This window comes from Humulus lupulus, chromosome 7, assembly GCF_963169125.1.
Source record: "Humulus lupulus chromosome 7, drHumLupu1.1, whole genome shotgun sequence".
In the NCBI taxonomy this organism is placed as follows: Eukaryota; Viridiplantae; Streptophyta; class Magnoliopsida; order Rosales; family Cannabaceae; genus Humulus; species Humulus lupulus.
In genome coordinates, this window is record NC_084799.1 from 46470778 (window position 1) to 46542866 (window position 72089).

Sequence of the window (72089 nt, forward strand, 5' to 3'; positions counted from 1 at the left end):
AGTTCAAGTTCTAACGAGGAAAAATAAAGAAAAAAATAAGAGTACTATTTAAAAATAATAAAGGGAAATTTTTTATATACTAGCTAGCCTATAAACATAACACCATATTAAATTATACAATAGTATTTATTTTATAAGTAATTGGAGCACTAGTGAAAAGTTACTTTAGTTGTCTAAGATTAATATGAGTGAACAAAACAATTCTATTGAAGAATTGCATCATTTTCACACAGTGGTCATAGCCTGGATCATATTTGGCAGCGACCTCACAGTCAGAGAGTAGCGGCTACTGCCAGGAATGTTAGTGTCCACGGCTTGAGCCCATGTCTTAACATGCAGTTTTGGATGTCTCAACATATCTGAGTTTTATATTAGAAAATCAATTTTGATGGGATTTGTTAATATGGCAGGTTCTTTTATTAGAACTATATTTACCCATTTTGTTTAGAACGTTCTAGGTCAAATCAGTGTGCATTTTGTAAGAGATAGAGATTAGTTTTTGGGGAACTAATCTCTAGGGTTTGTAACTTTCTTCTAATTGTTCCTGATACACAATTGGGGTTTGAGAATGGCTCTTTAGATCTCTATAATTACATTGGTGGTTGTAATCTAAACTATTTCTCATAGTGAATTTCGTCTAGGGATTTGCCCTACGTTGGATGTAGGTAGCAAAAGCATCTTGCTTTTGTCTACTGAACAAAGTAACCGTGGTGTTGTGTGTTTATGCTTTTATTCTAGTTTATTATGTTCATATTTCATCTATTGTATTTAGGTTTAATCCTAACATACTGGTATCAGAGTCAAGTTCGGGTAATCAGCTAGAAGAATGAAGTTATTAGTTCAAAGAAGACAAGTTCTTGGTGTCAAAAGATGGGTTCTACTAGAAGAAATCTTTGTTCAAGACTTCCTGGCCAGAATCTCCTTCAATCATGTCAACCTCTAAATTTGAAGAAGAAATATTTGATGGCAAGAATGATTTCAATCTGTGGCGACAAAAGGTGATGGCACATTTGGGAATTTTTCGGGTTTGATGATGCTCTTAAAGGTGAAACCAAGATGGGGAATTCAATTAAGAACAAGGCTGAGATTCTCTAGAAGGCAAGGAACACAATCATTGAGAGTTTAGCGATTCAGATCTAAGAAAGGTAATCAAAGAAACCTCAGCTTGTGATATGTGAGATAAGTTGTAGTGTCCCAGAATATTTACTTAGCTACATAGATAGTAGTAGTAGTTAGTATTAGTTAGTAGTATGTTAGTTTCCGTGGATTTTGGTTCAAGTCGGGAATTAGTGGGACACTCATAGCAATAGTTATGGATTTTATAAGTTTAACCTATAGTTTGAGAATATTAATTATAACATGAGGTTTGATTAATATTGTTGGTCATAGATGTATTGTTATTATAACCTAAGGTTTAAATAGAACCATTAAGAGCATGACACTTGTCATAATCATGATTATTAAGGCATTAAGTATTTTTTATGGATAATTTTAACAAAAGAAAGATCTAGAAGCTTTAGAACCTTCCAGAAACTGTTAGGATCGTATTATGACTCAGTCAAAGTTGTTTATCCAATTCAAATTATTCTGAAAAAGTGCAAATACATGTTTGATATATTAACGTATGCCGATATATCGCAGCATAGGGGCCAATATATCGCCTACGGAACATACGGAAAAAACGTTGACTTTGCACAAACGATCGAATGAGGCTCGGGAATATAGGGGAGGTGATATATCGCCTATGGGGGGCGATATAACGGCTCCAAGTTTTTTTTTTTTTTTTTTAAAGTTTGGTTTCTAATTTTGAAAATTACCCTTAACCACTTAGACCTGCCTTTGAACGATTTTGACCGAGTTCTGGGCGTCAGTTGAACAAAAATTCAAATCTTTTTCATTTTATAATCATTTATTTATTCAAATTAAAATGGGTTAGTTTCACTCCTTGAACTCTGTAGAGTCCCAAAATGTTTACTTAGCTAGCTAGATAGTTTGTAGTATTTTTTATTTTGTGGATTTTGGTTCAAACCGGGACTTAGTAGGACACTCGTAGCAATAGTTATGGATTTTATAAGTTTAACCTATAGTTTAGAAATATTAATTATAACATAAGGTTTGATTAATATTTTTGGTCATAGAAATATTTTAATTATAACCTAAGGTTTAGATGGAACCATTAAGAGCATGACACTTGTCATAATCATGTTTATTTAAGGATTTAAGCATTTTAAATGGATAATGCAAAAATAGAAGTTTCTAGAAGCTCTAGACCCTTCCAAACCCTGCTGGAATCATGTATTACTCAGTCAAAACTGATTAATCAACTCTAATTATCCTAAATTTGTGCAGAAATGCATTTAAATTATCTACGTATGTCGACATATCGCAGCCTTAGAGGCGATATTTCGCAGCACGGGAGATACGGAAAACATGTTGACTTTACACGAATGTAATCACGAGCACTCGGGATATAGGGTCAGGTGATATATCGCCTAGGGTGGGCGTTATATCAACCCTAGGAGTGGTTTTTCGAACTCTGAGAAATCCGAGCTTGATTCATCCCTTAACCCCTTGACTTGCCTCTGAACGTTTTTGACCGAGTCTTAAACATCTGTTGACCGAATATTCAAGTATTTGTCATAAAATATTCATGATTTTATTCAAGCCAAAAAGGAGATATTTTCATTCCTTGAACTCTATAAATAGGACCTAGTACCTAGCCATTTCTCTCATTCTTCAAGCTGTGTTCAGAGCCTTCAAGCTACTAGGATTTCTATAGAGTGATACACTTGGGTTTTGGGGATAAAAGCTTTATCATCTTAAGCTTTATAAACACTTGGGTGGTGAGATAAAGTGTGTTTTCGATATTGAAGTGTAGATCAGTTCTAGTTCATCCAAGGTAATATTATTCATAAGTTCTATTCTTTATGATTCATTAGTTTTCCTTAAGCTTCTTTCAAATCCTAACTTCTGTTTATGGTTTTGTGGTTAGGTGTTTATGTTCTTTAATCTAAGGTTCTTCTCGGTAAGTTTCTTCTTTGATGGTTTAGTTTCATTTTCATCTATTTTCTTTAGAAACTCACCATTCTTACTTTTGGTTTTTAGGAGTGTTCTAATCCCACTCTTGTTCTCAAATATCTCGATTTTTGTAAGGAAAATAGGATAGATTTTACATATTTATATGATATGTTATGCTTATGTTAAGTTATGTTACATATGTTTATAGTCCTTGGGCACATGACTTGTCTAGCTAGCAAGCCCCAATAATTTATGGGCATATGACGTGCTCGACTAGCAAGCCCCACAAATCTATGGGCATATGACTTGCTTAGTTAACAAGCCCCAAGAAGTATGATGGCCATTGTAGTCTTATATGATTTATGTTATATGTTGTTGTAGATTTTCCTTGCTGGGCATTAGGCTCACTCCTTTATTTTTTTAGTGTGATGCAGGAAAATACATATGGAGGCGGAAGGATTCTTGGCAGCTTGGCTTGTGTGTTAAGGATGAAGGGATTCAATGGACTGCGTGTCAATCGAGGATAACGTTTATATATTATTCTTTTATGTTCTTTTGTAATTCTGCATTTAGTTTTTGAACAATTATTTTAAAGTTATGTTTTATGTTTTATAAACAATGGGTACCCTTGCCATGTTACATTTTAAATTTATAATTTTATGTTATTAATACAATATTTATTTTGGAGTTTTCATAAAGTTATGATTATTTCTTATGTACGTCTTCACCAAAAATGGTAGCTATGTCTAGTAGTTTTAATGGTCCAAGTCTTAGAAATAGTTGGTTCATTACAAACTCTATAAATAGAATCTAGTGCTCAGCCATTTTCTTTATTCTTCAAGCATTTGATCAGAGCCTCCAAGGTGCTAGTGTTACTATAGAGAGATAAACTTGGGTTTTGGGTTAAAGCTTTATCATTCTAAGCTTTTATAAACACTTGGGAAGTGAGATTTAGTGTGTTTTCGGTATTGAGGTTTAGACCAATCCATAAGATCATTCAAGGTATTCCTATTCCTAAGTTCAATTCTATATGGTTCTTTATTTTTCTTTTATTCAAAACCTAACTTTTGTTTATGATTCTTGATTAGGTATTTAAGTTCTTGAAACTTAAGGTTATTCTTGGTAAGTTTCTTCTTGGATGGTTTAGTGTTCTTTTCATCTCTTTTTCCTTAGATTCTCACCATTCTACTTTTGGTTTATAGGAGTGTTCTAATCCCATTCTTGTTCCCAACTATCCCGGCTTTTGGTAAGGAAAATAGGATAGATATATGTGTTTATATGTTTATGTTATGATATGATATATGTTATCTTCTATGTTTTATAGTCCTTAGGCATATGACTTGTCTAGCTAGCAAGCCCCAAGAATTTATGGGCATATGACTTGCTTAGCTAGCAAGCCCCACAAATTTATGGGCATATGACTTGCTTAGCTAACAAGCCCCAAGAAGTTATGATGGCCATTGTAGTCTTATATGATATATGTTTTTATAGTCATATGTTTATGATATAGTCTTATGCTTATGATTTATGTTATAATAGATTTTCCTTGCTGGGCATTAGGCTCACTCCTTTATTTTTGTATGATGCAGGAAAATAAATATGGAAGGCAGAAGGATTCTTGGCAGCTTGGCTTGTGTGTTAAGGATGAATGGATTCAATGGACTGCGCGTTGATTGAGGACGGCGTTATTTATTTTATGTCTTTTAAATTATGTTTTGATGTAATTCCGCAAATAGTAGTTAAACAAATTTGATGTTTATGTTTTATGATTTATAAACAATGGGTACCCATACCATATCACATTTTATTTTATACTTTGATGTTATTGATACAATATTTATTTTGGGGTATTAATAAAGTTATGATTATTTCTTATGTATGTTTTCTCAAAAATAGTAGCTATGTCTAGTAGTTTTAATGGTCCAAGATCTTAGAAATAGTTGGGTCATTACAGTTGGTATCAAAGCAATGATTCATTTGCATGAAGTTCTCCTTGATACACACGCTCAAGCTCCGAATCTAACCCCCAATGTAAGTGTTTATGTTATAGTTATTATGTTTATGTATTTAGCTAACGTTTTAGTCCTTATATTTTTAGTTAAGAATTGATGGAGCCTTGACCTATGAGGATATCCAAGCCATTAAGGCATTAGAAAGGATTAGATAGCCAAGGAATATAGTAGGAGTGCTAAAAAGAATCAATTGAAGATTACTCTTATTCCACAAGGAGATAGTTCACCTCCAAACAACTAAGTAAATAATGATGAGAGCTACGGAGCAATATGTTTTAGTAATTAGGCTTTTTAAAGATTATCCTTTTGTAATTTCAGCTTTAGAAGAAATATGAGAGACTATAGATGATGAAGATGAATTACCAATAGCTATGAGATATTATTTTCTCATACTTAGGTTCACCTCTAAGATGGAATTTCAATTCACTAATGAGCAAAAACATAGAATCTTTACGAATCTTCCTCGAGGAAATTTTGAGGCTCAAGATAATGATGATTATGAGGAGATAGATGATGATATGTTAGATGAAGGGTCAGATGTAGAAGATCCTAATTTTTAGATTAGTTTATTTCTTTATTTTATTTATTATCTTTGAATTTATGATTGTACTTAGTGAAATTATTTTTCCAAATGAATATTATTGTTATTTTGAATGACATGTATGAGTTTGATTTTTTTTACAATCATAATAAATAATAAATTTAATAAATAACGACCAAGTTCGGTGAGGGTGATTACAAATCAATGAACCGAGTTCTATATTGAGAGTTACAGGGCCATAGTAGTGGGAACGATTTTACTGATCCCAGCCCTCCCTCAATATGGTTAACTTTGGAACAACGACGAGTTCGAGCCTGAGAATTAAGTCATATATGATGATTAGAAACAGACTTAGAAAATAATAAAGATGGCTTATTTTTCTATGTATAGAAACATACCCTAATTATAAAGAAGGCTTACATAATTTTTCATAAGAAATCATAATTAATAGGTCAAAGTTATGTTTGCTTAGATTAAGTTTTGTTTAGAGCCTATTAGGGTAAGTTCTAACATGTTTTTCTCGACTTTTAGAACTCCGCTGAAGATATCGCTTAGAAGGTCTGCACGCACCAATGCCAATGCCTCCAACATCGCTCTTGAGAATAATGAAGCCCCTCCAGTTCGCAGAAGAGGAGCGTATGCTGCCATTGCTGCTACTAACCAAAGTGCACCGCCGCCGCCGGTTGACAACACTGCAGAAATTGTCAAGCTACGACAACAGGCCCAGCTGCAGCCACAGACTCAGCCTCAACCGCAACCTCAGTAAATGGCACCCCAACAAGTATGTCCATATGGGGGATGGCCAATGGTGAACTATGCGCCCTACCCAGCTCAGTACATGGAGCCAATCTACGAGCAGTTTCGTAAGCAACACACTCCAAACTTTGAAGGGACAATCGACCCCTTTGAGGCAGAAGAATGGCTCAAAAATGTAGAACCGATCCTAGCACACATGAATCTTGGCAACGCGGACCGCATATACAGCGTTTCGTCTCTACTAAAGAAGGATGTTAGAATATGGTGGGACCTAGTACAACTGACTCACGACATCACCACCATGACATGGAAAAGATTTGTGAAGTTATTCCATAAGTACTACAACTCGGCAGTCATCGCTACAAGGGTCGAGGAGTTCACCAGTCTGAAACAGGGTAACTTGACGGTAGCAGAGTATGCTCGGCAGTTTGACCGACTAGCTAAGTTTGCACCAGAGTTGGTTCCAACTAACTTTCTGAGGGTTACTAAGTTCTTTAGAGGACTTAGACCAATGATTGAGCTAGGGGTTAAGCTAGCAAATCCAAGAACTACTACTTTTTCAGATGTTCTAGAAACGGCTATAGAAGTAGAAAGGCTTCAGGAAAATGTTAGTAAGGATGAGGCCAGTAAGCCTAAGCCTAAGTAGCAGAGTGAACCTCAGAATGGTCAGAACAACCACCACAACATCCATCAGCCTAGCAACAATAACGGTCAGAAGAGAAGGCATCCTAACAATAATCAATCCAATAATGATAAAAGAGGACGGACGAACAATGGAGGAAGTAGGTCAGGTTATGTAGAATACCCGTAGTGCTCTAAGTGCCAAAAGAAACATCCTGGTGAGTGTCGTGCAAACACCAAGGGATGCTACAATTGTGGTTAGGAAGGTCACCGAAAGAGAGAATGTCCCCAGCTCTAGCCAGAAGAAAAAAGGGACAACAAGATGGTTCCTGCTAGAGTCTTTGCCTTGACCCAGGGAGAAGCTGACGCTAGTAATAAAGTGGTCATAGGTCAGATTCTTATCCTCAATAATGTATGTTGAGTATTATTTCATTCGGAAGCCACTCACTCGTATATCTCGTTAAAAATGATAGAGAAATTAGACAAGCCTTGTGAAAGATTTAGAACTAGGTTTGTGATAAAATTGCCTTCGGGTGAAATAGTCCTATCATCAGGGATAGTACGAGGCGTACCGATCAAAATTGAGGATGTAGAATTAGAAGGAGACCTGATAGAATTAGAGATCAAAGACTTCGACGTGATACTGGGAATGGACTGGCTAGCAAGGCATGGCGCAACCATCAACTGCAGACGTAAGCAAGTGATGTTCGAGACTCCTGACGGTCAGAGAGTATGCTTTATGGAAAAAGTTTCAGGATTACGTACGCCACTTATTTCATCTCTCAAAGCTCAGAGGATGATAGAAAAAGGATGTCACACATTCTTAGCCAGCGTCACGAATATGGTAAAGGAAACACCACTAAAGGTTGGAGACGTCCACATCATAAAAGAATTTCCAGAGGTATTTCTAGACGACTTACCAGGGCTGTCGCCGACTCGGGAAATTGACTTCACAATCGAACTAGTATCGGGCACTGAGCTTATCTCCAAGGAACCATACCTGATGGCACCTACCAAACTCAAGGAGTTAAAGATGCAATTGCAAGAAATCTTAGACTTTGGTTTCATTAGACCAAGCCATTCGGCATGGGGGGCACCGGTTCTACTTGTGAAGAATAAGGATGGAAGCATGCAGATGTGTATAGATTACTGCGAGCGGAATAAGGTGACAATTAATAATAAGTACCCGCTACCCCGGATTGACAACTTTTTTTATCAACTCTGAGGCGCGACCGTGTTTTCAAAGATTGATTTGCAGTCCGGGTATCATCAGCTCAAGGTACGGGAAGAGGATATTCCCAAGACATCTTTTAGAATTCGTTATGGACATTACGAGTTTTTAGTTATGTCTTTTGGTCTTACCAATACTCCAGCCGCATTCATGGATTTAATGAATAAATTTTTTGAGGATTACTTGGATAAATTCGTCGTAGTGTTCATCAACGATATTTTGGTGTACTCAAAAGACGAAGTCAAGCACGAGGAACGATTTTACTGATCCCAGCCCTCCCTCAATATGGTTAACTTTGGAACAATGATGAGTTTCGAGCCTGAGAATTTAGTCATATAGGATGATTAGAAACAGACTTAGAAAATAAAGGTGGCTTATTTTTCTAAGTATAGAAACCCACTCTAATAATAAAGAATACTTATATAATTTTCATAAGAAGTCATAATCAATAGTCTGAGTTATGTTTGTTTAGATTAATTTTTTGCCTTAGAGCCTATTAGAGTGAAGTTCTGACATGTTTCTCTCAACTGTTAGAACTCTGCTGCAATGTCGCTCCGAAGATCTACTCGCACCAACGGAAATGCTTCCAACGCGACTCCGGTGAACAATGAAGCCCCTCCAGTTCACAGAAGGGAAGTGCGTGCTACTGCCAACCGTAACGCGCCACCGCTGCTAGCTAACAACACTGCGGAGATTGCCAAACTACAACAGCAAGTCGAAGAACTATTGCAGCAACAACGACAACAGGCTCAGCCCCAGACTCAGCCTCCGCTGCAGCCACAACCACAGCCACAGCAAATGGCCTCAGCACCCCAACAAGTTGGTCCATGTGGGGGATGGCCAGTGGCGAATTATGCGTCGTATCTAGTATAGTACATGGAGCCAGTTTATGAGCAGTTCCGTAAGCAACACGCTCCAAACTTTGAAGGGACTATAGAACCCTTCAAGGCAGAAGAGTGGTTAAGAAACGTGGAGCCAATCCTGACGCACATGAACCTCAGTAGCGCGGACCGCATATCCTATGTTTCGTCCTTGCTCAAGAAAGATGCCAAGATATGGTGGGACTTAGTCCAGTAGACGCATGATGTTGCTACCATGACTTGGACTTGATTTGTGGAGCTGTTCCACAAAAAGTACTATAATTCGGCTGTACTCGCTTCAAGAGTTGAGGAGTTCGCTAGCCTGAAGCAAGGAAGCTTACCAGTGGTAGAATATGCACGGCAGTTCGAGCATTTGGCTAAGTTCACACCGAAAATGGTTCCAACAAACTATTTGAGGGTGTCTAAGTTCCTTAGAGGACTTCGACCGAAGATCGAGCTAGGAGTTAAGCTAGCAAACCCAGGAAACACTACTTATGTCGACGTTCTAGAGACGATAATAGAAGTAGTTAGGTTGCAGGCTAATGTTAGTAAAGAAGAAGCCAGTAAGCCTAAGCCTAGACAACAGAATCAACCTCAGACTAGTCAGAGCAACAACAGCAATCAGTCCAGCAACAACAACAATAACTGTCAGAAAAGAAGGCATCCTGACAATAAGCAGTCCGATAGCGATAAAAGGGCACGGACAAATAATGGAGGTAGTAGGCAGGGTTATGTAGAGTACCCGCCATGTGCTAAGTGCCAAAGGAAATATCCTAGGGAATGCCAGACAAACGCCAAAGGATGTTAAAACTGTGGTCAAGAGGGACACCAAAAGAAAGAATGTCCTCAGCTTAAGACAGAAGGGGAAAAGGAAGATAAGATAGTTCCTGCCAGGGTTTTTGCCTTAACCCAAGGAGAGGTTAATGCTAGCAATAAGGTGGTCACAGGTCAGGTTTCTATCCTCAATAATATATGTTATGTATTATTTGATTTGGGAGCCACTCATTTGTATATCTCGTTAGGAATGATAGAAAAACTAGACAAACCTTGTGAAAGATTTAGAACTAGGTTTGAAACCGAGTTGCCTTCGGGCAAAGTAGTTCTATCATCACGGATAGTACGAGGCATACCAATCAAGATTGAGGACGTAGAGCTAGAAGGAGACCTGATAGAACTAGAGATCAAGGACTTCGACGTGATACTAGGCATGGACTGGCTAGCACGGCATGGCGCAACCATCGACTGCAAACGCAAGAAGGTGATGTTCGAGACTCCTGACGACCAGAGATTATGTTTCATGGGACAAGTTTCAGGACTACGTACACCACTAATATCATCTCTCAAAGCTCAAAGGATGATAGAAAAAGGATGTGAAGCGTTCTTAGCCAACATCACAGACATAGTAAAGGAAACACCGCTTAAGGTTGGAGACATCTGCATTATACAAGAATTCCCAGAAGTATTTCCCGATGACTTACCATGGTTGTCGCCGACTCGGGAAATTGACTTCACAATAGAATTAGTACCGGGCACTGAGCCTATCTCCAAGGCACCATACTGGATGGCACCTACGAAACTCAAGGAGTGAAAGACGTAGCTGCAAGAACTCCTAGATTTGGGCTTCATTAGACCGAGCCATTCGCCATGGGGAGCACCGGTTCTATTTGTGAAAAAGAAGGACGGAAGCATGCGGGTGTGCATAGACTACCGCGAGCTGAATAAGGTAACGATTAAGAATAAGTATCCGCTACCCCGGATTGACGACTTGTTTGATCAACTCCGAGGTGCGACCGTATTTTCAAAGATTGATTTATGATCCGGGTACCATCAGTTCAAGGTACGGGGAGAAGATATTCCTAAGACAGCTTTTAGAACTTGTTATGGGCATTACGAGTTCTTAGTTATGTCTTTTGGTCTTACCAACGCATCAGCCGCGTTTATGGACTTGATGAATAGGGTCTTCAAGGACTACTTAGATAAATTCGTCGTAGTATTCATCAACTACATCTTAGTATACTCCAAGGACGAAGTCAAGCACGAGGAACATTTGAGGTTGATTTTGTCATGACTAAAGGAGCATCAACTCTACGCCAAGTTCAAGAAATGCGAGGTTTGGCTTTCGCAAGTGGCGTTCCCGGGCACATTATATCCAAGGATGGAGTTGCAGTAAACCCATCAAAGGTAGAGGTCGTGAAGGATTGGACAAAGCCAAAGAACGCATTCGAAGTAAGGAGATTTCTGGGATTAGCAGGTTATTATAGGAGGCTCGTAGAAGGCTTTTCTAAGATAGCCACTCCACTCACCAACCTGACCCGAAAACAGTAAAGATTCAACTGGAATGATAGATGTGAAGAAAGCTTCCAGTTGCTTAAGGACAAGTTATGCTCAGCACCATGTACCGACACCCAACGATAAGTTTGTAGTCTAATGCAAGGGTTGGGTTGCGTGCTGATGCAGAATGGCAAGGTGATAGCCTACACCTCACGGCAGCTAAAGGAGTACGAGCAATGCTATCCAACACACAATATGGAGTTGGCAGCAGTGGTCTTTGCGTTAAAAATCTGGCACCATTATCTTTACGGAGAACGGTGCGAGATTTATACGGATCACAAAAGTTTAAAGTACTTCTTCACTCAGAAGGAGCTCAATATGAGGCAGCGCAGGTGGTTAGAGTTAGTAAAAGATTACGACTGCGAAATCCTATACCACCCGGGAAAGGCAAATGTAATTGTCGATGCACTAAGTAAGAAGAGTTATGGAAGTTTAACAGTATTAATAGGAATAGAAAATTCATTGCAGTAGGAGCTAATCAATGCTGGAATAGAAGTAGTTGACGGCAAGATGGCTAACTTGACCATTCAGTCAAATCTTCTAGAAGATATACAGATTGGGCAAGGGCAAGATGACACACTAGTGGCACACATGGATGCAGCCAGAGAAGGTAAGGCCACAGATTTCTCAATATCAAGTCAAGGATTATTGAGATATAAGGATCAAGTATGCTTGCCAGATAATCAAGGGATTAAGATGGCAATTCTAGAAGAAGCGCACAGTACCCCGTACTCAGTTCACCCAGGTTCGACTAAGATGACTCACGACATCAAGGCAATCTATTGGTGGCCATGGATGAAGAAGGACATAGCGGAATTTGTGTCTAAGTGTCTAGTATGCCAACAAGTGAAAGCAGAACATCAGTGGCCTGCAGGCTTATTGCAACCGCTTAGCGTACTAGAATGGAAATGAGACAATATAGCTATGGATTTCGTGACAGGTTTGCCACGAACAAGTAAGCAGCATGATTCAACTTAGGTAGTAATAGATAGACTAACCAAGTCTGCTCATTTCCTGCCTATTAAGACTTCATACACAGCGAACCAATATGTAGACATCTATGTCCAAGAGAAAGTAAGGTTGCATGGAATCCCCAAGACAATAGTGTCAGATAGCAGATTGTTGTTTACATCGAGATTTTGGAGAAGTTTACAGCAAGCCATGGGTACTAAGTTAAATCTTAGTACAACTTTTCATCCTCAGACAGACGGTCAGTCCGAGCGTACGATACATATTTTAAAGGATATGTTGCGCGCTTGTGTACTTGATTTCGAAGGATCATGGAATAAGTACTTGTCGCTGATAGAGTTCTCTTACAACAATAGCTATCAGTCAATGATCGGCATGGCACCTTATGAGTTGCTTTATGGAAGAAGGTGTCGATCACTGTTGCATTGGGACGAAGTAGGAGAAAGGCAGCTTCTCGGTCCCAAAGCTGTTAGAAAAGCTCAAGAAGAAGTAGCGCTAATTAGACAGTGTATGCTTGCTGATCAAAGCCGTCAGAAAAGCTATGCGGATGCCAAGCGACGCGATGTGGAATTCAAAGTTGGAGATCAAGTCTTCCGGAAGATATATCCTATGAAAGGTGTGAAGCAGTTTGGGAAGAAAGGCAAGCTTAGTCCCCGATTTATAGGTCCTTTTGAGATATTGGACAAAGTGGGAGCAGTTGCGTATAGATTAGCCCTACCGCCAGCCCTAGCAGATAGCCACAACATGTTCCACATCTCAATGCTATGCAAGTATGTGTCAGACCTATCTCATGTCCTCAAGTACGATACGATAGCACTCTAGAAAGACTTGAGTTACGAGGAACGACCGATTAGCATCCTAGATAGAGGGATGAAGCAGTTACGGTCCAAGAGCATTCCAATAGTCAAAGTCCTATAGAGTAATAGTTCTGAACATGAGGCAACGTGGGAGTTGGAGGAAGACATGCAAGGTCGGTATCCAGAATTCTTTGGTAAGTAAATTTTGAGGACGAAATTCTTTTTAGTAGGGGAGAATTGTAGAGTCCAAGAACTTTACTTAGCTAGTTAGATAGTAGTAGTAATAGTAATAGCTAGCAGTAGTTGTAGTATGTTTATTACTGTGGATTTTGGTTCAAGCCGGGACTTAGTTGGACACTCGTAGTAACACTTGTAGATTTTATAAGTTTAACCTATAGTTTAAGAATATTAATTATAACCTAAGGTTTGATTAATATGACTGATTAAGAAGATGATATTTATTATACTATAAGGTTTAGATAGACCCAATAAGCCAATAACACTTGTCATAAGTATGTTTAATGAGAAATTAAGTATTTTTTAGGAATAGTTTATTAAGAGTAATATTTGAAAATCCTAGAGTCTACCAGCAGCTTTGAAACCATTAAAGGACTTAGTCAAGGCTATTTACTCAATTCAAATTAGGCTGAAAAAGTGTAATTACGTGTATAATATTTCAACGTATGCCTATATATCGCAGCTCTAGGGGGCGATATATCGCCACACGGGGATACAAAAAACACGTAACTTTGCACGACCACCTCGACGAGCCTCGGGCATATGAGCCCAGGCGATAAATCGCCTATGGTAGGCGATATATCAGCCCTAGGGCATAAATTTTGAATGATTTTGAAACCGAGCTCATTTTAATCCTTAACCTCTTGATAAGTTCATAATCTTTTTGACCGAGTCTTCAGCCTCTGCTGAACGATTATTCAAATGTTTTTCAATTAAAAAGCCATTATTTTATTCAAGCTAAAGGAAGATCTTTTCATTCTTGAACTCTATAAATAGGACCTAGTACCCAGCCATTTCTTCATTCTTCAAGCTGAGTTCAGAGCCTACAAGCTGCTAGGATTACTTTAGAGTGTTAAACACTTGGGTTGGGGTTATAAGCTTTATCATTGTAAGCTTATTAAACACTTTGGAAGTAAGGTTTAGAGTGTATTTCAGTTTCGAGGTGTAGTTCGGTCATAGAAGCATTCAATGTATTCCTAATTCTTGTTCCTTTCTGAATATTTAAGTTCTTATAGCATTTCTCTACTCAATTTCCTAACTCAGTATTCTTTATTATTTGTTAGGCATCTAAGTTCTTTGAACTTGAGGTTCTTGTTGGTAAGTATCTTTTCGATGGTGTAGTTCATTCTTTTCATTCCGTTTCTTTAAAATACTCACCTCTCTATTAACGGTTTTTAGGAGTGTTCTAAATTCCCGATCTTGTTCTCATCATCCCGTTATTTTGGTAAGGAAAATAGGATAGTTTTATGTGATATGTGTTATGTTATGATTATGCTATAGTATGACTTTATGTGTTATGATATATGTAGGTGTGGGGCTTATAGTTGTTATATAGCAAACCCTATCACTTTTATGTTTTGGGGCTTATAGTTGCTATATAGCAAACCCTATCACTTTTATGTTTTTGGGGCTTATAGTTGCTTAACTAGCAAACCTCATTATAGTCTGAGGCTTATAGTTGCTTAGTTAGCAAACCCTGATAGTCACCATGTACATGGGTTAGAATTATGATATGTGTTATAGTATATGATATATGTTCATAGTTTATGTGGATGATTATGTTTCATGCTTGTAGTAGATTTTTCCTTGATGGGCATTAGGCTCATTCCTTTATGTTTTATATGTGCATGAAAATAGTTATGGCGGCGGGAAGGTTCTTGGTAGCTTGGGAATGTGTATTGAGGGAGAATGGATTCGGTGGACTGCGTGAACAATTCGAGGATGAAGTTGTTTCTAGTAATTTAAAATTATGTTTTACATGTATTTTCCGCACTTAATTTTGTAACCAATTTATTTAAGTTATGTTCTATTTTATTTTTAAACAATGGGATCCCATATCCTAACTGAATTTTATGTATTTAACCACTTAGACCTGCCTTTGAATGATTTTGACCGAGTTCTAGGCGTCAGTTGAACGAAAATTCAAATCTTTTTCATTTTATAATCATTTATTTATTCAAATTAAAAGGGGTTAGTTTCACTCCTTGAACTCTATAAATAGGACTCAGTGCTCAGACATTTTCTTCATTCTTCAAGCATTTGATCAGAGCCTCCAAGGTGCTAGTGTTACTATAGAGAGATGCACTTGGGTTTTGGGTTAAATCTTTATCATTCTAAGCTTTTATAAACACTTGGGAAGTGAGATTTAGTGTGTTTTCGGTATTGAGGTTTAGACCAATCCATAAGATCATTCAAGGTATTCCTATTCCTAAGTTTAGTTCTATATAGTTCTTTAGTTTTCTTTAGTTTTCTTTTATTCAAAACTAACTTTTGTTTATGATTCTTGATTAGGTATTTAAGTTCTTGAAACTTAAGGTTCTTCTAGGTAAGTTTCTTCTTGGATGGTTTAGTGTTCTTTTCATCTCTTTTTCCTTAGATTCTCACCATTCTACTTTTGGTTTATAGGAGTGTTCTAATCCCATTCTTGTTCCCAACTATCCCGGCTTTTGGTAAGGAAAATAGGATAGATATATGTGTTTATATGTTTATGTTATGATATGATATATGTTATGTTCTATGTTTTATAGTCCTTGGGCATATGACTTGTCTAGCTAGCAAGCCCCAAGAATTTATGGGCATATGACTTGCTTAGCTAGCAAGCCCCACAAATTTATGGGGATATGACTTGCTTAGCTAACAAGCCCCAAGAAGTTATGATTGCCATTGTAGTCCTATATGATATATGTTTTTATAGTCATATGTTTATGATATAGTCTTATACTTATTATTTATGTTATGATAGATTTTCCTTGCTGGGCATTAGGCTCGCTCCTTTATTTTAGTATGATGCAGGAAAATAAATATGGATGGCGGAAGGATTCTTGGCAGCTTGGCTTGTGTGTTAAAAATGAATGGATTCAATGGACTGCGTGTTGATCGAGCATGACGTTATTTATTTTATGTCTTTTAAATTATGTTTTGATGTAATTCCGCAAATACTAATTAAACAAATTTAAAGTTTATGTTTTATGATTTATAAACAATGGGTACCCATACCATATCATATTTTATTTTATACTTTTATGTTATTGATACAGTGTTTATTTTGGGGTTTAAATAAAGTTATGATTATTTCTTATGTGTGTTTTCTTAAAAATAGTAGCTATGTCTAGTAGTTTTAATGGTCCAAGGTCTTTGAAATAGTTGGGTCATTACATAAGTTAGAACAGTTGTATATGACAAAGGCTTTACCAAATAGGATTTATTTGAAGCAAAAGTTTTACAGCTTCAAGATGGATGAGAATAAATCCATTGATGAAAATATAGATGAATTCACTAAGTTAGTTTCAGATCTAGAGAATATTGAAATTAAAATAGATGAGGAAGACCAAGCTATTTTTCTTTTGAATTCTCTCCCTCGGAAATATGACCAACTTAGGGACAATATCAAGTACAGCAAGGACACTTTGATTCTAGAGGAAGTGACAGTAGCTGCTTACTCCAAAGAACTAGATTTGAATGCTAATGGCAAGCAATCCAAACAGAATGGAGAGGGTTTGAGTGTTAGAGGAAGGTCGGAGAATAGGGGAAATCACAATAAAGGAAAATGAATGTCTAGGTCACAATTAATAAATGGTGCTCGATGATCAAAGGTTTGTTTGATTTGTAATAAGGAGGGTCATTACAAGAAGCAATGTCCTCAGTGGAAGTCTAACAAGGTTCAAAAGTCAGAATTGAGACTTTTGGAATCACAGCAGCTGCCTCAGATGAGTTCGATACAGTCGATGTTTTGACAGTCTTTTCAGATGTTTTAACAGTTAGTAATGTTGATTCAAAGGATGAGTGGATCTTAGATTCTAGGTGTGCTTTCCATATGACACCTAGAAGGGAATTGTTAATTGACTAGAAAACAGTTCAGGGAAACAAGGTACTCATGGGCAACAACCAGGCATGTGATGTTGTTGGTGAATGGAGAATAAAGCTAAAGTTGTGGGATGGTACGATCAGGATTTTGACTGGGGTTAGGCACATACCAGGGTTGAAAAGGAATCTGATTTCTCTAGAGCAGCTGGATAAAGTAGGTTGTTCTTACAAGCTCAAGGTGGAGTTTTGAGAGTAGTAATGGTTTTATGGTGGTGTTGAAAGGAGTTCTTGAACACGGGTTGTGTGTTTTACAAGGTTCGTCCATTTTTAGAGAAATTGGTGTCTCGACTCAAAGGGGTGATCAAACTGAGTTATTGCACAAAAGGCTAGGTTTTGATAGCTATGAAATCAAATCCTATTGATTTGGTTTCTTTATTATTTGGCTTCACGTTATTGTTATGTTTCATATTTTATAGTAATTTCATTTATTGTAACTATTATGTATAAAATGGGATTGATATGTTAAAAAAACCGATAAATACTCATCTCTAGGCTGTAAATTATACACAAAAACAATACAAATCATTTTTTCTCATAGTTTTCACATGGTATCAGAGAGCAGGTTCAATTTTTTTCCTCAACCATTTCTTAAAAATTAGAGTTTAGTACTTCAATCCTAGAAAACCATTTTGGAGTGGTCTTCTGTTCATACTGTCAGTCTAGGAAGGAAGCCTTCCCGCCAATCTGCATTTTACCAGAGTTTGATGCCTAGTAAAGCCGCACGTGAGCCCAACGTGTCGTCATCCGCTGCCAGCTCCGCCACATGCTAGCGTGTGTAGGCGCGTGACAACATCCGATGACTTTCTTTTTCAGACATCTTCTTCCTCAACATTTCCTGCATCATCTGTGGTTCTTTTCATTACCTCAGGTTCTTGTTGTCCTTAGGTTCCACTCGCATCTCACATCTCAGTAGTCCTCAAGTTTTTCTTAGATTATGTCAATCAGCGCGAAAGTCCCTTCTTAGACCATCATGTCAGTTTGGAATTTATACTCCACTCCTTCAATCAAGTCCAGTGACTTTGTTTGTTCTCAACTTGAAGGTAAAAGTTACTCGCAATGGGCACAATCTGGCAATTGAATAAGTAATCAACAAAGTTTATATACTCTCCTGAATCAGTCCTCTTCTTTTGGTTTGAGGTCTCATAGTGCATCTTGCTCTATTGCACATGTTGGTAATTTCTCATCTGTTCTCACTAACTCTCAAACACCATAGATTATTGATTCAGGCTCTTCAGACCACATGACTAGTTTATATTCTTTATTTGAATCTTATACTCCATGTTCTAATCATTCTAGTGTCAGAATAGCAGATGGCACGCTCTTTCCCGTCGCAAGAATTGGTGCCATTAAATTGTCAGCTGATTTTATTCTCAAATCATTCCTTCATGTTCCTTCTATAGCATGCAATTTAATTTATATCAGTCAGTTGCCTACTTATAATCATTGCCTTGCTAAATTTCTTTCTAATTCTTGTCAATTTCAAGAACCATCCTTGGGGAGGACAATTGGCAGTGCTAGGATTCATGGTGGACTTTATTTATTTTAAAATCAACAACCAATAATACGACAATCTGGTTTATCTAATTTTTCTTCTACTTCTGTGTCTACGTTAAACTCTGTTTCTGTTTCAAACTCTAGTAAAATTATGTTATGACATTATCAACTTGCACATCTAAGTTTTTCATATTTAAAATATATGTTTCATCATTATTTTCCAATAATAATTATACATCTCTGCAATGTGATATATGTCAATTGGTTAAGCATACTCAGGTTGCTTTTCCTCAAAAAAATTATACATCAATCAGCCATTTCTCTTTAGTCCACAGTGACCTGTGAGGACCTTCCAACGTCACTACTTCCCACAATCATCGTTTGTTCATCACACTTATTGATGATCACACACTTCTTACTTGGGTATACCTACTAAAACACAAATAATGTTTTTCAAAATTTTCATAATATGATTCAAACATAATTTCAAACATATATTCGTATATTACGAACAGACAATGGCACATAATATTTCAATACTTCCTTGGGATCCTATCTTTTCCAAAAAGGCATTATTCACCAAAGTTCCTGTATTGATACCCTCCAACAAAATGGTATCGCTGGATGAAAGAATCGTCACCTCTTAGAAGTGGCACGTGCCCTAATATTCACTATGCTTGTTCCTAAGTACCTTTGGGGAGATGCCATTCTCACTGTTTCCTATCTCATTAACCGCCTTCCTAGTTGACCACTTCGTTATAGGATACCATATTCTATTCTCCTTACTTCTTATCCTCATCTGTCTTCAAACACTCTTGATGTTAAGACATTTGGTTGTACCGCCTTTGTTCATGTCCATCCTAGGGATCGTACCAAACTCAACCCAAGAGCCATTAAAACTATATTCATTGGCTACTCACCTACTCAGAAAGGATACCGGTGTTATTGTCTTATTACAAAGAGAACTTATGTCTCACGAGATGTCACATTCTTTGAAAACATACCATACTTCTCTCCCACTTTTCTTCAGCGGGAGAACAATCACAACCATGATGTTGAATGGTCATGGGGCTTAGACATCCCTCTTAATTCTTCTATAATGTCTTCATAACTTCTAGATTCAACTCATACTTCAGCAGATCAATCTTTAAAAGATCTTGCTCCATCCTCTGAGTCAAATGAAACAGATACACATCCTTTGAACCAACAACAAGAGTTGTGTGTTTATTCTAGACAACAAAGAAATAAGCAAGTCATAAATCCTCAGCATAGTCAAGAGACCAATGTGATGGTAGATCCTTCTCCCCCAAATGTGTCAAGTAATCTCTGCTCAAACATTGATTCTGATCTAAACATTCCTATAGCATTGAGAAAAGGAACTAGGTCTTGCACTCAATATCCCATCTCCAAGTTTATTTATTATTCAAAATTTTCATCTTATTTTAAATCTTTTTCTACTAGCTTGTCGATGTTGTAGGGATATTTCCCAATAAACTCTTAAGCGTTCGCAGTAGTAATCGGGCTATGTTGTATCCACAGAGAGGCAAACACAACTAAAGATTAGATTAGTAAATAAAAGATAAAAAAAAAAGTATAATTGAAGAGATGGATTTTGTGAAATTAAAATGATAGATTAGAGAAAGCGATTAGATAAAGAGCATGGCAAGGTAGAGATGTTGTGCTATAAAACCTATTCTAATATTGATATTAATTCAAAACACAGTTGCAATTCTACACCATTAATTGCAACTGGAAGATGTATATGTTAAAAACGCAAATTAAATAATCTAGATTAAATTGAATCTAACTCCTAATTTCATAGTATATCATGTTATATATCCAAGAATGACAAAATACCACTGGCAGAATGCAATAAAAGCCATATAATATAACAAATATACTAAAATAAATTAACAATCTAAGTTACATAAGAAAAGCATGACTGAACTTGTGTAAAAGATGCTAAATAATTTTAGAAAAGAAATTAGAAGATGAGAAACATTATAATTAATGAGATATAGAAATGAAGAATAAGAAGAATCAATATCACTATTGAGAATGAGAAGTACAACAACTACACTCTAACCTCACCAATATTTCTAAAATAATTCACTCATTTTTGTCGTTTCATGCCAGTAATAGTCACGCCACAGCTAAACTAGAAATAAGAAAAGAAACAAAATAACAAAGTGTCTTTTTCCCACTCTACAATCTGATGATTTACACTAGTTTTGGTTCTCTATTTATAGAGAAAATTTGCTCCAAAGTTTGTATTTTCGTGCATTAGAAAGTGGAGAAATTGGCTTCAAAATCTGATGCAAAATGGGGCAAGTGGGACACATGGCAGGCTCGGATTGGCTTTGGAAAAGGTGGCAGGCGCTGGTGGGACAACATGGGCACGTGTCGGCATCTGAAGGCTTCGACAGGTAGTGGTTGGGCACGTGGGGAGCAGCTGCAGGTAACTGGGGGACAAAAGGCCACATGGCGCTTTCTGACTGGCTCGGAAGGAGATGTGGCAGGCGACGTGGGACCGTGGCGTCAGGCGGAGTCAGGTGCCGTCAGGTGGCTACAGCTCAGCTTGGCAGGGGGCTCGGCTTTGACTCGCGTGGCTCTGCAGCTGAAGGCTTGGGCCTGTTCTCAGTTTTGTGGGCCTGCTTTTGTCAAAAATGTCATTTTTTCAATCATTCTTCAATTATATATTCTTTTGTTCTTCTTTCTTTTTCTTTGTATCAAAATATATTTTATTTCTTGAAAATCAAACACAAATTAATTTAAAATTAATATTTTCAAATATAAAATATATTACAATAAATCAATGAAAATATTGATTAAAACTTAATTAATTTTGAACTTTAAAACTAATAAAATGATATTTTTGAACACTAATCATGTAGTTCCTGGGAATATTGAAGAAGCACTTGGGATTCCTAAATGGAGAGCAGTTGTTTATGAAGAGATGATAGCTCGAACAAAGAATGAGACTTGGAAAGTAGTGAGATTACCACCTTACAAAAGAACGGTAGGATGCAAATGGGTATTCAATGTCAAGTATAATGCGAATGGATCTATCGAAAGGTACAAAGTATGGTTAGTTGCAAAGGGGTTTACACAGACCTATGGAATTGACTAAACCAAAACCTTAGCTCTAGTTTCCAAACTCAATACTATCAGAGTTCTGCTCTCACTAACAGCCAACGTGGATTGGGAATTGCACTAGTTAGATGTAAAAAAAAAACTTTCTTAAATGGTGATATAGAAGAAGAGGTCAACATGGCTCAACCTCCTGGACTTGAAGAAACTCCAAAGTTTGTCTACAAACTCAACAAATCACTTTATGGCCTTATAAAATCTCTGCGGGCATGGTTCAATCATTTTTCAACAGTGGTAAGGGTCTCAGCTACATACATGGTCAAATAGACCACACTTTGTTCATCAAACACTTAGGAAAAATAGACATGACTATCGTGATTGTATATGTTGATGATATTATAGTCACTGTCAATAATACCAATGAGAAGAATTTGATCAAAGAATTATTGGCAAAAGAGTATGAAGTCAATGATCTTGTAACACTTGATACTTTCTGGGTATGGAAATTGTTAGGAGTAAAAAAGATATTTCTGTTTCACAAAGGAGGTATACTCTTGATCTCCTAAAAGAAACTTGAATGCTAGATAGTAAGGCTAGCAAAACTCCAATAGAACTTGGGAACAAAGACTGAATGCTCAAAGGAGAACCAGTTGACAAAGGAAGATATCAACAGTTAGTTGGAAAGCTCATTTATCTTTCACATACTAGACCAAGCATTGCCTTTGTTGTAAGTCTAGTGATTCAATATATGCATGACCCATGCCAAGGTCATCTCAATGTTGTGTATCAAGTTTTAAGGTATTTAAAGGGAACACCAGGAAAAGGGTTATTTTTAAAGAAAATTCTAGAACGAAAGGTCAAAGCATTCAAAAATGCAGACTATGCTGGATCGATTGATGATAGAAAATCTACATCTAGCTACAGTACTTTAGTATGGGGCAACTTGGTAATATGGCGAAGTAAGAAACAAACTGTTGTTACAAGGAGCAATTCAAAAGTTGAATATAGACCTATGGCCCATGGAGTGTACGAAGCAATATGGATAAAAAGATTACTGAGAGAATTGAAGATTGAGTATGAAGCCCCAATTCAGCTCTGTTGTGACAACCATACTGATATTAGTGTTGCTCACAACCCAGTCCATCATCACAGAACAAAGCACGTGGAGGTGGATCGTCACTTTATTAAGGAGAAAATTAATGGAGGGTTATACAAATTGAGTATGTACACACAAACCAACAACAAGCAGATATTCTTACCAAGCGATTATCTCAAAAAGTATTTGATTTCTAAGTAAACAAGCTTGGACTCATCAATATCTACAGTCCACATTCAGGGAGAGTATTGACATCTATGAAATCAAATCCTATTGATTTGGTTTCTTTATTATTTAGTTTCCCATTGTTGTTCTATTTCCTATTTTATAGTAATTTCATTTATTGTTATTATTTTCTATTAAAGGGGATTGATATGTTAAAAACCTTTTATATACTCAGCTCTAGGCTGTAAATTATACACATAAATAATACAAATAATTTTTTCCTCATAGTTTTCACACTAGGACATATTGATAACTTTATTTTTAGTATTGCTTTAGAATGTGTTTTTGTGGTAATCTTGAGTCTTTATGTGTGTTTTGTGCAAGATTACGCTTTTTTTTGTCTTTGTTGTAGGTTGGTGCAATGAATCATAAGAAAAATGGAAAAAGAAGAGAAAATGGTGGAAAAACGAAGCTCTTGGTGGTTGTTTGACTCAAAATGATGCTAAGGGTGATTAAAAGTCAGTTTGTGATGAAGAGACGAGGTTGAAAGACCTAATTTGAGAAATAATGGAATTAGAGTCGCGACTTGAGTTTATCAGTCACAACTCTAGGCAAGTCAGAAACAAATGGATGTTGGAGGCAATTAGTGTCACAGCTTGACCTTATAAGTCGCGGTGCAAGGCAAAGTCAGAGGCTAAGCAAAGGGGACATTCTAGACATGGGCCGCGACTTGAGATATCTAAGTTGTGGCGCCTGAAGACTTGTACAGATTCGGGAGGCTTCAAAAATTAACACGGGCCACGACCTAGAGAAGGCCAAGTCGCGGCCCGCATATGAAAAACAAAGCTTTGGTAATTTTTTTACTATAAATTCAGAATTAGGGTTTAATTGGGTCATGAGGTCATATTTTAATTGCATTTTTAGAGACTAATTTTAATTCTTAGACTAGTTGTTCTACATTTTTATTTTTCTTTCTTCTTTAAGTTTTTAAATCTTATGTTTCTTAATAATTATTTTGTTGATTTAGTCATGTCTGATACGAACTGAACAATTTTTATCTAGGGTTTAATGTAGTCACTGGGATTTCTATCTAATTTAATTATGATGTTCTATTGATTTTTCTTCTCTATTCTAATCTATATAATGTGTGCCTAATGCTAGTAAATACCTGATCAATATTTGCTTGATTTATGATTTTGTTCAAAATTAGAAAGACGAGAATTGAATACGCTATCATTATATAGACATAGGTTGCATATTGGATGAAAGTACATGTATAGCTTGTGTAGTAATTAGGTTTCCATGCTTAATTCATGCTATATGTCTATGTTTATCACAGAGATGTAGAAAACCTGAATATAGGATGAGATCTTATATCTTGAAAAAGAATAGGAATCGATTTATGTTAACCTGCTATTAGAATAAGAAGAAAGAAGCTTAGAACTGATTAATGAAATTAGTAGAATGAAAAGTTGATGAAATCAACACCCTAGGTCTTTTTAATATTGATTTTTATCTTTTAATTAGTTATTTTTTCATAGTTAATTAAAATTTTAAAATTAAATTCATTCATCTAAACTTTGTTTGCCAAATAGAAATTTAAGAACAATTATTGGTACTTGGGAAATAGTCTTTGTGGGAACGATACTCTATTTATCATCTACATTACTTCAATCGATTGTGTGCACTTGCGTATATATAATTTTTGCAATCAAGTTTTTGGCGCCCTTGCCGATGACTTAATTTCCAATATCAAAGTTAATTGTTGTTTGTTCTAATTTGGTTTTTTTTTCTTTTATTATTGTTTTACACTTATTTGGATCGAGGTTGTTGTTTGTTTCAAAAATTATTGGTATATGCGGGGAAGTAGACAAAAGTCGCTCATACCAATAGATCTTGAAATTGAGAGAACGTACAGATAAAATTGCAAGATAAAGAAAAGGTTGGATTTCACCATGACTGATAACGCAAATAATGCTGTGAACAACAATGCAAATATGGGTAACGCATCTGAAGTCGATCCACCATTGAGAAGCTATGTACTCCCTACTGTTATGGGGATACATTCAAGCATTCGTCCTCCTACTATTGAGGCAAATAAGTTTGAAATAAAACCCTCAATTATTCAAATGGTACAAAATTGTGTACAATTTGGGGGGTTACCAAATGAGGATCCAAATCTCCATATCACAACTGTTTAGAGCTATGTGCGACATTCAAAATGAATGGGGTGAGTAATGATGCTGTAAGATTAAGATTATTCCCATTTTCACTAAGAGACAGAGCTAAGAGTTGGTTGAATTCATTACAAGCCAACTCTATAGTTACTTGGGAAGATTTAGCTCATAAATTCCTTGGTAAATATTTTCCTCCTACCAAGTCAGCCAGAATAAGAGGAGAGATTAACAACTTCCATCAGATGGATGGGGAGTCTTTATATGATGCATGGGAAAAATTTAATGAGTTGCAAAGGAAATTCCCACATCATGGAATAGAAAAGTGGCTGCTAGTTCATACATTTTACATTGGTTTGGGGGGTAATACAAGGACAATTATAGATGCAGCATCAGGAGGAGCATTTATGAGAAAAAGTGCTAATGAAGCATATGAATTATTGGAAGAGATGGTCGTGAATAACTATAATTGGCCTACTGAGCATGAGAATAAGAAAGTAGCAGGAGTCTTAGAACTTGATCCAATTGCGCTCAAATGGCATCTCTAACCAAACAATTGCAGCAAAATAATCTCGTCGCACAAGCAATGCAAGTACAGAATGTCATGAGTTGTGAGATTTGTGGGGGACCACATTCTTATGAACAATGCCCGAGCATAGCCAGTTGCTCAACAAATGTGAATAATATGCCTTTGGAACAGGCATAGTTTATTGGTAACTTTTCAAGACCTGCACCCAACACCTACTCCAATTTAGATACTCCTGCGTGGAAAAATCACCCTAGTCTGTCTTGGAACAATAATCAAGGGTTACAACCGCAGTATCAATAGTATCCACCTCAACAACCCCCTCATCAACCGACGTATGGATTACATTCTAGACCATATTATGATCCAAAACCTCGCCCATCTCATCCACCACCACCTCCTCAAATGAAGCCACTAACAATTCAGCCAGACCAATTAAATCAACTCATGACAAAGACAAGGTCTTCAATCATGAGTTTGGAGACACAAATAGATCAATTGGCTAAAATGTTTTCTAGTATACAACAAGGGAATTTTCCTAGTACCACAGAGGTAAATCCTAAATAGCAGTGTAATGCAATATCCTTGAGGAGTGGGACTAAGTATGATGGACCCACAATGGATGACAAGGGGAAGAAGACAGGGGATCAACATGTTCCTATTCCAGCACAAGAGGAGGCTACTGAAGACCTTCTAAAGACAGAGAAGCCAAAATACACCGAGCCTACACCAAGGATTTCATATCCTCAACGGTTTTGAAAGGCCAATCTTGAGAAACAATTCTCTAAATTTTTGGATATCTTTGTAAAACTACACATTAATTTACAGTTTGCTGAGGCACTTGAACAAATGCCAAGTTATGTGAAGTTTATGAAAGAAATTTTGTCGAAGAAAAGGAAGCTGGAGGAATATGAGACAGTGGCACTTACTGAGGAGTGCAGCGCGATACTTCCGAAGAAACTACCCTTAAAGCTTAAAGATCCTGGTAGTTTCAATATACCATGTTCTATTGGGGGTTTGGTAGAAACAAAGGCTTTACGTGATTTAGGGGCCAGTGTAAATCTAATGCCTCTATCAATCTTTCGAAAGTTGAATTTGGGAGAAGCTCGGCCAACTACTGTGTCTTTGCAGATGGCAAATAGATCAGCCAATCAACCTCGTGGAGTGATTGGGGATGTATTAGTAAAGTGGATAAATTAATCTCTCTTGCAGACTTTATTATTCTTGCTATGGAGGAAGATTAAAATATTCCAATAATACTTGGAAGGCCATTCTTGGCTACTGGTAAGGCTTTGATTGATGTACAAAAGGGCAAGGTAAAGTTGTGAGTGCAAAAAGAGGAGGTAATATTTAATGTTTTGCAGCAACAAAAATTCCAACTTGTTGTAAAGTTGAAGTGGTAAAATAAGGAGAGAACAAGTTAGAAGTCTCTAAGAAAAGATCCCTGGTTAAAACTTGAATGAAAAAGGGGCGTCATCGATTAAAAAGGTTCTTCAGTGAAAGGATTCGAATGTTACATGAGCGGGATAAAGTTCCACCAATTTATAATAATAAGAAACGAGGGCCAACTCATGACACTATGGCTCTCAAGGATGTGAAGGGACTTGATCCAAGTTGAATATGAAAGAAAACAAGCGTCCGGCTAAATGACGTTAACGACAGCGCGTTTGGAGGCATTCCAATATTTTATTTACATTTGTTTTTATTAGTTTTATTTAAATTTTTGGATTATGAACACTTTAATTTTAGTATTTTGTTTATTTATTTTTATTTTAATTTAATTTTCATTAAATATGAGACTAATTTGAGTTGCATCGCTACTTTGGGCTCCGACAGAATAACTATGGGATAACCAAAAAATTTCCTTTCCCCATTTTCGATTCACCATCTTGATCTGTATCATATTAAGCAGTCTAAGGCACCACGTAAGTTTTCTTTCTTTACTTATTTTTAAACATTGGAGTCAATGTTTAGTTTAAGTTTGGGGGAGGGCTTATTTTTCTATTTGTTTTGTTTTGTTAGTTTTGATTAGTTTATGTTAGTGTTTGGAGTTTTGTTTTAGTGTGTCTAGTATCAACATGAATGATGATTGACAACAAGTGCTGATGAGAATAAAGTGAATGTTATGAGTATAATTCAAAGAAAATGAAATCTGGAAAAAAAATATATATATGTGTGCTTGATTAACACTTCGTTAGTTCATTTTAGTTTAGATAACATTTGTTGAATATTTTGTCATGATGTTAAATTTATGTTTTTGATATTTATTATGCTTGCTGAAATTGGTTAGTGGAATGATGAATGGAAAGTGGAAAGTATTTTCTACAATTCTAGAACTTGCTTACTTGTTATTTAAGGTGAAATAATATATCATGTATGCTTAGGAATATGATTTAGGCTATCATTTGGACCGTCTGAGCTTTTCTTGCCAACCTTAAATTACTGGATCTTTTGTTTACCCATTTTGAGCCTAATTTTATATATATATATATTTTTTGTTCTAAACCATCATTTAAGCCTAATACTTAAAACTTTGTTATATATCTGTCTCTAATATACTATGAGCATATGATTGAGAAAAAATTATGGGGATTCATGTGTGATGGGATTTAATTGTGACTTTAGTGTGTTTAGAATATGAAAAGTGAAAAAGAAAATAGAGAGTATATATATTGAAAAAAAAAGTTCAATACACTCCCAATATGAATATATAGAAAAATCAAAGTTTGGGGGAGTGTAGTTATTATTGATATATATATATATTACATCTCTCTAAAGAAAAAAGAAAGAAAGGGGATTGTGGGATTGTATTACTAGGGAAGTAAAGTTGGTGAGTTTTGGTCATGTGTTTATATTAAAGTGAGCTTAAAAATTAATTTTTCATCGACCTTTACCTAAGCCATCATTACAAGCCTATATAAGTCCTATTGATTCTTATGCATATCATGATTTATATTAGTGGAGAATAGTAAGTGAGTGAGCTTATGGAATTATTTAGTTTGAATGGTTTGTTTGGAAAGAATTTTGTAAGCATAATTGATTTCAAATACGTTTATTTAATGATCATGATTTGATAATCCAAAATGTTAGTAGACTAAAGTGTGTTGATGGAGTGTTTTGATCAAAATTCTATATTGAATAAACTGTTGAGTAGTTTTTTGAGAATTAAATGATTAACATTCATGATTTTGAGGCATAATTGTTGTTGTTGGTATAATTCATGTTGTTAGAGTCTAGGTTTGATTTGAGTCCTTTGTTCGAGGGCGGACAAAGAGTAAGTTTGGGGGAGTTTGATAACTTCATTTTAGTGTCGTTTTAGAATGTGTTTTGTGGTAATATTGAGTCTTTATGTGTGTTTTGTGCAAGATTATGCTTTTTTTTGTCTTTGTTGTAGGTTGATGTGGTGAATTATGAGAAAATTGGAAAAACGAAGAGAAAATGGTGGAAAAACGAAGCTCTTGGCGGTTGTTTGACTCAAAATGATGCTAAGGATGATTAAAAGTCAGTTTGTGATGAAGAGACGAGGTTGAAAGACCTAATTTGAGAAATAATGGAATTAGAGCCGCGACTTGAGCTTATAAGTCGCGACTCTAGGCAAGTCAGAAACACATGGTTGCTGGAGGCAATTAGTGTCGCGACTTGACCTTATAAGTCGCAGTGCAAGGCAAAGTCAGAGGCTAAGCAAAGTGGGACATTCTGGACACAGGTCGCGACTTAAGATGTCTGAGTCACGGTTCTTGAGGACTTGTGCAAATTCGGGAGGCTTCAAAAACTGACATAGGTCGCGACCTAGAGAAGGCCAAGTCACGGCCCGCACATGAAAAACAAAGCTTTTGTAATTTTTTACTATAAATTCAGATTTAGGGTTTAATTAGGTCATGAGGTCAGATTTTAATTACATTCTTAAAGACTAATTTTGATCCTTAGACTAGCTGTTCTACATTTTTATTTTTCTTTCTTCTTTAAGTTTTTGAATCTTATGTTTCTGAATTATTATTTTGTTAATTTAGTCATGTCTTATATGAACTAAAAAAAATTTATCTAGGGTTTAATGTAGTCACATGGAATCCCATCTAATTTAATTATGATGTTCTATTGATTTTTCTTCTCTATTCTAATCTATATAATGTGTGCCTAATGATAATAAATACCTGATCAATATTTGTTTGATTTATGATTTTGTTCAAAATTAGAAAGACGAGAATTGAATATGCTATCATTATATAGACATAGGTTGCATATTGGATGAAAGTACATGTATGGCTTGTGTAGTAATTAGGTTTCCATGCTTAATTCATGCTATATGTCTATGTTTATCACAGAGATGTAGAAAACCTGAATATAGGATGAGATCATATATCTTGAAAAAGAATAGGAATCGATTTATGTTAACCTGCTATTAGAATAAGAAGAAAGAAACTTATAACTGATTAATGAAATTAGTAGAATGAAAAGTTGATGAAATTAACACCCAGGGCCTTTTTAATATTGATTTTTATCTTTTAATTAGTTATTTTTTCATAGTTAATTACAATTTTAAAATTAAATTCATTCAACTAAACTCTTTTTGCCAAATAGAAATTTAAGAGCAATTATTGGTACTTGGGAAATAGTCTTTGTGGGAACGATACTCTATTTATCATCTATATTACTTGAATCGATTGCGTACACTTGCATATATATAATTTTCACGATCACATATGAGTGTTAAGGGTTTGCTAGAACTCGCAAAACAAGGTCTTTTGGATAAGAAGAAAATTTTAAATTTGGAATTTTGTGAGAGTTGTGTGTTGGGCAAATCACACTAACTCAAGTTTACTACAGCAGTTCACAAAACTAAGGGAACTTTTGTAATGACCCAACTATTCTAGACTCTTGGACCATTAACGAAACTATACATACAAATTCTTACTAAAACTTACATTTGCGAAAATACCATAATTTTATTAGAAAACTTATAGAAATAAGAGTTACTTACATAAATACCAAGAAGGATATGGGATCCCATTGTTTGAAAAACAAAACATAACATGATTTATAAAATAAAGGGATTACATAGTAAGTGCGGAAAATACATATAAAGACCATAAACAAATGACTACATCCTCGAAATCGAACTCTCGACTCCTTGACTCCATTCATCATCGATACACATTCTCTAAGCGTCCACGAATCTTATCGCCTCTAAAGCTATTTTCCTGCACATAAAACAAAAAGGAATGAGCCTAATGCCCAGCAAGGAAAATCTAACACATAGTCATAAACATAAATTTCATAAAAAATGTAAAGACATAACATAACACTTATTACATACACATACTATAATGGCCATTATTACTTGGGGTCCCATAGACTAAACAAGTCATATGCCCATGAGATTAGTGGGGTCCTACTAGCTAAGTAGGTCATATGCCCATAATCTATTTGGGGTCTTGTTAGTCATATGGGTCATATGCCCAAGCCTACAAACATACATATTCATAACATATTTTATAACATATTTCATAACATAAAACATAAGATAACATAAGCATAAAACATATAGATTCTATCCTATTTTCCTTACCAAAGTTACCGGAATATGTGGACAGCGTTGGAACTTTGGAACACTCCTAATAACCATTATGAAAAAGAGTGAGTCTAATGAAGAAAAAGAGATGAAAATGAATGGGAAGACTAAACCATTGAGACACATACTTACCAAAACTTATGTGCTCAAGAACTTAGATTTCCTAACCAAAATAAAGATTAAAGTTAGAGGCTGAGTAGAAGATTATGAGAACTTAAAAGAACAAATACAGAATTGAACTAGAGTTTTGGGTTACCTTGAAGACTTGTAAGACCAATCTACACCTCAAACCGAAATACTCTAAAACCTTACTTCCCAAAGTGTTTGATAAGCTTATGATTCCCAAACCCAGGTGTTTATACTCTCACACTCACTTAACACTTGCAGCCTCTGAACTTAGAGCAAAAGATGAATAATGGCTGGGTACTAGGTCCTATTTATAGAGTTTAGGAATGAAAGGATCTTGATTTTACTTGAATAAAAATAATAGCTTTTTAGGTGAAAATAATTTGAATAATCGTTCAACAGAGGCTGAAGACTCGTTCAAAAAGATGATGGACTTATCAAGAGGTTGAATGGCTGAATGGAAAATGAATTCAAAACATTTCAAAATACACTGAAGGATGCGATATATCATCCCCTGTAGGCGATATATCGCCTGGGCCAGTATGCCCGAGGCTGTCGTGCATCGTCTCGTGTTTTCCGTATCTACGTGCTGCGATATATCGCCCCCTATAGTTGCGATATATCGGCACATGCTGATTAATTAAACACGAAATTACACATTTTTAGCTAAGTTTGAATGGAGTAAACAGCCTTGACTAAGCCCTCAACGTATTCAAAGCTGCTGACTGACCTTATAGCATTCAAACTTTACTCCTTATTAAATTTAATCCTCAAAATGCTTAATTCTTAATCACCCATTCATAACATGTGCTTAAAATCCTATTGGTCCTCCTCTAAACCTTATAGTATAATAAATATTATCTTAATATCAGTCATATTAATCAAACATTAGGTTAAAATTAATATTCTTAAACTATAGGTTAAACTTAGAAAGTCTATAAGTACTACTATGAGTGTCCAAATAATTCCCGGTCTGAACCAAAAATCCATAGTTACAAAGATAATGCTATAAATACTATAATACTACTATCTAACTAGCTAAGTAAAGTTCTTGGACTCTACAACTTTGGACTACATCCATTCAGACCTATGGGGTTCACCACAGGTACGATTCTTACTATCTAAGTCTCTATATTTTATTTCTTTTATTGATGATTATTAAGGGAAAGTTCAGTTGTATTTTCTTTATACTAGGATGAGGCTTTTGAAACACTTAAAACAAGTAAAGTTGTAGTAGAAGATCAAAATGGTAAAAGAATAAAGAGACTTGGGACAGATTATGGTTTAGAGTTTTGTAACAAAGGATTTGACTCTTTTTGTGCTGTTATTAAGATTTGGAGTTTTCTGGAAATTCTTCAGAGATGAATTACCCAGAGCTTTCTCTCCAAAAATTAGACATCGGTCCTTTACAAGTGGTGATTCCTTCTCTATTTATAGAGAAGGTTGCAGAATTCATTCCCACATATTTCGGGAAGATATTATGTATATCAATTGAAATAATGATATTAAATGTATTATCTCCTATATTCACGAAAACGTCCCATGAGTATCGGAAATGGATAGCAGATTAAATGATATCCCTTGAATATTGGGATTACACAATAATAAATATGTTCATACGTAATGGGATATCTCAGGTGATTCATCAGGTCTTCGAGAACAACAATCGGCATTGTGTCTATTACGACTTATGGGTCAATCACAAACTTGTCACCCAACTTCATGCTACGCTCGGGATAGGTAGGTACTGTCGAGGCTGTCACACCCGAGCTTTTTCTTCCCAAGCTCGAACCACCTTGCTTGAAGGCAATCGGGAAAAGATATATCCAAGTGTCGTGCCATTGCCCATCGCGAGCTCAGAGAATATTCGAGGTTACACATCCTCGAGGTCGTTGTTTTACTTTAGAGGTTTTACGACTGGACCATATGATGTTTTCATACATTTCGAGCTCACACCTGACGAGCCCAGTTTTCGAGGTCATAACCTCTTATCTCAAAATCTGGGTGTAACATTTTTCCCCCTCAAAAGTATCACTTCGAATCCTATGAGAAGGAAACTTTTGAACTGCCCTTCTTGGATACTGTACCACCAATTGCACTCGAGTGTGGACACGCGTCAGCCACGGGTTGCTCAATCAGAGTACTTTTTCAACACACCACATCCTTTCACGTTTCAGCTTTTTGCCACCATTGCTACATTCGTACCTCACCATTGGATCAAATACCAAATCCAGCCAAAGGCCCAGATTAGCTCGACCCTTGACCTCCTCTTGGGACACATATATATATAATTGTGTCACCCATTTCCTCTTCATTTTTACGTTTTAAGTTTCAGAGGGAGAAAAAACCATAGCCGAAAAATATTTTTTCCTCTTTGCATGTTCTCTAAACCAAGAAGACAAAACAACCTTGGCCTTTTCGATTCCGTAAGATCATTCTTGCAACCGCTCCTCCAGTCGTCGCTTTCATTGTATCCGCAAGCATCTGTGTGTAAGTCTATGTTCTTGATCATGTACATTCTGTTTTTTTCATGCATGTTTATGTTATAGTAGCATTTTTGGACACAAGTTTAGCACTAGGATATATTAGTCAATATCGTGTAGTGTTTAGGTTCTTCTGATATTACGGATTTCCAAACCCATATTTTGCATGAATGATGCAAATATGGCTCTTTTAATGGGTTGTCTTGATTTTGAATATCACATTGTGTAGACCAAGAAATTGGTATAAGATTAGGGCTTATAAATTGCACGTTTCGCGAAAATATCACTTTTTGAGTAACCGTCAACTTTTTTCCCTAAAAATCCGAGATCTTCGAAAATAAATCCACCTTCCCCCCTTTCCGTGAAATACACGCTCTGAGCCTGGTCTCGTTCTTTGGATTGAGCTTAGGCCGTCTTGATTTTTATTCTTAATTTCATGTTCATCTGACCCTCACCATTTTGCTCTCTTGCTAGATGTCGTAGAACTCATAAAAGTGGTGGGGGTCAAAGCTCGCAATTTCTTACTCATCGAAAACTCTGAGCCCGGAGTCACCTTTTACTTAGAATCAACGTTTGATTTAGGAGCACCAACTAAGGCATGAGCAAGAAGATACCCTAGCTCACTTTCAACGTCAAATCGACAAGGTTGAGGAGAGGAAAAGGAAGAGACTTAGGGTCGCCATCTACCCAGATCCAGACCCCGAGCCTAGACCAATCCCCATTGATACCACTCTTAAAGTGAAAATCGCCTTCAAGCCAGGCGATCTCCGATTTTCACTGATGGGAGAACCATCAAATCCCCCTCTACCTCACAGCCAACCTCCATTCCCACCTCAAAGAGAGAATTTTTCGAGGCTGAGCACTACTGGAGCTCGATTTCTTCACTGGGGCAGATTTCTGACATCTTGGCCCTCCACAATATTGGGCTATCGGGCTCACTGAGGTGTCGAGCTCCGACCTCCCACAAGTGAAGCTGCTGCGCCCCGGGAGATGGTAATCCCGACAACAAGTTAAAATATGCAGCTTAGAGCCAAGAGCACATGAAGGCGGGGGCCTTATTGCCCTTAAAGTCCTTTTTCAAGGAATTCTTGGATTTTGTTGGACTTGCTCCATTCCAGCTCAACACCAACTCTTACAGGGTTTTGTCAGCCCTGAGGTCGCTTTACCACAAGCTGAAGTGGGAAGGACCTTCACCAAAGGAGATTCTATATCTCTTTTTCTTGAAAAGCAATCCCTCCTGAGCTCGGGGAGGGAACGGCTTCTACTACCTTTTGAGCTATCCCAAGGAGAAGAAAATCTTTGAGGATTTACCCAACCATCCCCCCGATTTCAAGAAGGCTTTCTTTTGGACAGATGGCCTAGCTCCTTCCAGATACTATTCGTTTAGACGAATCCGTAAGTATAAAAAATCTCTTCTTTTTGTGCTCGAATTTTTTGCTTAGGCTCGAATCACTCATGATATGTTTATTTCTCCAGCCAATTATCATCGACCTACTCCCACCGATAAGATGAAGGAGCACAAGGAGGCCTTGCTCCAATTCCCTTACGAGAGGCATTCCCTTTCCTATCTTCTTCATGAAGATAGGCTTCGATCTTGTGGTCTCCTGGAAAAGAATCAGTCCACAAATTATTGTTCCAACAAGAAATACGCCAAGTGGGAGTTTGTGCCTCTCCTAACTGGTAGCCTTCCTCCGAGGCACAACTCTAAGCCACAATCCCCAGCTCGACATCACAAGAGTCTGCAATCAGGGAACGAGGCCAATGACGAGGCCTCGAACTTGAGCAACAGAGGTACCGTCATCCTTAGCTTAGATTTATTGTCTCCCTCGCTACTTAAGCATAAGCCCGACAGATTAGTCTTGTGTGAAGATGATAGGGACCACTTTTATGTATGGTCCTGGGTAGATGAGAGGGTTCATAGGTTTGATAGTTGGCTAGGGAAATACGATACTATGTATAGTCTGAACAAGATATGGGACGGAATAACCGTTCAATACGGGACAAATGATTATAGGGACCTTTCGAGGTTGACTTCCACATATAGGGAGGGACTCCCCCTGCCTCTTCTGAAGATGGGGGAATTACGTGGTCACCGAGCACGAGCTTGGGGGAGAGTTCCAGTTAGGTTCCTCTTTATTTGTCCTTTATTCCTTGCCTGCCTGCATTGTGCTAACTTTTTGTGTCTTGGACTTTCTTATGATGTGGTGTGAATATGCAGGTGCTATGGACTCTGATCTCGATACTGTACTTGCCAGTGTCAAGGGGGCTCAGAGGAGTAAGCGCCTGAGAGGCTCACAAAAGTCAGATCGGCCCGCCAAGGTCCTTAAGAGGACTGAGAAGACTCCTCCTCCAGCTCCCACTGTTACAAGCCCGGCCATGGGTCTTGTTTCCCAGGTCAGAGCTTCCACCACAGATGTCCCCCCTGTGCCTCCTACTATCATGGTCCACCCAACGCTCGGCCCTCCTCCGAAGAAGCCAACGTCGAAAGGGTGCCTATTGTCGATTTCTACTCATGTTGATGAGTATGTCGTCGACAACGCTACCGGGACTCATGGAGCTACACTTGACTCGGACATCCTGTCTCGGGTAGGCCAGAGCATCAGCAGCTTCGAGGCTCCTCAGTGGCATTTTTTGAACAATGCTCAGGACTGCAACACCCTTTATGACAAGAGTGTCGAGCTCGCTGCCGCGGTGACTTCTCTTACTTTACCATTTGTTGTAATTATGCTTAGCATGTGTTCTAACTGGATTTGTTTGTGTTTCAGTCTCTTGCTGTCGTTGCTCAGCTTAACTAGAATTTGAACAATGAGGTCCACTCGAGCATGTCCTATGCCCAAGAATCAAAGAATCTTCAACTTAAGCTTACTGACTAGCTCAAGGCCGCAAAGGCAAAGATGGAGGCTGAAGCCGAGCAGATGAAGGCCAAGATAGCAGAGCTCGAGAAGGTGAACGCCAGGCTCGTGGAGCTTGAGAAGATCAATGCCAAGGTTGAGGAGGAGAAAATGGCAACCTTCGAGATAATGGAGGGCAAAAGGCTCGTCTTCTCGCTGAGTTCAAGGAGAAGAAGAATCGGGCGGTCGACCTGGTCATGTACAGGATCTGGGCCAGTAACGTCGATCTTGATACCAGCTTCCTAGGCTCTTTTGAGAAAGAACTCGTGGCCAAATGGCAGACTCAGCTCGACGCGGAGGAGGCTGCTCGGGAGGAGGCAAAGAGGGCTAAGGAGGATGTTGAGAAGGCTAAGGAGGATTCTCCTTCCTCCTAAATCTCGACCCAGGGCTGCGTCCCTTTGAACCTCTTGTAATAGTATTTTTATATTCTATTTTTTATGCCCCTGGGGCCAAGACAATTTATAGCTCGTGAGTGAACTATTTTTTATGATATCTATTATACTGTATTTGACTTACTTTAATATTTTTGCTTTACATTTCTTAAGTTGAAATATTTCAAGCAATTTATATAAATTTCCTTATGTCAGTTTATTCATAGAAACACGTGGTGGATTTTAAGCTCGAGCTTCAATGCATTCATGCACAGTTTACTCGACGTATCCGTGTCTGATCCCGTTACTTGTCAAGGTCGGAACTTACTTTTACCATGCACTCGAAAGTACATATATGGCATGTAATAAAGGTGGTTTAGTTATATCTTTCTTTTCTAGTTACTTTTCCTCGTCCTCAGGTAGCTCCCCAAAGTTATGAGGTCAAAACTATCTTTTTGCAAGATACTCCAGCCTCGATCTCGACTTAACTTGAAGTAGGATTATTTATATTCCAACTTTCTATCGATTAATTTTAGCTGGCTTGGTACCAAACCTATTTAGGTCGTGTTTTTGGTTTGTCATCCACACACAAATATTTTTTATCTAGTTATGTCTAGATCGTGAATTTGGTTTTATCCAAAAAAATTTGCCTCGCGCATTCGGTTATATCCAAACACTTTTATTTTTTAATAATTTGGTTATGTCCAAACTATCTTAGCTTGCGTAATTGGTTACATCCAAACACTTTTAATTTTTAATAATTTGGTTATATCCAAACTATCTTAGCTCGCATATTTGGTTACGTCCAAACACTTTTATTTTATTTTTTAATAATTTTGTTATATCCAAACTATCTTAGCTCGCGTATTTGGTTATATCCAAACACTATTATTCTTTTCGTATATGCTATTTTATTTTTTCAAGCTGACGGTATATATACCACTAATGCCCCCTTTATATCCTATGTGTGACCATAGGTTATTAAATCAAGAGAGTTTGCAAAAAATACAGCATATTGAAACGAAAACAAACTTTATTAGGAATTGAACAATTCAATAACATGAACATAGTAAAGATAAATAAGCACGGTTACAGGTGACATCGTTCCTACACTATTGATAGTAAGGTCGTAGATGTTCGCCATTCCCTGCTCATGGAACCAAATCCCCGTTCAATCTCGCCAATTTGTAGACGCTAGGTCAGATAACCGATCCAATCTGATAAGGTCCTTCCCAATTAGGCCCGAGAACACCCTGGTTACCCCAGAACAGTTACGGTGAACCGGAAATTTGACCCGCTACCCGAGTCCTTTGGTTAAAAACGTGCTTCTAAGTGTTATTAACAGGCTAAGGTGGAAAACCAATCAAAATGAAAGGAAATATTTTATTTAAAACATAAAACTGTTCATGGGCCCATAAAAACATTTACAAGTTATTTACAACTCAAAATGGTCATTACAGTTTCAAATTTACAAACCCGCCGACCTAAGCGGCAAAAATAGGGTAAACCCCCTAGTTCCTCTGAGAACTCCTTGGCCGTGGTGGTCAAGCAGCCGCATATGTACACATCACCACCTAAGCTCTCCACTCAAGGCTAGGTGAGATTTTCTTTCCCTTTACTTGCACCACATAGCACCCATGAGCCAAAGCCCAGCAAGAAAACACAGTAATGCATATAAATATTAACAACTGATTATTATTATAATCACATAGAGCTTATAGCTCTTAAACAGATAAGTGAATATCACTTGAGGTTCTGGTAAACCATACTGAGTGACTGACAAGCAAGTCACTAATTTAAGCAGATGAGTGACTCCTGGGTAAGTCACTAGCCTAAACAGATGAGAGACTGATGGGTAAGTCTCACGGGCTCAACACCCACAGCCATGTGACTAAATAGACACTGTGGCTCTAAGTGACTAGCCTTTGGCTAGACAAGCGCTTATAGTACTCATCGAACTTGAGGTCAATCCGGCATCAATGCTCTTCTGAGTCATTTAATGGAGATATCGATTAGATCTAATCTTTGTTGGCTTGCGCTGAACACGCTAAGGCCATTCCTGACTTATGAGTCAGCACTGTGTGACCAGTGCCCAGTACCACTGCCGAACTTGACTAATAAGTCACAGTCTCACAGTTGATACTGACACATTTGCCAATTCTGATTAATTAGTCAGTGCCATGCACAGGTGAGCAAGATTTGCTAAGCATTCAATAATCAATCCATGTCCACATTTACACATTCAACATGCCTCATGAATAACCATGCATGTCACATATGGGGTGCAGTTTTCTTACCTCTGGCTCGAGTGAGAATTAATATAAGAACGACCCTTGAGAAAGATCAACCTTTTAATTCATTGACGGTCACCTGGTCATAAGCAAACATAGGATTCATCAATGAAAATGAATAACAAAGGTTCCCAAACCAAGACCTAGCCTCCGAGACATTGAATCCTACTAAACCGGGTAGTAGGATCGATCCAGAGGCCTAAGGCTTGAATCCCCAAGCCAAAAACCCATTTTTGGCCAAAATGCCACTAAGGGCTGCGGCCCTCCCTGGCCATGCTGCGGCCCGCCCCTCAAACAGAGGCGGCCTCCCCCAGCGCCCAGCATGGGCCGCGGCCCTCCCTGGCCATGCCGCAGCCCTACCTGCAACTCAGCCAAAAACTTGGTTTTTCCTCCCTACAAACTCATTCTAAAACCCCATTAAAAATCTCCCAACATCACCAAACAAAACCACCAATTGATACCACAACTTACCCACCATACAAGCATCAAAACCCAAGCTTAACACCAATAAAAACTTCCATTAATTCCAACTATCCACATCAAAACTATGAGCTGAAAACTATAAGGAAAACAGAGAAATACTTGAAATTCATGGACAAAATCTTACCTCAAACTGGTTTTGAAACCCCTTCAACGGTTGAATCAAGTTCCTAAGCTCAAACCTTGATTTTTCCTAGCTTAGTTCTTCAAATGAAGGTCAAGAATTCTAAAGGAAAATGAAGGACAAGGAAGGTACGGGAAATAGAAAGAACTTGCTCTGTTTTTGGTAACTTCTACAGCCTTCAATGGCATACATCAATCCTAGGGGTGAAAAGACCAAAATACCCCTAGGTCAAATAAAGGTTTCTAAAGCTCCAAAGGGTAAAACCGTCCTTTCCCACCTATCTCGTTAATCATAATTAACATTCTCCAATTTTCGCTATCCTCAATATTCTCAAATACCAATAATTCATATCCCATTACCCTTTAATTCCCGGCAACGCTCTATTCACAAAAACACCCCGAGACTCACCCCGAGCCCCGAGCTTAAACCTGTTATGACCAAACCGATAGTTTATATTCAAAGATCGTCTCATGCCGATTAGCTCGAAAAAATCCACATTATAATGTGGCCTCTACAATATATCACCAACATGCATACAAATATACAATTATGCCCTCAACGACTAAATTACCAAAATACCCCTGTCATGAAATATGGACCCACATGTATGCATTTAATATCATATTATAATATAATTCACATAAACATGAATTAATCATTTAATGGGATAATTAAACAGTTATGGCCCTCGCAGCCTTCTAATCCAGCCATTAAACCGCATTAGGGAATTTTAGGGCATTACAATAACTATGCCGGTCTCTGATGCTCAGCCTTGACCTGTTGACATGTCAAGCACTTTGCCACATACTCTACTACATTTCTCTTCATTCCTGGCCACCAATACAACGATCTCACATCCTAATACATCTTCGTGGTGCCTAGATGCAAAGAGTAAGGTGTAGTATGAGATTCATCCAAAATCTCTCACCTCAAAGCAATGTCTAACAGAACACATATCTGCCCCTTGTATCTCAACAAGCCTAACTCAGACACTGTATAATCTCTGGATGCTCCAGCCAAAACATCCTCTTTGTTCTTGATCAGCTGTGGATCACTCAACTGACCCTCCTTGATTCTCTCCAATACCGTAGATTGTAGCTTAATATTAGCCAACTGGCCCACCAACAACTCTATACAAGCTCTAGTCATATCATCTGCTAACTCCCTGGCTATCAGCCTCATACCATAAATCTGTCCCGAACCCTTCCGGCTTAAAGCATCCGCTACCACGTTGGCCTTTCCTAGATGATACCAAATCTCACAATCATAATCTTTTACTAACTCCAGCCAATGCCTTTGTCTCATAATCAAATCTTTCTGGGTGAAGAAGTATTTCAGGCGCTTGTGGTCTGTATAGATCTCACACTTCTCTCCATATAGATAATGCCTCCATATCTTTAAATCAAAGACCATAGCCGCCAACTCCAAATCATGAGTGAGATATCTCTTTTCATACTCCTTCAACTGACGAGAGGCATAAGTAATTACCTTCTCTGACTGCATCAGAACACAGCCCAAACCCTAATGAGAAGCATCACAATAAATCACAAACTTCTCCTGATCTGTTGGAAGGCTCGGAATCGGAGCTATAATCAATCTTTGCTTCAGTTCCTGGAAGTTGTTCTCACATTTATCTGACCACATAAATTTCTGGCTCTTGCATGTCAGCTCAGTCAATGTAGTAGCAACCTTTGAGAACCCTTCCATGAAACGCCTATAATAACCTACCAATCCAAGGAAACTTCTAACCTCATAAGCATTCTTTGGCCTTGGCCAATCTCTGACCACTTCAATCTTTGTTGGATCTACCTTAATCCCCTCCTTACTGACAATATGCCCAAGAAAGGATACCTAAGATAACCAGAACTCACATTTCTTGAACTTGGCAAACAATATGTGTTCCCTCAGTCTCTGTAGAACCAACCTCAAATGAAGACGATCACAAACTGGTCCAAATAATCCTTGAACACTCTGTTCATCATATCCATAAAAGCAGCAGGGGCATTAGTCAATCCCAAAAGACATGAATAAGAACTCATAATGCCCATACCTGGTACGAAAAGCAGTCTTCGGTATATCTCCTTCCTTGAGCCTCAACTGATGATAACCAGAATAAAGGTCGATCTTTGAGAATACCTTCTTACCTTGCAACTGATCAAACAGATCATCTATCCTTGCCAAAGGATACTTGTTCTTAATTGTCAACTTATTCAATTCCCTGTAATCAATACACATTCTCAGAGAACCATCTTTTGTTTTCACAAACAGAAATGGTGCACCCCAAGGTGAGAAACTAGGTCTGATAAAACCCAAATCCAATAACTCTTGCAAGTGTACCTTTAATTATTTTAACTTAGCTGGGGCCATTCTGTAAGGTGCTCTAGACACTGGCTCCATCCCTGGTGCCAGTTCTATAATAAACTCAATTTCTCTGTGCGGTTGCAACCTTGGAAAATCTTCTGGAAACACATACAGGAATTCACAAACAAGTCTAGTCTCTTTTGGCCTCACTGGCACGACCTGAGTGGTATCAATCACACTGGCCAAGAATCCAATGCAACCTCCTTGCATAAGATCCCTAGCCCTCAATACAAAAATCATAGGTATGCGAGGTCCATGCACAGTACCAACCAACACAAAAGGATCCTCACCTTCAGGCTCAAAGGTGACCATCTTCCTTCTGCAATCAATGGTTGCCCCATACTTTGCAAACCAATCCATACTCAATATCATATCAAAGTCAGTCATAACTAACTCTATCAAATCCACTGACAACTCTCTGCCCTCCACTATCACTGGTAAAGATCTGACCCATCTCCTAGATACCACTAACTCCCCAGTGGCTAACAAAGTTCCAAACCCCACAGCATAAAAATCACAGGGTCTACACAATCTATCAATAATACTACTAGCAACAAAAGAATGTGTAGCACTAGAATCAATCAATACATTATAAGGGGTTCCAGCACTAAAAAGTTGACCTGTAACAACTGAGGGAGAAGCCTCAGCTTCTGCTTGAGTCAACGCGAACACTCGAGCTGGGGCCAAGTTGTCCACTTTCCTAGGTTCTTCTTTTCTGGCCTTAGGGCAATCTTTCTTAAAATGACCTACTGCTCCACACAAGTAGCAGGTCTTTGGCCTACACTCTCCCAAATGACGCCTCTTGCATCTAGGGTATTCAGGACGAGTCTTCCAGGCTTCACTACCACCTGGACGACCCATTGAAATAGCACAAGGCCGCCTATCAGGACCTGGAACTGGGAAGGTGTCAGGAACCCTCCTCTTCTGATTACTGGGCCTCCACCCCTACCTGAACCCACAAATGGAGGACCTGGCCACCTAAATTCCTTTCTGGCTGCACTGTCACGCCAGATCCTATTCTCTGCACTCTCAGCTGTGAGTGCCTTCTCAACCACTTGTGCATAAGTAGTAACCCCAGCCACAGTGGTGATACGTACATTACGGGCTAATCTGGGCTATAGCCCTTGAAGAAATCTCTCTCTTCTGGTCCCATCAGTGGGTACCAGCTCCATGGAAAATTTCGCCAAACGATCAAACTTTAAGGCATACTCAGTGACTGACAAACTTCCCTGAAGTTGCCTAATAAATTCCTCAGCTTCTTCGATTGAAGGTGTTCCCTGATGAGTAAATGGTCAGTCATTTGGCAGCAGCTTGATTAGCGGCCAGGTCAGCCACTCACTGTCTCTCGAGCTCTTGCTTTGCCCAAGCCTTCAAACCTTCCAAAAAGGCAAAGAGCTTATCCACTTTGGACATGTCTTTGATATCAAGCATCAACCTAGAGAATTTCTTCACGTATTCTCATATTGTTCTAGTGTGCTTTAGCTCTCTCAATTGGCATCGAGCTATGTAAGCAACATTTTCACGGAGAAACTACGTCTTCAATTCTCTCTTTAGATTTTCCCATGTTGCTATGGTGCATCTGCCATTCTGAATGTCATCATACTTCGTTCTCCACAACACTTTGGCATCCACAGACAAGTACATTGTTGCCATGGTGACCTTGCCATCTTCTGATTCAGCTCTCATGGCTCTGAAGTAATGCTTCATGTCAAAGAGGAAGTTCACTAAGTCCTTTACATCTCTAGCCCCGCCATAGGGCCTCAGCTCAAGCACTTTTACTCTTCCTTGTTCCATGCCAATGGGTCCAGCTATAGGCTGATTCCCAACCACCCTCATGGTAAGGTTTAGCTTAGTGTTCGTCTCCAACATCTCATCCTTCAACGCCTCAAATGACCCCCTGCAATTCTCTACGAGGTCATTTAGTGTATCTTGTAGGTCTTTCACTACTCGTTCCACTACCTCAATATGTTCCTCCCTCTGGGGACTATTGGATGTATTTGAAAGGTTCTCCCTTCACTCGATTATAGTTATGTGGGCTAGTAAATTGGTTGTATCCCGCTCCAACATAGCCACACAATTTTGTATGTCTTCCGATTCTAGTTCTAGCCTAACAAAGCTAAGATCCCTGACCCTCTAGTCAAGGCCATCTAACTCTCCAACGCGCCTCTCTAGCACTTTGATCCTTTAAGTGTTGCTCACCATCAAGCAGGGTCACCAAGCTTTCTCTAATCTGGCTTTGATACCAACTGTCACAGACCGCCAACTTGACTCCTCAAGTTGACAGAACGTGCGACACTTGTTAGCACACTCAGCTAGCAAGTCAGCCTAAAATTCACCCCTGCGGCAAACAAACCCAACAGTTAGCAACAATACAAGTCTCGCACATGTAAGGGCAATGATGAAGCATGAGCAAGCACAAAGCAAGCAATCCAAATCCAACATCCCACACAACAACTAAAGCATACAACATAGGCAAGTGGCACGCGATGGCCCAATAAAGGTAACAAACAAGCAACACATAGACCATAAAGAAAGCATACACAATGAGGCATGGATAAACATCATTTTATTCATATATGGCCTTGATAGGGAAAGGGTGTAACACCCTGCTAATTAGGGTATGTTACCACGTATGTTTAAATTAGTGCAGGACTCACTAAACGAGTCATTTGGACTAAAACTTGTGATTAAGCCACTAAGGGTTCATGGATTAAAAATCTTGGTCAACGAATAAACATTTCCATTAAAAGAAAAATTTAGTCTTTACATGGGATCTCAAAATACAAGTTTAAAAATTTGTTTACAACTCAGGGATTACAAAATAACCAACCTAAGCGGCAAAATAGGGTCCAACCCTAGTTCCCCTGCGATACATCAGTCGTGGCGGTAGATCAGACTACATATGTACACACCGCCCCTAACGCTCTCCAACTTATGGTTGGCCAAGCTTCTCCTTACCTGCACCACAAAGCACCTGTGAGCCAAAAGACTCGGCAAGAAAACATACTAACAGATTCAGATAGCCAACAAAATATAACAGCATGCTTGACAGTAATAATTGAAACCAAGCATACACATTGTACCAGTAAGTGACCATAGGGTCACACTAGTGTCTGTCGCACTCCCATTCATTCATATGGCATCCGAGCCAATCAAGTGCATGATGCACTCCCAGGGTGGCCTAGCCATAACAGCCTGCACTCAGCGTGCATAATGTCGATCACGACTGATAAGCCGAGCCTTGCAAACCCTCAGCTCATAAGTCAAGCCTTGTAAATCCCTCGACTCATAAGTTGAGCCTTGTGAACCCTCGACTTATAAGTCGGGCCTTGTAATCCCTCGACTTATAAGTCGATCATTATAATTCCTAGACTTATGAGCTGGCCTTGTAAATCCTCGACTCATAAGTTGCGCCTTGTAAACCTGTGACTTAAAATTTGAACCTTGTAAACCCCTCGACTCATAAGTCGAGCCTTGTGAACCCTCAACTTATAAGTTGAGCCTTGTAAACCTCTCAAATTATAAGACGAGCCTTGTGAGCCCTCGACTTATAAGTCGAGCTTTGTAAACCTCTCGACTCATAAGTCGAGCCCTTTTAGTCCCTCGGCTTATAAACTGAGCCCCTTTTTTAATCAAATATACCCTCGACTAGCAGGTCGAGCTTTTGGTTAGGTACAATAGAAAGACTCCCAACTTATAAGTCGAGCCTCTCAATCGTGAACATACATACATATAATACCTTTATCATACATAGATAAAATGCATTATAATGTACTTACACAAGTATACACATGAAAAATTATAATCATGCTCATTAGCTGGGCCCGAGCCCTAATCATGTTTACATTTAATAGTTGGGCCAAGCCCCAATCATATTACATTTAACAGTCGAGCCAAGCCCTAATCATAATACATTTGATAGCTGGGTCGAGCCCTAATCATAATACATTTGATAGTTGGGTCGAGCCCTAATCATAATACATTTGATAGTTGGGTCGAGCCCTAATCATAATACATTTGATAGTTGGATCGAGCCTTAATCATAATACATTCAACAACGAGGCCAAGCCCTAATCACGTATCTCACGCACCAGATGTAATTTTCTTACCTTGATCCTCGTGTGAATAATGAAATGACCCCGAGCGCTAATCCTGACCCGAGTGTGGCGGAAAATCTAGTCACAACACAAATATATGTTCATCAGGACTTAACCCTTGAACCCAAGTTCCAAACCAAACTCTAACTCTTAAAACTATGGTTCCCAGTTAACGGGGTGCTAGAAATGCCCCCCGATCCCTCAAGCGGGCTCCCAAGTTAGATTCCCTAAGCCCCCGGGCCTAGCCCTAAAAAATCAGCATTTCATCATTTCGTGGCCCCTGGCGTGATCGCGCCCATAGAAATATTGGGACTTCTGGGCCATTGGCATGGTCACACCTACCCTTTGGCGTGGTCGCGCCCCTCAACTCGAGCCCTTAAATTGGAACTCAGTTTCCCCCTTTCTGGGAAACCAGCGTGGTCGCGCTAGGTCGCTAGAACTCAAAAATCTGCCGAGAACACAAGTGTTCTTCCCTAAATCGCAACAAAGTGATTTCCAGGCAATTCCAAACCTCAAATCTGACCCATCCAAGAGTTTCTAACATAATTCCAGCCACATAAACTATATACTAGCCTACCAATCAAACCATCCCAAACACCACATACATCTCAACTAGGAAATCCAAACCATAGAAACTCAAGAACACCACTTGTAGCGTCCCAAATTTTCTAATAAGGTTTAGGGTCTTGATTAGCGTGTCGGGAGGGAAATGCATGTTTAGGTGAATTAAATATGCATGTGGGCCCCATCTAGTTATTAGGGGCATATTTGTAATTTTAGCCTGTTGAGGGCATAAATGTGATATATGTGTATATCGTGATTGATACCACGAGTGAGTGGTGATATATCTTTGATGCATGATCCGAGACGGTCCTAGGGAGCGAATAGCTAAATCGTCACAACAAGGTCGAATACCCGACTCAGGAGGAGCCTGGGGGGTATTTTGGGAACACGGTTGGTGTTCGGGATTTATCTAGTAACGGGTAGTAATTTAGCAATTATTTGGACATGTCAGGATTAAATAGGGATTTATAGGAATACTTGAGGACTTAGCGGGATGTGGCATATGATGGGATTGCCCATACTGGCACTTGAGGATTAAGATAAGCTTAAGGGATTTTTGAATTTTGACTAGGGATAGATTTAAACACATAGGCAGCTGAGTTGCTTGAGAAAATATTGGAGTTAAGTAAAAGACAAAACAGAAAACCTCAGCTCTAAGTCTTTCACTCTACCTCTTATTTCTCTCCCTCTCCCTTTGATGCTTGGAGATTTTTGAAGAAACTTGAGGATCCTAGGCTAAGGAAGTGAAGAATTGGAAGCTTGCTGTGTTGGGAAGTGGCTCAGGGTCAAATTTAATACAGAGGTAAGCTCCTAAACTTAATCTTTCTGCTGAATTTTGCTGTGAAAAGAAGGTTGCATGAGAGTTAAACTCTAAGTTTGATTTTGAGTGTAAGTGAGGATTAGGGAGTTGTTTATAAGTGGTTATGATGCATAGGCTGTATGGATAAGGAATCTAGGCTCAATTCTGGGTTTAATTGGTGTTTGAGGTGAGAATTAATGGTTTAGGTTCTGGGAAATATACAGAGAAAATGATGGTTTCTGGGTTTCGGAGGCCCGAGCCGCGGCCCAGCTCTTCAAGTGTCGCGGCCCGCGTGTTGGAAGAGGCTGGAGAAGCCTCTGGTTTTCCCAAGCACTGCGGCCCTAGGGGTGCATGCCGCGGCCCATGTCCTCCAACAGGTAGGGCCTTTCCTCTTACTAAGTAGTGGGTCGTGTCTCTAAATGGAAAGAAAAAGGAAGCTAAGGTTTTAAGCTCGGGAATTCAAAAGTTAAGGCTCGAGAAGGATTCTACTACCTGGTTTGGTAGAATCCAAGGTCCCGGAGGCTAGATTAATATTTCGAAGTTATTTATTGGTTTAAGGCTTGATGTATGGTTATTCTGAATGCGTTGTGACTAGGTTTTCAACGAGGCTCGGATTAGGGGACTGTGCTCGGGATCGCATATGTTTATCTGCTCGGGACACAAATAAGAAAACTGTTGTATCCGTAGAGCAGGGCACGGCCCTATTGTTTGTATTTCAAGGTGCGACCATATTGTTTATGCTTAATACATTTGTGGATATCTATGATTATGATGTTATGACATGCATGTTTGTGAGTGAACGGTGAAGGCCGCGAACGGCGAAGGCAAAGAACAGCAAGAAGCTAGGTACGGCAAGGGGTCGGGATTGGCATTGAGCACGCTGAGTGTAGGCCATTAGGGAGAGGCCCTCCTAGGGTGTTGTATCCACCCTCTCGGTGAAGATCGCGAACCCAGGGCCTAGTAAAGCGCCTGGGATGGCGTAGACCGCTATGTGTTTAGCCTGTTGGCAGTTTTGTTGTATATTGTGGATTGTTATATATATGTTATATGTTTTATGTTGAGTTTTCTTGCTGGGCTTCGGCTCATGGGTGCTCTACGGTGTAGGTAAGGGCAAAGGAAAGGTTGACCAACCATGAGTATGGAGAGTGGCGAGCGGTGGGTACATGTTCGGCCTACCTTGCTGCCACGACCACGGTTATTTTGAGAAAATGTTCTGTAATGGTTGTTTTGTTGCCTAGGTCGACCATGTGTACATTTTGAGCTGTAATACAATTTTCTAAATAGTATTTTTGGGAACCCAACTGTATAACTTTCTATAATTTTAATGAATGTACAAATTTTATAATTAATGTTGTTAAACGAGTTTTATTTCAATTTAGTCACACTTTTGACCTAAAACCTCGAATAGCGACCTAATGGCACATTTTTTTAACTCACATGGTAATGGCTCTAAGGAAGGAGGGCGTTACACCACTTGAATATCAAAACGAAGGAATCTCACCTCAGAATTTTGAACTTCTGAACTTGTGATGACCTTAGAGGTTGTAGCCCCAAACCACAGTTGCAATTCGTCAAGAAATGGCTCCAAATCTCCAAAATTCTATCTTGCCTAATCCTTGGAGTGCCTTGTGTTCTTCAAAGAGAAGCTCTCAAAATTCCCTAGAAAAGCTTGACCGTGAATGAGCTAAGCTCATCTTCTGGCTTAGTCAAGTGACTCATGTGGTCAAATGACCACTATGCCCCCTGGCCCCTTTTTACCTTAAAGGTTACCCTCAAGGGCAATGTTGTCATTTTTCATAATTCCTGCTAATCTCAAATTATCTCATATAATCTATCAACCCAATATTTCATCAATTAATTCTTGTTTCTCTATAATTCCTGGTAATTTGCCAAATTACCAAAATACCCCTTAGCTCGCCTTGAGCCGAGTATTTTACCCCATCGTGACTTTTCTGCTAACTGGCTCCCTAGGATCGCCTCATGCTGAGTAACTCAAATATACCCACATGATAATGTGGTCACAATTATGTATTACACATATTTACAATTTTACCCTCAACGGATCAAAATTACGAAAATGTCATTCTAATAAGAAACATGCACACATGCATATTTAATACACTTAAACATGCAAGCATAATCATATCATAATATAATTCACTTAATAACATGCTCATAACACATAAGATTCCAATTAATTCAATTATTGCATCTCAGTCCCCTAATCCAGACACTAAGCCATATTAGGGAAATTGGGGGGTTACAATTATCCCCTCCTTACAGGAATTTCGTCCTCGAAATTTTACCTAAACAGCTAAGGATAATGATCCCGCCTATTGGACTCTCACTCCCAGGTCGTCTCCTCGACCTTGTTGTTCCTCCATAATACCTTAACTAAAGGCGTGGTTTTGTTTCTCAGGACCTTGTCCTCCCTGTCTAGTGTCTGGACTGGTTGTTCCCCATAGGAGAGATCTGCCTGAAGCTCCATATCCTCGTAACTTGATACATGAGTCACATCTGACACATACTTCCAAAATGTCAAAATATAAAATACATTGTGTACGGCCAAAAACGCCGGAGGTAAGGCCAATCTATAGGCCTCCTAATCTATCCCTTCCATGATCTCATATGGTCTCACAATTCTAGGGCTTCGCTCGCCTTTCTTCCCAAATCTCCTCACCCCTTACCATGGTGAGACTCTAAGGAAGACATAGTCTCCCACTTGGAACTCCACGTTCCTGCGTTGCAGATCAGTATAACTTTTCTGTCTACTCTGTGATGCGAGTATCCAAGCTCTGATCTTTTCGATAGCCTCATTGGTCCTCTGAACTGCCTCAAGACCCAAGTATCTACGTTCACCCATCTCATCCCAGCGAATAGGTGATCTGCATTCCCTACCATACAACATCTCGTAGGAACCATTCATATGGTCGCCTGGTAGCTGTTGTTGTAGGAAAACTCTATCAGAGGTAAATACCTACTCCAAGACATGCTCTCAGCATGTCCTCCAATATCTAGATAGTCCTCTCAGACTGACCATCGGTCTGAGGATGATAAGTTGTACTAAACTTCAGCTGCGTACCCATCACCTTTTAAAAACTTCCCCAAAACTTGGAAGAAAATGTGGGGTCCCGATCTGACACGATCGACCTCGGAGCTTCATGAAGGTGTACTATCTCTCTTACATAGAGATATGCATACTGGTCAACTATATAAGTCATCCTTACTGGTAAAAGTGAGCTTATTTGGTGTATCGATCTATGATAACGCACGCCAAATCGCATTGACCCACCGTCCTGGGCAATCCCACCACAAAATCCCTGGTGATGTCTTCCCATTTCCACTCTAGGATATTCAAGGGATGTAATAGCCCCGTTGTTCTATGATGTTTAGCCTTGTCTTGCTGACATGTCAGACACTTGGCCACATACTCGGTTACATCCCTCTTCATCCCTGACCACCAATATAAGGTCTTTAAATCCTGATACATCTTCGTGGTGTCGGAATGAAGAGAGTATGGGGTAGTGTAAGACTCATCCAGAATCTACTCTCTGATAACAGTAACCATCAGAACACAGATCCGACCTCCCTCTATTCTCTCCAATAGTGTAGATTGTAGCATAATGTTGGCCAACTGGCCCACCAGCAACTCTATTCCCTATAATTGATCAAATAGATCATCTATCATTGCAAATGATACTTGTTCTTAATGGTCAACTTACTCAGTTCTCTGTATTCTATGCACATCCTCAGAAAACGGTCCTCTTTCTTCACAAATAGAATTGGCGCATCCCATGGCAAGAAATTGGGTATGATAAAACCCAAGTCTAACAACTCTTGTAATTGTATCTTTAGTTCTTTCAACACTATTGGGGCCATTCTGTAAGGTGTCCTAAACATTGGCTCTGTCCCAAGTGCCAGTTCAATAACGAATCCTACTCTCTATGTGGTGGCAGCCCTGGTAATTCCTCTGAAAACACATCTAGGAATTCACAGACTAACCTAGTCTCTTCTAGTCCCACTGGCATGACATGAGTTGTATCCACCACGCTGGCCAAGAATCCTATGCAACCTTCTTGCCATAGATATCTAGTCCTCAATGCTGAAAGCATAAGTACTCGGGGTCCATGCACAGTGCCAACAAATACAAAGGGGTCCTCACCCTCAAGCTCAAAGGTTACCATCATTTTCTTACAATTTATGGTTACCCCATACTTCTCTTAACCAATCCATACCCAGAAATCATGTCAAAGTCGGTCATAACCAACTCTACTAGGTCAACTGACAACTCTTTGTCATCTACTATCACTGACAGTGAACTAACCCGTCTCCTGGATACCACCAACTCCCTCAGATGACGTCTTTCTACATCTGGTGCACTTTGGATATGTCCTCCAGTTCCCGTTGCTGCTCTGGCAGCCATTTTGTACACCCCGTGGCCTCCTATCAGGGCCAGAAGCCAACACAGTATCTGGGGTCTTCCTTTTCTGGTCACTAGGGCCTCCGCCCCTACCAGATCCTGTAAAGGGAGATCCCATTCTCCCAGTATCCCTTCTCGCCACACTCTCGCGCCAGATCTTATTCTCAATACCCTCTGCAGTAGGGGCCCTTTTTACTACCCGAGTGTATGTCGCCACTCCAGGTACTGTTGTAATTCTGACATCCCAGACTATCATAGCCCGTAGCCCCTGAAGGAATCTTTCCTTCCTTGTCCCATTGGTGGGCACCAAGTCTGTAGCAAACTTGGCTAATCTATCAAACCTCAGTGCATGCTCTCTCACTGTCATATTGTGTAATGACCCAACTAATTCTAAGACCTTGGACCATTAAAAACTACTAGACTTAGCTACTATTTTTGAGAAAACATACATAAGAAATATTCACAACTTTATTAAAACTCCAAAGTAAATATTGAAATACATAAATGCGGGGTATGGGATCCCATTGTTTTAAAATAAAACATAACTTTAAACTAAAGGAAATTGTTTACAAAGCTAAATGCGAAAAATACATAACGCATAATTTAAAGAGACTAAAAATAATGTTGTCCTCGAATCGTTCACGCAGTCCATTGAATCCCTTCATCCTTAATACACAAACCAAGCTGCCAAGAATCCTTCCACCGCCATAACTATTTTCCTGCATACATAAAAATAAAAGAGTGAGCCTAATGCCCAGCAAGGAAAATCTACTAGCACATATAGCATAAAACATAAACATAAGACTACAAAACATATGACTATAAAACATGCATTATAATAGTCATCATACTTCTTGGGGCTTGCTAGCTAAGCAATCATATGCCCATAAATTTACGGGGCTTAGTTATCTAAACAAGTCATATAAATTTATGGGGCTCGTTGTCTAAACAATCATATGCCCAAGGAATAAATTATTGGGACTTGTTATCTAAACAAGTAATATATTTTTTATCTAAACATATTATGTGATTGTTATCTAAACAATTTATATGCTAAAATACTAAAAACATATCATACATAAATCATAGCACATATCAAAACATAAAAGCATACAAAATCTATCATATTTTCCTTACCAACACCGGGATTTTTTAGAATAAGGACAGGATTTGTAACACTCCTAAAACCAACAATAAGAATGTGAGTATTTCTAAAAAAAAGAGATGATAAAGAAATGAACTAAACCACCAAGAAGAAACTTACTGAAAAGAAACCTTAAGTTCAAAGAACTTAAATACCTAACAAAGAATGGAAACAACGAGTTAGGATTTGAGTAAAGAAAACTAAAGGAAACTAAGGAACCATACAGAAATGAACTTAAGATTAGGAATACCTTGGAATATACTAGCACCGAACTACACCTTGATATTGAAAACACACTATAAATCTCACTTCCCAAGTGTTTATAAAGCTTAAGATGATAAAGCTTTTATCCCAACCCAAGTGTTTATCACTCTATAGCAACCCTAGCAGCTTGAAGGCTCTGAACACAGCTTGAAGAATGAGAAAAATGGCTGGGTACTAGGTCCTATTTATATAGTTCAAGGAGTGAACTATCTCCTTTTAGCTTGAATAAAAATAATGAGTATTAATTGAAAAATATTTGAATATTCGTTCAACAGGTGCTGAAGACTCGGTCAAAATGTTCAGAGGCTAGTCAAGAGGTTCAGGAATGAATCAAGCTCAGTTTCAACAACGTTTGAAATTATGGCCCTAAGGCCGATATATCGCACATCATAGGCGATATATCGCCTAGCCCTATGTCCCGAGTGCTCGTCGTTTTGTTTGTATGAAGTTGACATGTTTTTCGTATTCCCCGTGTGGCGATACATCGGCTCCTATGTTGTGATATATCGGCATACGTGAATATATTAATCATGTAATAGCACTTTTTCAGCATAATTTTAATTGATTAATCAGGATTGACTGAGTGATACGAGATTCCAGCAAGTTCTGGAAGGGTCTAGAGCATTTAGAAGCTTTTATTTTTGAATTATCCACTTAAAATGCTTAAATCCTCAAATAAACAAGATTGTGACAAATGTCATGCTCTTAATGGTCTTGGAAGATTCTAGAGCTTTCTTGAACTTTCTTTTATTTAAACTATAATTAAATCCTTAAATAAACATGTACATGACAAGTGTCATGATCTTATTAATTCTATCTAAACCTTATAGTATAATAAATGACATCTTTATAATCAACTATATTAATCAAACCTTATGTTATAATTAATATTCTTAAACTATAGGTCAAACTTATAAAATCTATAAGTGTTGCTACGAGTGTTCAACTAAGTTCCAGCTTGAACCAAAATCCATAGTAACTATCATACTATAATTACTACTAGCTACTACTACTACTACTACTATCTAACTAGCTAAGTAAAGTTGTGGGACTCTACATATTGCCTTGCAACCATTTACTGAACTCTTTAGCGTTTGCAGCTCTAACTACCTCATTATAATACTTTTCATTGAACTGATTTCTAAAATCTTCCTAATCCAAGGTATTAATGTTCCAAGTCGGAAATAATACCTCCCACCAGATTGGAGCATCCTCCCGAAACATATACGTGGCCCAGGCCACTCTCTCGTTGCCCACCGTCCTCATAAAGTCTAGGATGGATGTAATCATACTCGTCCACTACTCTACCTTGAGTGGATCTGCGCTACCCTCAAAACCGGAGGGGGCTGCTTCCTAAACCGTTCATATGACAACTCCCAATGGTTCTCTATCTCAGACTGCTGCTATACGGCCGGTACTATAGCAATAGGTGGTGCCACTCACGCAGCGTTCCCTACCGGAACCTACTGCTGTCCCAACTGGAAAATCTCTTCTTCCTGACTCTACAGCCTAGCTTGCGTATCAGCAAGCACCTATTGCTAGTTTTTAGGAGCTGGCGGAGGGGTCTGACCCTAATTATCATTTTCGCCCTGTACTCCCCTACCGACTTGCAGATCTAACTGCCCTGGAAGCATACTTCCAAACGTGTACCTTGTTGTAGTAATCAATTCGGCTAGTTAGGTAGTAATAACTAAACCTCTTACCGCCCTACGGCCCTAGACCAGACAAACAAACATTCACACTTAACAGTCATGCTAATAAGCATGTCAATTCATATTCATATCCAAACATGGTTCTAACAAGCACTTCCTAGCATTTATAAACAAGTAATGGTGCCAATAAACCTTTTCTGGCACTTACAGACAAATAGCGATGCTAATAGGCCTTTCTTTAACATTTAACAGTGCTAATAAGCATTTCCTAGCATACATGTATCTAAAACAGTGCTAATGAGAATGTCCTGATCTACATGTCCATATAACAATGCTAATAAGCGCTTCCTTTTGCATTCATAAGAAATATCAATGCTAATAAGCATCCCTATATTCTCACACATATACTGTAGCACCCACATTATTTTGATATAATATAGCCAATAATCACATGATTGCATTGCATTACATATCATACAATATGTATAATTTGAGCATATGCATATTCTTATAAGTGTTTTCATGTATAAGTATAAAAGTTGTGTATGTGATGTCTATATGTATGCTCAATATTATTAACCTTGTGGCATTTGAGTTGTCTTTTATGGGTGTTTTATGTGCTCAAGATATAAGAAAGTATGAAAAATATGGACAAGGCATGGAATTAAGTGATGAAAGTGAGATATAGAAGGCAAAATAGGTTAAGTAGTGAAAAATAGTACAATGTCGATTACTAGTATTTCGGTGTAAAATTGAATATTTATGGATTTACCAAATGTAATCGAGGTATGATTAAGGTCTCATTGATGATGTAAAAATGGTTTTAGAACCATTAGATCAATTCTTGATGGGAGGTATACATAATCAGTGGTATTGATGCAAAGTCAAAACGAGCTTAGCATAAGTGCGCTACGCTCGATCGGGTAAGCATAACTATTGGGTATGAAGTCATATGGACCTAAGGTTTGGTGTGAGTGTTTTACACATAAGGATAATAGGCCTAGCAGATGATTAAGTCGAAATTATTGAAGTGATAAGGTTTTCATAAGTCAAAAGCTGAAATGATGAAATGAAAGGTGTCAAATTTTGATACAATAAGGCTAAATCATTGAAAATAAGGAATTTTCATCAACCTTATCACTTTGCACGACCATTATTCTGAAAAACAGAGAGAAAATAAAACCAAAAACCATTTCTTGGCTGGTTTGAAGAAATTCTAAGGAGATCCAAGTGAAAGCAAAGCCAAAGAAGTAGATTAAGCTTAGTTCTAGCCTTTTTATGGTAAGTTCTTGTACTTGGAAGTTAAACCATGTTTTTTGAATTTTGCTGAGAGCTTATCTATGGTATTTTATCTTTTCTAAGATATTTCTTGGTGGTTTCCAAGTGGTTTGAGGTTTAGAAAAGCTTGAAGAGATTGTTCTCGCCGAAAAGTTGCTCGGTAAGTGAAATTTTGTGTTTTATGAGGTTTTTGGGGTTCTTGGAGTACAAGCTGATTTTTGGTTATTTGATTGAGTTTATAAGAGAGTATATATGTTTATAAATGTTTGAATATATGTGGAGACTCATTTAATTTGGGTGATGATCTAGGAGATAAGAATTTTATCAAAATCGGTATATGATAACTTTATGATGAATCATGTTGGTATTTGAGATATATGGTTATGGCAGGTTAATTGATGTTGATTATTGGTTGATTTTGATATTTGAGGATAGCTAAAATTAAGGGGAAACTCTGTCAAAATTTCCCCAAATGTCTAAGATAAATCTAATGCTCGATCTAGGTGGTTTAAGGCGTTTTAGGCATGTTTTGGGTATGAAATTTGATATGAAGTTTTATGGGTATTTTTAAATGAGAGTTCAATGTATTACTGCCATCATTATGATGAGAAATCCATGCCATTGTCAGGATAAGCACATCAATACCTAAGACATCACTTGTTACACGGTGAAATATATTTTGGACAAAAGGTAAGTAAAGTACTCAACCACAACACAAGAATTACATGTTATGTGAAAGTATGCATTATATGAATATTTTGTGAGTAAGTGGTATTAACATACATTGACACTTCATCATAAATTTGTATGCATGGCATAATAGTGATATGGTAAATTATTATATGATATAAGACCATGCATGATATTATGATGATTAATTATATGATGCCTTTGCAAGTTTTTTGCAACATAAAAGAAAGTTGTAATAAGAAGTTTAAGTTCAGTGCCACTGTTTTGAAAAGGCAAATGAAAGTGTTAATAAGTGTAAACGGAGGCCTATAGTAGGCTTATAGTGGCTGCCCAATAATTTGGGCTAGGTTTTAGTGAACCAATTATATTGTTTGCCATGTTTCCGTTTTTATTTCTCCTCCATATGAGTTATTGTTATATGTATTGACACCATAGTGTGTGGCCGCCTTAACTCTTGAGCCCGACGGGGCAACGATGGAATAAGGTTTTTAATGTGCCCTACTGTGGTGATGGCTAGCCGGAGGAGAACCCATGGGATTTTATATTGTATGTGTAACAAGCCCTGCAGGCATTGACCAATTCAAACAGTGTGCACAATATTAAGGGGCCCAAAATGTAAAAAGAAGTTGTGTATGTCCATTGATATTGAGTAATCATTAGCATTGCATGCATTACTTTGCTTGCTGAGCTTTAGGCTCACAGTTGTCTTGTGTTGCAGGTAGAGAAAGAAATGTGTGAATGACATGAGGAGAACTGAAGCATGGTCCTGACCCTGATTTGTACATATGAACATATCGACCTTTTTGTGGGTTATTTCAATTATCAGTTAGATGTTTGTAATAAAGTGTGAAGTTATATTTTGAAAACAAATTGGGTTATTTAATACTTATGTATAATATGTTTGAGACCCACTTTATGTTTAATGTAAATAATGTGAAATAAGTTTTCAAGTTTAAAAAAAAAAATGTCCAAACTTTTGTAGTAATAAATTATGATATAGTTTTAAAACGTAACACCTCAAATATGGTTTTAACTAAAATAAGTGAAGGTGTTACATATACAATCATGCTAATAAGCATGGCGATTCATATTAATGTTCCAAAAAAGTGCTAATAAGCATGTTCTTAACATTCAAAAGCATTAAAGTGCTAATAAGCATGTTCTTGGCATTCATATACATAACATAATTCTATTAAGCATTTCTAATATTAAAGAACCATAACGATGCTAATAAGCATTTTATGGCACGTATAGGTAGATAGCGATGCTAATAAGCATTCCTTTTAACATTTAACGATGCTAATAAGCACCTCTTGGCATACATGCACATATAGCAGCGCTAATAAGCATTTCTGACATTTAAGAGAAATAATAATGCTTATAAGCAATCCTACAGCATTTACATGAGACTTTTGTGATAATAAGCACATATTTAACATGCATACAGTAGTCAAGGGCTAGGCCCTATCAGAATAGCTCATGCTTTCTATTTAAACAAGCAGGTAAGGCCTATATATTTCATTTAAGAAATTGCACACATAACTATATTAATAGTTACCGAACCCTGAGTCAAGCTTGTCTTTAGCAGCGAGTGTGCATGCCCAATCCATCATCAGGAACCCTTAAACCTTGGCAACTCTGATACCAAGTTTTAACACCCTGCTAATTAGGGTTTGTTACCATGTGTGTTTAAATTAGTGCGGGACTCGCTAAACGAGTCATTTGGACTAAAACATGTGATTAAGCCACTAAGGGTTCATGGATTAAAAATCTTGGTCAACAAATAAGCATTTCCATTAAAAGAAAACTTTATTCTTTACATGGGATCTCAAAATACAAGTCTAAAATTTTATTTATAACTCAGGGATTACAAAATAAGCCAACCTAAGCGACAAAATAAGGTCCAACCCTAGCTCCCCTGTGATACCTCGATCGTGGCAGTCGAGCAGACTGCATATGTACACATCACCCCTAACATTCTCCAACTCATGGCTGGCCAAGCTTCTCCTTACCCCTACCTGCACCACAAAGCATTTGTGAGCCAAAAGATTCACCAAGAAAACATACTGACAGATTCAGATAGCCAACATAATATAACAGCATGCTTGATAATAATAATTGAAACTAAGCATACACACTTTACTAGTAAGTGACCATAGGGTCACACCAGTAATTGTCGCACTCCCATTCATTCATATGGCATTTGAGCCAGTCAAGTGCATGATATACTCCCAGGATGGCCTAGCCATAACAGCATGCGCTCAGCGCGCATAATGTCGATCATGACTGATAAGCTAAGCCTTTCAAACCCTTGACTCATGAGTCAAGCCTTGTGAACCCTCGACTTATAAGCCAGGCCTTGTAATCCCTCGACTTATAAGTCGAGCCTTGTAATCCCTCGACTTATAAGCCGGCCTTGTAAATCCTCGACTCATAAGTCGAGCCTTGTAAACCCGCGACTTATAAGTCGAGCCTTGTGAACCCTCGACTTATAAGTCGAGCCTTGTAAACCTCTCGGCTCATAAGTCGAGCCTTGTGAACCCTCGACTCATAAGTCAAGCTTTGTAAACCTCTTGACTTATAAGTCAAGCCCTTTTAGTCCCTCGGCTTATAAGTCGAGCCATTTTTTTAATCAAATATACCCTTGACTAGTAGGCCAAGCTTTTGGTTAGGTGCAATAGAAAGACTCCCAACTTATAAGTCAAACCTCCCAGTCGGGAACAGACATACATATAATACCTTTATCATCACAAATACAACGCATTACAAAGTACTTACACAAGTATACACATGCATAATTATAATCATGGTCATTAGTTGGGCCTGAGCCCTAATCATGTTTACATTTAACAATTGGGCCAAGCCCCAATCATATTACATTTAACATTCGGGCCAAGCCCTAAACATAATACATTTGATAGTTGGGTCGAGCCCTAATCATAATACATTTGATAATTGGGTCGAGCCCTAATCATAATACATTAAACAACAGGGCCAAGCCATAATCACGTATCTCACGCATTGGGTGCAGTTTTCTTATCTCGATACGCGTGCAAATAATGAATCGACCCCAAGCACTAATCCTGACCCAAGCCTGAGAAACCCTAGTCACAACACAAATATATGTTCATCAGGACCTAACCCTAGAACCCGAGTTCCAAACCGAACTCTAACTCTTAAAACCATGGTTCCTAGTTAACGGGGTGCTAGAAATGTCCCCTGAGCCCTCAAGTAGGCTCCCAAGTTAGATTCTCCGAGCCCCGCAGGCCTAGCCCTAAAAAATCAGCATTTTATCATTTCAGAGCCCCTAGCACGTTGGCTCCTACCCTTGGCGCGGTCGTGCCAACAAAAATATCGGGACTTCTAGGCCATTGGCGCGGTCGCGCCTACCCTTTGTGCGGTCGCGCCCCTCAACTCGAGCCCTCAAATTGGTTACCAATTTCCCCCTTTCTGGGACACCGGTGTGATCGCGCTAGGTCACCAGAACTCAAAAATTTGCCCAGAACACAAGTGTTCTTCCTCAAATTGCAACTCTGCGATTTCCAGCCAATTCTAGACCTCAAATCCAACCCATCCAAGTGTTTCTAACATAATTCCAGCCACAGAAACTATATACTAAGCTTAAGCAACAAAACCTACTAATCAAACCATCCCAAACACCACATACAACTCAACTAGGAAATTGAAACCATAGAAACTCAAGAACACCACTTGAATATCAAAACAGAGGAATCTCACCTCAAATTTTTGAACTTCTGAAGTGGTGATGACCTTAGAATTTGTAGCCCCAAACCACAGTTGCAATTCCTCAAGAAATGGCTCCAAATCTCCAAAATTCTAGCTTGACTAATCCTTGGAGTGCCTTGTGTTCTTCAATGAGAAGCTCTCAAAATTCCCTAGAAAAGCTTGAACGTGAATGAGCTAAGCTCAGCTGCTGGCTTAGTCAAGTGACTCATGTTGTCAAATGACCACTATGCCCTTGCCTATTTTTACCTTAAAGGTTACCCTCAAGGGCAATGTTATCATTTTTCATAATTCCCGCTAATCTCAAATTATCTCATATAATCTATCAACCCAATATTTCACCAATTAATTCTCATTTCTCTATAATTTTCGGTAATTTACTAAATTACCAAAATACCCCTAAGCTCGCCCCGAGCCGCGTATTTTACCCTGTTGTGACTTTTTCGCTAACTGGCTCCCTAGGATAGGCTCATCCCGAGTAACTCAAATATATTCACATGATAATGTGGTTTCAATTTTGTATTACACATATTTACAATTTTACCTTCAACGGGTCAAAATTATGAAAATTCTCTTCTAATAAGAAACGGACCTACATGCATATTTAATGCACTTAAACATGCAAGCCTAATCATATCATAATATAATTCACATAATAGCATGCTCATAACACATAAGCATCTAATTAATTCAATTATTGCCTCCCGACCCCCTAATCCAGGCACTAAGTCATATTAGGAAAATTGGGGCGTTACAAAGGGAGTACACAGCTTAAGCCCCTATCTGTTGGTGGCCATGGTTCTTCCCTAAGTCACCAGGTTACCTCCCCCTAAGGAGTATTCTAAGGAAATAAATTATTCCTAGGAACATATATGATTTTCTCCTGGGAGACATATACATAATTACAAAAGTGTCATCCCTACTCCTGAGGTTACTTGGTGCAAGACTTGACTAATGATCAAGCACCAAGGTATGCTCATACATACAAAATGGCCCCCTAGAGGTGTGTCATGTCGCAGCACGTCACACTCGTTAGCCACAACAGATGGCATGAATTCATTATTTTTAGATGTGTCCTTATGTTTGGAAGATGGTGGCTTGGATTTGGAGCGTGGAGGCAGTGATTTGTGTTTCTTTTTTACAGGCTCAGATGGTTTTGTAGACATGGGAATTTTGCGCTTAGCTGTCTTGTATTTAGAGGCAAATGAAGACTTGGATGGCTCAGGTTGAGATTGAGACAAATGAGGAGACACAGTTTGTGCAGAAGAGGATTGAGTGACTTGCTTAGGCAAAACAAAAGGGAGAGTAACAAAAAGTTTACCTTTGTTTCTAGAGACAACACGACGAGATGGCCTACCAGATTTGGAAGTGCCTTGAGCACCAGACGGAGAGGAACTCCGTTCCGAAGACTGATCTGGAGACACATGAAGCTCAACTCCAAAATTAGGTGGCTGAGACAAAATAATGGGAGGTAACCCAGGGGGAACAGACGTTGGCGAAGATGGATTGGTGGAAGTCTCCATAGATACTAAACCCCACCTTTTGTTTTCTAGGGTTTTGCTGCAAAGAGAAAAAAAGCTTATTGGGCTCTTTAGAAACTCTTAGTCCTATAAGCTCTCCCTTAAGGAAGTTTTTGGCCCAAAATAAATATAGAACAGTCAAACAAGGCCCTTTTAAAACAAACAAAAATCCAATGAACACTGCCAAAGAAACAAAACAAAAAAATATCATATGTTTGTCAAAATTTAAAAGTTGGTTAAAACAAACAAGCATTTTTAAAGGAAAACACATGTAACCATAGACAATCGAACAAAAATGATATTTTTCACACAAAAAAAACGCACACTAACCTCATGATCACAACAGAAAGAAGAGAAAAAAAATGAAGCTTTGTTCAAAATAAAATCAATAGCCAAAAATTGTACGAATATGTTGTGATTCATAAGATCTCATTAAGAAAAGCTCTTTAAATGGAAAAGTTAGACAAAACATCACTCATTTTTTCAACAACAGTATTTAGCCTAGATTTACCTTATGTGTGTGCACTCGACCTCATGTGAGCCAAAGTGATGGCTCACTCAATCCTCTTTTTTTTTTTGTTATTTTTTATGGAAAAACTCTATTTTTCAATAATCCACTCAATGAATTTTACAAAGGAATCAGCTACTCCAGAGTTGTAGCCATCTCCCTTAGTCAAAAGATACTAAGAAGAATGAGAAAACTTCTCAAAACATAAATTTTCAAAAGGGTAGCTCTTCCCATTGCATCTAAAAATGGTAGCCTTTTTAGCTGAGACAAATAAAGGCTCAAATCAATCTTGGAAAAATGAGAAATGACAAGCACCTTTCAACGAGATGATGAAATGAGAATCAAAAGCTGAACCACAACACAAACAAACAAAACTTAGATATTGAATTGCAAAAAACATGAACAGAAGCAACAAAAAGGAAGTCAGATGGCACAGAGACCAATATTGTTTCTTAAGTGAACATAAGTGTCAGCATTCAAAGCTTTTGTGAAAAGATCAGCTAATTGTGCATCTGTAGAAACACATGGAAATAGTGAGCTTTTTTTATTCAACTAAACTTCTAATGAAATGATGTCTGATATCTATATGTTTAGTTCTTGAGTGTTGCACCGGATATTTTGAAATGTTGGCACTTGTGTTGTCACAATATAGTGTTAATCATTCTTGAGGGTAGCCATAATCAGTTAGCATCTTATTAAGCCATATAAGCTGAGTACAGCAACTACCAGCTGCTATATATTCAGCTTCAGTTGTGGATAAGGAGATCGAGTTCTATTTTTTACTCAACCAGCTAACAAGATTGTTAACTACATATAAACACCCACCAGATGTGCTTTTTTGATCATCAAAACTCCCAACCCAATCAGAGTCGCTAAAACCCACTAATGATAGAGTAGTGTCACGAGCATACCACAGATCAAACTCCATAGTGCCAGATAGGTATTTGAATATTCTTTTGAAAGCCATCAAGTGGGATTGTTTTGGATTTTACTGATATCAAGCACAAAGACCCACACTCAAATAGATGTCAGGATGACTGGCTGTAAGATACAACCAGTTGCGTATCATACTTCTAAACATTGTAGGATCTAAAGATTCTCCATACTCATCTTTGGTGAGTTTCGTGGTAGTGCCTGTGGGTGTCCTAGCCTATTTTGAACTTTCTAGGCCAAATTATTCTAACATATTCCAATTGTATTTAGACTATGAAATGAAAATGCCTTAATCAAGTTGTTTAATTTGGAAGCCTAAAAAATAGCTGAGATCTCCAATGAGACTCATTTCAAATTCACTTTGCATTACCTTGACAAACCTATTTACTTCATTGTCAAAAGTTGACCCAAAAACAATATCATCCACATAAATTTGTGCAACAAAAATGTCATTAGTCAAATACCTGATGAATAGAGTATTATTGGCATTCCCTCGAACAAAACCATTGGACAACAAGAAAGAAGTGAGTATGTCATACCATGCACGTGGGGCTTGCTTGAGACTGTATAAATCTTTCTTCAGCTTATACACATGATTCGGAAACTAAGGGTCCATAAACCTTGGGGTTGATTCACATAAACTTCTTGAAGAATGCCATTCAAGAATGCATTTTTCACGTCGATTTGATGTATTTTGATATTGAGGTGACAAGCAACAGCCAGTAACAATCAAATAGACTCGGGATGAGTAACTGGAGCGAAAGCCTTGTCAAAATCCACTCCCTCAACCTGTTTGTAACCTTGTGCCACAAGTCGTGCCTTGTTTCTGGTAACAGTTCCAAACTCATCAGACTTGTTTTTTAATATCCATTTAGTTCCAACTATGTTAGTCTCAAGTGGTCTCTCAACCAAGTCCCACACATTATTTCTTTGAAACTGAGCCAATTCATCTTGCATAGCTGCAATCCCAGTGCTCACCAGCAAGAGCTTCTTTGACAGAATTTGGCTCGATCATGGACTTTCGCCAACAAAGAAGTCATCCTTGACGATTTCCCCTTCCTTCCCTGCCAAGCCGCCTCTCTTCGCCATTCGAAGTACTGCCTATGCCTTCCCTTTCTATAACACACCCAGGTGCCCTCATTTCCAATCACTAAGAAAAAAGAAATACCAATCAAATCAAAGCCCTATCTAAGTAAAGCTTCGTCTGTTATTTTTTGGCCCCATGGGAGTGTACTCGACCCATTCCCCAGTCTCCCACTACTCAAGTAAGTGTGTGACTCCGTATGAGGACCTCCTTCCCTTCTGCCCACTCTCCATTCACACGGTTCTCAAAGCAGAGGAGGAAGGGTGGGCAGCTGGTACCAAGAGCACTCTGTCCCACACATCTATCCGAGAGCAAGTGTAGTTCATCGATTCCACCAAATGCTCCTATCTCTCGGCAAAGATCGTGTGAGTGTGCAGTTTAAGCTCATCTAATCATGTTGGATTTCTTCTACCTGGACAATAATAGATGGTTATTGATTTCAGGAAAAGATGGAATAGGAAGACGTGTTTCCATAACAAACAAGATACAGGTTGAGAAGGGGGACTTAGCAAAGTTAGACAAGATTGGAATGGGAATAGGAACATGTATTGATGTACCAGATCAGCTAATGCTCCCAAGTTGATACGATGTTGTAATGACCCAACTATTCTAGACTCTTGGACCATTAACGAAACTATACATACAAATTCTTACTAAAACTTACATGTGCGAAAATACCATAATTTTATTAGAAAACTTATAGAAAAAAGAGTTACTTACATAAATACCAAGAAGGATATGGGATCCCATTGTTTGAAAAACAAAACATAACATGATTTATAAAATAAAGGGATTACATAGTAAGTGCGGAAAATACATATAAAGACCATAAACAAATGACTACAACCTCGAAATCGAACTCTCGACTCCTTGACTCCATTCATCATCGATACACAATCTCCAAGCATCCACGAATCTTACCGCCACTACATCTATTTTCCTGCACATATAAACAAAAGGAATGAGCCTAATGCCCAGCAAGGAAAATCTAACATATAGTTCATAAACATAAATTTCATAATAAACATAAAGACATATCATAACACTAATTACATACACATACTATAATGGCCATTATTACTTGGGGTCCCATAGACTAAACAAGTCATATGCCCATGAGATTAGTGGGGTCCTACTAGCTAAGTAGGTCATATGCCCATAATCTATTTGGGGTCTTGTTAGTCATATGGGTCATATGCCCAAGCCTACAAACATACATATTATAACACTTATCATAACATAAGAAACATAAGATAACATATAGAACATATAACATATGCATTTCTATCCTATTTTCCTTACCAAAGTTACCGGGATATGTGGACAGCGTTGGGACTTTGGAACACTCCTAATAACCATTATGAAAAAGAGTGAGTCTAATGAAGAAAAAGAGATGAAAAGGAATGGGAAGACTAAACCATTGAGAAACATACTTACCGAAACTTATGTGCTCAAGAACTTAGATTTCCTAACCAAAATAAGAATGAGGTTAGAGGACTGAGTAGAAGGCTATGAGAAAGAAAATAACATAAAACCAATGAACTAGAGTTTTGGGTTACCTTAAAGACTTGTAAGACCAATCTACACCACAAACTGAAATACTATAGAACCTTACTTCCCAAAGTGTTTGATAAGCTTATGAGGATCAAGCTTATGATTTCCCCAAACCAAGTGTTTACACTCTCACACTCACTTAGCACTTGCAGCCTCTGAACTTAGAGCAAAAGATGAATAATGGCTGGGCACTAGGTCCTATTTATAGAGTTTAGGAATGAAAGGATCTTGATTTTACTTGAATAAAAATAATAGCTTTTTAGGTGAAAATAATTTGAATAATCGTTCAGTAGAGGCTGAAGACTCGTTCAAAAGATGTTGGACTTATCAAGAGGTTGAATGGCTGAATGGAAAAAAGAATTCAAAAACTTTCAAAACATACTAAAGGAGGCGATATATCGCCCCCTGTAGGCGATATATCGCCTGGGCCAGTATGCCCGAGGCAGTCGTGCATCGTCTCGTGTTTTCTGTATCTACGTGCTGCGATATATCGCCCCCTAAAGCTGCGATATATCGGCACACGCTGATTAATTAAACACGAAATTACACATTTTTAGCTAAGTTTGAATGGAGTAAACAGCCTTGACTAAGCCCTCAACGTATTCAAAGCTGCTGACTGACCTTATGGCATTCAAACTTTACTCCTTATTATATTTAATCCTCAAAATACTTAATCCTTAATCACCCATTCATAACATGTGCTTAAAATCATATTGGTTATTATCTAAACCTTATAGTATAATAAATATTATCCTTAATATCAGTCATATAATCAAACCTTAGGTAACATTAATATTCTTAAACTATAGGTTAAACTTAGAAAATCTATAAGTACTACTATGAGTGTCCAAATAATTCCCGATCTGAACCAAAAATCCACAGTTACAAAGATAATACTATACATACTATAATACTACTAAATAATTAGCTAAGTAAAGTTCTTGGACTCTACAGATGTATTCCACCAGTTGACTGAAGACTTGATTATTCGCTAATGGCAAGAAAGAAATTGCTAATTAACGAGACTGATTCCAGATGCCCGATACATAACATGAATTTCAATTTCGGTGGAAGTTTTTCTCTGAGTGACCATGGTATCATTTGGATCACCAATGACCACAGCAGGAGGAAAAGTCTTTTGTATCCAAAAAGGAGGACCATTTTTGGAAAGCCTAGCATGAGATGATTCTGATGGAGGTGCACTATTTCCTTCAGATCCAGGACTGGAGGCAGATGGATCTACTGCAGCTTCAGATAAGTCAGTTTGATCAGCGTGAGGTGATTCTAGGTGAGTATGAGGGGCTTCCTAAGTCGATTCCTGGGAACTTTCTGAGGAAACTTTCATAATAGAGCTTTCGTCATCAGCATTGTCTTCCTCAAAGACTTCCAAGTCATCAAATCTCACATTTATTGACTCAACCACCGTGAGATTGCCTTTGTTAAACACACAATAATCTTGGATGTTTAAAGAGTAGCCAAGGAAGATTCCTTCATCACTTCTACGATAAAAAATTTCCAAGAAGCTTTAGGAAAAAAGTTGAAAAACTCCAAATGTGTCAGACTTCTCTTTAATGAACTCCACCCATGTGAACTGAGAGAAGTCATCAACACACACCATCACATGGCGTTTTCCATTCAGACTCTCATTTTGCATAGGCCCCATCAAGTCAACATGAAGCAGTTCAAGGACCCTTGATGTTAGCAAATCTCTAATAGGCGAATGAAAAGTCTTGATTTGTTTTTCTATTTGACACGGTCCACACAATTTGTCCCTGGACACTTTGAAATCTAGAATGCCTCTTACAGCTCCTAGTTTGACAATCTTCCTTAGATCTCTGTAATTAAGGTGGGCAAGGCAATAACGCCACAAATCTGGTTTTTTGAGGAAGGTATGATGACATAGAACATTATTGCTGAGAGTATAGCAATTATCATAATACATGTTTCCTGTAAGAACTGAACACCCATTAGATGAAACTAAACATTGAGTTTTAGTAAAGCTTATAGTATAGCTAGCATCGCACAGTTGACTAATACTTAGAAGATTTGCCTTTAAACCTTTGATATACAAAACACCCATGAGAGGTGGGATCCCTGTAAGAACCAACTCTCTTTTTACCAAAATAACACCCTTATTACCATCACCAAATGTGACAAGTCCTATAACGTCCCAAAGTTCCTAATAAGGCTTAGTGCCTTTATTAGGGTGTCAGGAGGGCATTATTGGAATTTTATGTGACATTATATGATTTAACTGACTATCTATGTGATTATGTGAATTGCATAAGTTATATTATAATTTGACTGGTTATGCATGTTTAAGTGTATTAAATATGCGTAAAGGCCCGCTTTTATTTAAAGGGGCATATTTCTAATTTTGGCCCGTTGAGGGCATAATTGTGATTATATTATGTTATATGACTGAAACCACATTATTATGTGGATATATTTGTGATATTCGGCAAGAGTCGGCCCTTTTGAGCATAGTAGCGGTAAAGTCACAACGGGACTAATACCTGACTCAAGGTGAGCCAAAGGGTATTTTAGTAATTTAGTGAGTTACCGGGACTCATTGGAGTATGAGTCGTTTTTGGGTAAAATAGTGATATTATGTATTTGGCGAAATTAATTGGGAATTATAGTGTAATGTGGGATTTAATGGGATTAGAGTGTCTAATGATCCTTTTGCCATTATGGGCATTAAGAGGAAAGTTGGGAAGTGGGGGCATTTTGGCCTTTTGGACCATTAGAATGATATATGCACAGCTGAGGTTATTAACTCAGAAAAAGGAAAGCAGTCACCCTATCTCTCACTTTGGCTCTCTCTCTCTCTCTCTCTCTCTCTCTCTCTCTCTCTCTCTCTCTCTCTCTCTCTCTCTCTCTCTCTCTCTCTCTCTCTCTCTCTCTCTCGTTTCTCTCTTTCTCTCCCTTGTGTGTGCTTGTGCATTGAAGTTTTGAGGCAAACTTGTGAACTCAAGCTTTGGAGTAAAGCTTAGTGGATTAGGAGGCTTATTATTGAAAAGTGGAAGCTGTTGAGCTTGGGAACTTAGTTGGGATTCGAATTCTAAGAGGTAAATTCAATCCTAAAGCTTTTAAGTTTTTGTGTTTTTGGGTGTTCTTGAAGAATTTTTGAGTTTGGTGTTTTAGTGAGTTATGAAGGTTATTTATTGTCATTTTGTGTTGCAGGGACCATTTTGATGGTCAAATTCAGTTTAAACTGTATTTTGCGGTGAATTTGAAGGAGCTGTGATTTCTGAAAAACCGCTGGTTTTCTGGGTTGGCAGGGTAGCATCACGGTGCTTAGTTATGAGCGTTGTGGCCCACATGAACATCTTCGAAGCAGGGGTAGCCTTGGACCGCCTTGGCGCCGCAACCCTTAATGGATTGTGCCATGGCACAAATGCAAGGGAAATTTGAGTAGGCTATCTGCCTAGTCAAGCGTCGCGGCCCTTAGTGGGGGGGCGTCGCGGCTCAAATTGGGAAAAGTCCAAGAATTATTTTTTTAATCATGGGAACCCAACTCTAAGGGCTCGAGAATGGTTCTACTAGCCGGTTTAGTAGAATATAAGGTCCCGAAGGCTAGGATTTGGTCTAGAAGCTTTTATTAGTTTGATTTCTTATGAATATTCCTTGTTATGGTTGTGACTAGGGTGTACCGCTAGGCTCAGGAGGAAAGAATCGCACTTAGTGTCATTATATTCGTGTGCTCAGGACTTGAGGTAAGAAAATTGCACCTAGTCTGAGATTAGGGCTTGAGCCCCGATTATAGAACATGGTTATAACCATGCTTGAAATGTTTAATTAAACATGATTGAATTGCATTGTACATATCTGTATTAAGTGATAAATGCTTATCTGTTTGTATCTGATTTAAAATCTTGGCTTATAAGTCGTGGTCAGCAAAAGCGTGTAGAACGCAGGGCGTTATGGCTGGGCAAACCCGGAAGCTTGTTATACGCTTGTACGGCTCTATAGCCACTTGGAACATAGAGTGTGGTTCACACTTGACTGACTCTATAGCCGTTTCCAAAGGGAATAGGGAGATGGGCACCTGTGAAGCTCTATGGTCGCTTAAATAAATTGAATGCATGTCTAAGTATGGGTTATAACTGCTAGGCATGCTATTTATGATCAGTAGTCTATTTAATAACTATTTATGAGCATGTTTATGTTTTCTTGCTAAGCCTTGGCTCACGGGTGCTACGTGGTGCAGGTAAGGACAAAGAGAAGTTGGACCAGCCATGAGTTGGAGAGCTTCAGGGGCGGAGTGAACATATGTGGCATGCTCGACTGCCACGCCGAGATTACTTGTTGGAACTAGGGTTGAACCCTGATTTTGCCGCCTAGGTTGGCCTTTTGTATTTATTTTGGATCTGTATTAGTTATAAACTCTTTTTGGGATCCCGTGTACAAACTTAAACCTTTTTAATGAAATGGTTACTGTTTGACCAAAAATTTTAATACATAATCTGTGAGTTAGTTTTAATTACACATTTTAAGTCCAAATGACTTGTTTAGCGAGTTAAGCACTATTTAAAACACACAGTGTAATGGTCCTGGATTAGTAGGACATTACAAGTCCTTCCTAAGACTCCTTGAAATTTATCAAGAGAGTTTGTTTCCAGTCATGTTTAGAGCAGCAACTATCGAAATAACATTGGTCATTCTTAAATGCTGAAAATGAGGTATGAATGACAAGAGCACAGTTATTGTTGGGTCTTGGTTTGGGTTTCCATTTACCATGAACAAACTTTCCAGAATTTTTAGAAGGTTGAATCATGTGGCTACCCCTTGAATCATCGCTTTTAAGTAGGACTAAAGTTTGTAGCACCTTGTTCGTATATGGCCAAGCCTGTTGCAAAAGTGAGAAGTTGGAATGAATCTCGTGCTTTGAGGTTGTGTGACTAACGTAGCTGGTCTCGGAGAGAAGAAACTTTGGTCGAAATGGTGGTCTCATTGGAGCTCTTAATGACATCTGCAAATGAGCCAGATCCATGAATAAGTTTGCTTAAACCAATAGATACAAACAACAACTTTGGTACTGATGAAGATGATAAGGGCTCCTCTATAGTTAGATTTTTCCCCTTTTTATATAGCATTTTATAGCAAAGAGCAGTTTTATTACCATATGGTTTTTTAATCTAGAGAGATTGATTAATCACCGTTGTTCGAGGTGGAATGAATTGAAGAGCTTGTTTGGCACAAACTAGATCAGATTCCAACTTGTAGATCAATTCATTCTTCTCTTCAAGTGTGGTAGTGAGGTCTTTGATAGATCCCTCCAGTTGAGCATTTATGTCATTTAATGCTTTAAACTTCTTGGCCATAGATGCCCATTGTCCAAACATCTGCTCATATGC

At 38.3% G+C, this 72089-nt stretch overlaps 1 long non-coding RNA gene and 1 other non-coding gene across 3 annotated transcripts; one reads left to right on the forward strand and one right to left on the reverse strand.

Annotated features, from left to right (window-relative positions):
- Nucleotides 1–25468: 25468 nt before the first annotated feature.
- On the reverse strand, nucleotides 25469–25575 carry LOC133793295 (small nucleolar RNA R71). Its single transcript, XR_009874746.1, has one exon. It is a non-coding gene; the product is annotated as a small nucleolar RNA R71 (small nucleolar RNA).
- A 30989-nt stretch (nucleotides 25576–56564) lies between these two features.
- LOC133789577 (uncharacterized) lies at nucleotides 56565–58328 on the forward strand. Of its 2 annotated transcripts, XR_009873619.1 has the most exons (4): nucleotides 56565–56699; nucleotides 56781–56856; nucleotides 57325–57386; nucleotides 58105–58328. It is a non-coding gene; the product is annotated as an uncharacterized LOC133789577 (long non-coding RNA). The 2 variants fall into 2 exon arrangements; XR_009873618.1 differs by lacking the exon at nucleotides 56781–56856.
- The last annotated feature ends 13761 nt before the right edge of the window (nucleotides 58329–72089 follow it).